General features: G+C 36.2%; 1 protein-coding gene and 1 pseudogene across 1 annotated transcript; both read right to left on the minus strand.

The window, feature by feature from the left end:
* Positions 1–2777: 2777 nt before the first annotated feature.
* LOC145122534 (uncharacterized) lies at positions 2778–47596 on the minus strand. The gene is made up of 10 exons (XM_079058124.1): positions 46588–47596; positions 46336–46362; positions 46204–46230; positions 46072–46098; positions 45934–45960; positions 45815–45841; positions 45682–45708; positions 45559–45585; positions 3102–3221; positions 2778–2834 (listed from the first exon to the last, which is right to left on the minus strand). Exons 2-10 carry the CDS (start codon positions 46339–46341, stop codon positions 2778–2780), a joined length of 345 nt encoding a protein of 114 aa, XP_078914250.1. The 5' UTR covers positions 46342–46362; positions 46588–47596.
* LOC145122535 (putative receptor-like protein kinase At5g39000 pseudogene) lies at positions 46526–47503 on the minus strand (annotated as a pseudogene).
* Positions 47597–72089: the final 24493 nt, after the last annotated feature.

Here is a 72089-nt window from a genome sequence, read left to right on the forward strand (position 1 = left end):
AGCTTCAAGTCGTTGGATTTCAATAACTCTTTTCCACTATTATGATTGGCTTCACCCAAGGGAACGTTGGATGTTGTATCAAGACTCGTCAAAAGATGAATTGACATTATCGGGTTCCACCAACACATTCACTTAAGAATCTCATGACCTATGTAGATTATGTGCTTATACAACTAATCGAAGATCTCACATTCACCTTATATTCATCATCTTCTCTCACCTTTGTCTTCCTATTTTTGAAGATTTGACATTATCTACCTATAACATTCCATCAACAGAACATCACACCATGGTTACTCGTATCCTCCACGAAACCTCCTTAAAAATAGACCAATTCCCACTGTTACGTTCTGTGTCAATTTGTAGTCACTAGAAAATAATCCAGATCTCAACTGAGGTCTATATCTAAACAGTTATTTCCCTATCTAAACTACGGTGGAAGGATATGAGGTGATTTATTGCTAAACTCTCGATGCACATTAGAACAACCAATCAATGGCGTCTCCATATGTATGAATCTGCATTGCTCGAGAGGATAATCTAAAACAAATTGACCAACATCTTCTTCTTTTATTAGTTTTATTGAAGGTTCAAGTCTGAACAATGTTGCCATACTTAATCACGATTCGGGATCATTTTGTTGACCTGGTTGTTCCTTAAGGATTTAAACCAGGGGAGATTACTACTATGTTAATGTTGATTTACATTAGCACCACCATCCAAACCATACCTTCTCCCTCCCTACCTCCTACTACCTTCATCAAAGAAACACCACCACTGGCCTTAAACAGAAGTCGCCATTCCATCTCCACCAACTCATGATCCCAATATTCCCAACTGACGAGATATACTCGGTATGTCGCAAGACATGTTTGGATTCTTTTGGAGAGCATGCGGTTCACTATAAAGAAATCTCGGGGTTCAAATACAGGAACGATATGGTTATTGATGTTTTGTTTGACATATTTCAGCGTGTCGGGGTCTCCACCAAGAAAGAGGCACCTGTGAATTTCTTGACTGACCAGACAAATGGAAGGTCAACCCTTAGACTGGTTGACGCTTTATTTTTGTTTGGATGGGTTGGAGGGAAACATGCATGTATGGACCTTACAGGGGTATCCCCTGTTGTGGGCTTGAGGGTTGGGGGTTTCACGGAAGGACATGGTGCTTTAGATGCTACAGACAAAGTCACAAAATATTAGAACTCGTGCATGGAAAATTAACACGTGTTCATACCATTTACATTTCATACATTTGGTTTTATCGTGCCGTATGCGGTGAAGTTTCTTAATGGACCATGCATAACAATGTTATATCCCTTAGATGTATGGATGTAGTCTTCAAAAGAATTGACTTTACCATAAAAAAAAGGCTTAACGACACAACTTGTTTTCCCGTTTGCCATCTCACTCACTGTACGATGATAACTACGATATATTATTATTTGATTCTCTTAAAAACCTAAATTTATTTTTCATGTATCAGGATCCAGAATCACCAGAGAAAACGTTGGTGATGGTGGTGAATGAGAAAGACGATCATCAAGGGCAGGGGAGCGGAGCATCGGTGATTTTGTTCCCATCTCCATCACATTTGAATAAATGTTGGGGTAAATTACATAAATGGTCCCTGCAGTTTAGTGAAATAATCCTAAAATCCAAAAAAATGAAAAAGAAAAAAGAAAAAGGAAAGGGTAAATATGTCATTTTATAAAGATTTACGGTGTTTGTTTTGACGCCGTGTGTCGGGAGGACTATTTATGTAATATCAACAAAACACAAGGACCGATTTTGTTCATTTTCTTGAAGTTTGTCTATATATGCCTATTACCCCAAACCACATGGACCATTTTTGTAATTTACTCATGTTTTTTAGCAACAACCAAACTATTATTATATAAGCAGCGGCGGAGTTACTTAGTTGGAAGGAGCGATTAATCTATAGAAATGTTAAAATTTTCTTATACATAAATGCAAGTACATTAAAAGAATGGTCGGTGATGACTATATTCGTAATATGAGTTTTAGATTCAATTCAATGAGCCCATTTAATTGGTGACTTAGCCCATTAAAAGCAAATAAATGCTTTGTTTTGTGTGTTAATATCATTTACTGCACGAGGAAATTAAATTGACGACTTTTCCTCTAATTCGTTTGATTATGTCTGCCTACCCCATCATGAACTTTTTGTTGGTAATTTGGCTTCTTCTACTACTTGGTCACTTGTTTACTTACTGGCTCATCATAAAATAGGTATTATTTAAATTTTCATCTTTAATGCTTTATGTTTTAGTTTAATTTAGTTATTCAAATTGAAAACTTAATTAGCCAGTTAGTTGTTAACTTATTATGTTGTTGTGATATTCGGTTTAAATTTTTAATTGTGAATTTTCAATTTTTATTTGTGTTTGTAGGATTTAAATGAAATTTTTTAAACGAACATTAGACGTTGGTAATAATGATGTAAGTGGTGGAGGAAAAACCCTCAACCACAACCACAACCTATTCCACCAAGGTTTGATCTTAACAATCTTTCTTCGATCCAACGTATAAACCAAAAATTACATCCTATCATCCAAATCAAAAGGATGAAATAACGAGAACATATTCGATTTAATGACCTTTTAAATCAAAATGTCATGATTTTTCATCCATAAAAATTTATGATTAGAGGTCAACTTTGAAATGTAAGACTTTTGCGGTAGTTAGTTATTTCTAATAAAATTGTAATTTTTTTAAATAATTTATCTTATTATCATTTATTGGGATTTTTTTGTGCTACCCCTTGTAAAAGTTTCTGGTTCCGCCACTGTATATAAGTCTCATAATTTGAACCTATAACCATTAAAATAAATTTTTATCTGTTGCTTTTCAAGTTCTTACTTAAACCAAGTTTTTTTCTACTATTATATATTTACATGTTTATTATAGTGTAATCCTAGCATCTTTTTAAGACTTGAATTATGAAATAAGTCAAATAACTATTATGTCTTGTACGAGTGTGTAAATGTTTATTTTATTTTTCTTTTTTATCATAATCAGTATGAGAAGCAAACCGCAGTTCACAATAATACGGTTAATATGCAACACAAAGTAAATTACCACTTTTCCCTCATCGACAAGGAATCCTGTAGATAGATGTTTGTATAAATCCTCTGTGGTAGAATATGATATAGGAGCATTTGTCATCGTTTGTATGGCTTTAATGACTGCATAGTTCGTCTGCAGTTAACAATATCATGAAAATAAATGTTAACTTGTTTAGTATAATGAGATGTTTCGTAGGACAAAATGATAAACAAACAAATTATAATACAAAAATTATAAATGTTAAAATCAAATGCACTGTCATATATTATCATCCGTAGAAAATGGAAAATTTGTCGTCAATCCAAACTTCGGGACCATATAAATTTGAAATGAAAATATTTTGCATGTTGTGATTCGACCAATACAAGGAACACTAACCAAGTTTCTATTGGAAATTATAAAGCATAAGACAAGTTGGTAATTTTCTTTTATTCCATTCTTTTGATAGACCTTCAAAAGGCTTTACTAGATACAAGAGATAGGCTAAGACCATACAGGCATGCATGTACGTCTAGCCTAGTCGTAGACTCAAGTATGTGAAATGTTGGTGATTTTATATCACTAATATTATTTAAGTGTAATGGGGTTAATTTGTTGATCAATATCAGTTATTGAACAAATCGGTATGGTGTGGAGTCCATATTTGTTTAATTTTGTATTTGTTGAAAGTATACTGCTATTAAGGGCGAAGCCCCTGAACTGACGGGGGTCGGGGGCAGCGCCCCTGCAAGCAGGGTCCAAGGGGCGGCAACCCCTAGCGGGATCCAAGGGGCAGAGCCCCTGGATGAGGTCGAACTACCAGGTCATCATGAAAATTAGTTCCTGTTATATGATCAAGGGGCCGAGCCCCTGACAAGAAGTTGTTTTCTTGTAACTACCATATGACAGTTTTAAGACATGAAGTTAGTTCTTGTTATATGATCAATTTCGAATTCATTTTTGAGTAGAGATTTTCATAACATATTCTTTATTCTTCATTCTAGAGAACAGTGAATTTCATCCGATCAGAGATTTTGAGTGTACCCTCGAAATGCTTTAATCTGAAAGTGTTTCACAACTCTCATTGATCCAAGTATATCTATACCCTGATTTTCTAACATGAAATTTTGCAATTTAGGCGGACGACACATCCGTTGTTAGGAGTTAATGAACTTCCATTTTTGGCAAGTATGGGTCTAGTCGGTTGGACTGACCTGATAAAAGTTGACAATGCGTAGTTTTCCTTTGACTTTGTTGATAAAGTTGTGTAACTAGTGGCGAGTCTAGAATGTAAAGACATATAGTTCACAATTTAAATGAAAGCGATAGAAAATGGAAAAAAAATCAAAGATGGGCATTGAGTATCTTGATTTTTATATATATATTTTTTGCCAAAGGCATTAAGGTATTCATTAAAAAAGTTTAAGGTAGTTCACAATATATATTTATATATTCTTTTATAAACGTAAAAAGAACAATAGATGGGTCAAGTGACCCACCTTTGATGAACATAGCCTCGCCACTCTGTGTGTGACATTATGCAGGCCTCCATAATTGAGTTGCATAGAGAGCACGCAGCCGCATATAAAAATCGACTTGACGTGACACGTGATGAGTCGTGATAGGGCCATCAGCATCACAAAACCATATTTTTTACGGTCTTCTAGGTTTTCTACAACTATAATTATAACTCCCATGGAAAAATATAAAATCTCAATTTTCTTCTCTTTTCTTTGTAATTGCTTAGTGTTTATCTTTTCTTCCGTAGTAGTTCCAACAAAGGATATTATTATTATATATATTAAAACAAAAGTTCTTAGTAATAGTATACTCTTTGTATTTCTTATTTTGGCCACAATATTTTGCTATATTTTCATTAACATCCGCTTCAAAGGTAATGTCGTTTTTTTACTATAATCATCAAATTTATCTTCAAGTTTGGATTCCATCATCTTGAACGTCCATTAATCTATATGCTTCTTTTTATTTTTGTAAATATTTTCTCTTATCTATACTGCTTCTTTTTACATATTTTGAATGTTTTGAGTATTTGTATGTTTCTTTTTACTTATTCTCAAAGTTTCTGCAACTATATGTTTCTTTTTACTCATGAAGCTCTCATATCAATATGCTTTTTTTTCAAATAAAATCAAATATAACTGTTAATAGAAATATCAAAATAATTTGTTACCATGCTAGGTACAATTAAAACATTAGTGATATGAAGAGAATATTTTCGGTTATTGGAGGACATTTTATGATATTAACCCTCTATTATTACTATCATTTTTTAATTATAATTCTGTCGGCATTCCCTGCGAAGCAGAGAATGAACGACTTCTAGTTCAACATTAAATCCTTGAATTTTATGATGAAGCTTAAAACCTAAGAGTGGCGTAAAATCCTTTAAGTGAATGAGATTGTTCCGCAGAATCTTAACCTGTCGAGATTAGCAACTACGAGGCTGCAAGTTTTAATTTTATTGTCTCGTCTGTTAATGTTGTTTGATGATATGAGCTTCTACCTTTCTTATAAGCGGGTCTGATCGTGAATGATCGATTTGGTTTCATAACGAAACATGCTAATTAATAATAAAGAATTTGGATTTATTATTGCAACCAATCAACATATAATTCTTAATATTATTTGTTGGTATCCTTGCGTATCTATCTAGTATGAAAAACAACAATCTTAAAGGTTTTTATTATTTGTTATTATATTTAGAAAAATGGACAATGAACTACCAATTACCAATATCTGACTAATAAATCAAGAACTTGTCAAGCTGGAACGATTCGATGGACAAAACTACACTTCCTAGGCCGACAAGGTTCCCATAATTCCAAAACCTTTCATGCTCAAACTCTACTATGTCCTTGACCCCAACCTTCCTGCCATTCCAGCTTATCTGATACCCGAAGAGGGAAAGGCTCCAAATCAAAATGAAATTTCTAAATTGGAAAAGTTGAGGGCTCTAGTTATAGAATTTGAGGATTTTTGTTTGGGACATATTATAGAACTCAATTCTGACTGCCTCTATGATCTGTATGTTGGAAAGAGTCCAAGGTCGTTAAATATTGATGATATTTCAAATAATAGCATAGTCCTCTTAGGTTGCCCTCAAGACTAAAATTAAGTAGAATAAATGAAGGAGAAATTAGTTTATTGATTATTATAGTTCAATAATTAATTAGAAATAGTTTAGAAAATATTTTGGGAATAAATTAAATAGTTTAATTAACTGAAAAGGTTGAATATTAATTGATCATAGTTAGTTAATTTGAATATTCTAGAACCTTTATGGAATTATATAGGTTGGATGAAAATTACTTCATCCTACATGGGATGAGAGATGATTTTTGAAATCGCTTTCTATTCCACATGGGATGAAGGACAAATCTAATGAAGGAATCCTAGACTATAAATAGTGCTTTAGTGATCCTAGACTATATCGTCCTCCTCTATAGTGGACGGGCGGGTTCCTCTCCCTCATAGGGTTTGTGAATTTGACCCTCCTCCTAGTTAATCTTATTCTTGTCTTTTGAGTTCATTGGGTGTGAACCAACAGAAGGATCCTGGTTTGGATCCATCATATCCAAACAAGGTGACACGCACAATGACTCAAGCTCGATGGTCACTAGGTGCAAAATAGGTGTGTAGTTCTTCTTTTTCATTTTCATAGGGTAGCAGTAATAGTATGAAACTTAGATCCTTAGGTTGCATGGACACATAAGATTTTGTATTGTTTCCGTTGCAATAATCATGTGTTTAGATGCTAAGAAAACCGAATAGTGGTATCAGAGCCATAGTTCATAATTGCTTGTACTCTATAATCTATTTGATTTGATAATACTTATTTATAATTGGAATAAGCAAAAATAAAAAACTGATAAAAGCTGCAAGTCTAGGCGCGATGTGCCTTCCCCTACCAGACTAGGGTTTTATGTTTCCTTTTTAATTTCAAGCTTGACAGTTTTCAAATATGGATAATTATCTTATTTAAAATGTTTTAAATCTGGATTTTATTTTGGATAAATATTACTTATATAAGAGTCTTTTAAATTTGAATATTTATTCTTGAATTAATTTTCTATTATTTAAATGATCATTGAAATTAGAGTATTTGAAATTAATTTTAATGTTCTTTATATTTTATGAACTTGAATATTAAAGCTTCAACAATTGTTAATTGTTAATATTGCGTTCTCGACATTTTACTAGAATTAATAATAGACAGTTAAATTTAAAGAGAGTTTTAATATATATATATATATATATATATATATATATATATATATATATATATATATATATATGACATTTACAACATGTTTCCTCGTATGTTTAAATATTGACATTGTTACTCTTACTATAACTAGGCTCACTCACTCTGATGTTAGAAGAGAGGTCTAAGGAGGTCTCTTGGATCCCGAATGACATCGGTTTTTAAAAGGCCATAGGCTTACCTCCTTTTCCGCCTCTTTATATTTTAAGAGTGGAGTTATCAAAAGGGTTTGATAGCATAATGGTCAAGTTAAGAGTATTAACCTAAAAATTGTATAATAAAATCCTATTTTATTAGTAAAATGTGAATCTTATGTTACCCATGAAAATTTCACATTCTCTTTATATTCTGCTGAGTGAGCTCATGTGGTTAATCGACAAGTCAATTTGAGAGTATAGTTGAGAGTGATATGGAACTCACGAATCTCAAACTTAATTTGTGTCAGGGACCACACATTTTTTCATGGAATATTCACCATTTGCTTTATGATTTGAGGCGACCCCGTCATATAATTTAAAATGAGCATAATACGAGATTAACATGGTATTGATTGTCAATGAATCTCAAAGACCAAGGAATTTCGTAGTGATTGAAATTGGCAGAGGGTTTTTCCTACCTAAATAACTTTGTGTTGTGTTTATGGCGACCATTTACGCATCATAACGCCAAATATGGAACCTACCTTATCTAAATAATTTTAATTTAGGGTAATTTTTTTAAGAGTTATTGTATCAAACTAATTGGAATCTCTTTTTTGTAGATATCGATCCCAAACTACAACAACAACAACACCAACCTTCCTCCTCTTCCTCATATTGCAAGTCAAAACTCTACCTTTTCACTCGTGTCAGTCCTTAACTATCTTGACCGGATCAAACTATCTTGACCGGATCTGCACCTTAAGGTTCACCTTGAGGCTTGAGAACAAAGAGTATGTTCTCGACGATGATCTTGTCGAACCGGCAATGGATACTCCTGAAAAAGATATTGTTGCCTACAAAAAACACTATGACGAGTCTACTAAAGTTGCTTGCCTCATGTTGGCGACCATGGCCTCTGAGCTCTAAAAGAGTTTTGAGAATTCGGTTACCTATGAGATGAACTAGCGACTCAATGAAATGTTCTAAGAGTAATTTAGGCAAGAACGATTCGAGATCATTAAATCCCTTATGGCATGTATACAACAAGAGCGAACTTTTGTGTGTGAACACATCCAAAAGATGAATTCGTACATAGACAGACTCGGGAATCTTGGTATCGATCTGCCAAAGGAATTAACCATTTAAATGGTTTTGAACTCGCTTTCTAGTTCATATCAACATTTCATTATGAAATACAATATGAACAATGTTGACAAGACCATGATGGAACTACATGGCATGATTAATACAGCTAAAGCAAGCATGAAGAAACCACCTAGCTTAAACCCTACTACTCAAGTCTTGGCCATTTGTCACACCCCCGAATAGCGGCTGAAACGCCAAGTTGTGCGACGTTAGGATGTTGGCTCACAGTTAAAGGATACAATTAGTACATACCATTATAACATAAATATCACTTCTATTATCAATTGTTGTGTTACATATAGACCTGGATATAATTTATCTTGGATTTATACATTCTTGATGGATTTCTAGTCATCTCATCGGCTGTTTCTATAATATCTTCTATATCTCATTGATTTCCTAGGAATGCATGTTGTTTTAAAGGTCAACATAACATTGGTGAGTTAACAGGTTTTGCATACTTTAAAATATTATGTCGAGTTTGTTATATCAGCATTCCTTGTATCCATATACTTGTGTCAATGGTTTTTTTGTATGCCAATCTGTTTCCTTAAGGTTACGTTAGTAGTGATTTGGATAGTTTAATGATTATATCCAAATCCGGAACTTTGTCTATGAATAGGAAAATATATTTTCATGATTTCCCTAGGTTTAGTTCTTGATAGATTCTCTAGTATTCGGTATAGTTTCTTCTTTTACAGTCGCAAGGAATATACTATCCTAATATGCTTTTACGGTTTTTAATTTTACAAGTGCTACTTACTCATTGCGAGGCGTCCCTTAAGGAGTAGTAGTTTGACTTGAACAATATTATGATGAGTTCCTATAATCGAGCTATGACTGTTGTTTCCATCCGCCCATAACATCGACGCTTCATCAGACGTCAGCAGTGTTTTAGAAAGTTATGTTTGATTTGACTTTCTGTCAGGTTGTAGCTAGCAACCGTATATGGACGTGTCAAATCCGTATAGATCTATACATATATTTCCTGCTCACTTAAGATTAAATGATTATAGGTCTGAGACTTTATAGCAAAAGGTCATTTAGCTAGGTGATGAATTGGGTCTCATCTACCACTTATTCGTGGGTGCCTCCTCTGGTCGATCGTGTTGTCATTCTTCATTTTGTTTATATGAGATTCTTATTATATATATATATATATATATATATATATATATATATATATATATATATATATATGTATATATATATATATATATATATATATATATATAAGTTAAATCGTCTTAGGTAGTCAGGGTAATTGGGAAGAGTAACCATTAGGTGATAAGCTTATCCAAACGTTGGCTATAATAACGACTAAAGAAACAACATTTCCTGGAAACTAGCTAGGGTATTTACGAGGTGTGGTGTTTTCTACCAGTGTGAGTCAGCATAACAAGTAGGGATAATATTATCCCTTAAATTAGGGTAGAGTATCTACCAGGCTTCATATCATCCTAATGTTGTAGGCATAACCATATTACTAAGTTTTTACAAAGTGATAGTTTATAACATGTATCCCCCACCTAGAAAAGGTTTGAAAACAGTAAAGTAAGGTCGTGAACTCACCCCTTGAAGCATGAAACCACTTATGTAGGGTAGAATTAGGGAGTCTGAAACATGGGATGTTCTCAGGAATCAGTGGCACGAAAATCAAGAGAGTGAGGTGTGAGGAACTGGAAAGCCGCAACCTGCTATTAATAGGGGGTTTTGGGTGCACGTCGTGCAGTGCACACCGTGCAAGTTGCGTGTGAACCACCCTAGGGATGAAATGTGTTCATCTCCTATGGTGCTACGCCATCCATATCCTGATGAATTGGGGTGTAACAATGCATGCCGTGAGCTGCACGAGTGCATGCTAGCATGGAAAATCAACTTCAAAAATTTGTAGCTTTTGCCTATGAGCTCCGTTTTCAACGAATCTTATATATTCGTGTAGGTCTCAACGTACACTACAACTTTCCTTTTGGCCGTTTTGAAAATTCTAACTTTCCTTTTTACCTTATATTTTATAGCCTTTATGATTTTATAAAAATCATAATTCTTTCATGCGGGTTCCGATTCAGGCGCTCTTTTTCTCAAGATTCCTACTTTAAGTAGTACTATGTTTTTCCTTTTGTTGACTTCCTTCCAAAAGTTGACCGTTCTCCTTGTAGTTTTTGACGTTGTAACTTTTATGTGCGGTAGATTTTAACTTACTAAAAAAATAATATCTCCTCCATACTAATCCAAATTTTTATGAAGTTTATATTTATGGAATCGCGACAATGCATATTTTCTAAAATGTAAACATGGTGTTAAGGTGCAACGAGTTTTCGTGCACTTAATTTTGAGCCTAAAGGTTGAAGTAATCGAATATCTTTATTTATATATGTTGAATGGTTACATGGTTGACCTATTACATGCTGATGACGACGTTAGATCTTAATGGCAGTTGATGATGTATTTTCTGGGTTGTCACGTCCTCCCCCCGTTGAAGGAAATTTTGCCCAAAAATTTTAGTTGTAGAGTAATTGTTGACTTAGGAAGTGTTGTTTTTGGTGACTCAGTTGACTGTATGCTTCTACTTCTAATTCTTTAACTTCATGAAGTGTTTTGATGCTTTCATTATTCTTTAGCTCTCTTTTCTTAGAGTGTTATCTTTAATTTTTTTTCATTTATGGGTGATTTTATTTTACACCAAAAGGAAACCAATGATTCATATTTCGTTCCTTGCATCGTTGTTTATGTTTTGGCGTTTATCTTATGATTAGTTCTAGAATTCATTTGGCAAAGTCATTTGTTTGACATGGATTTATCAAAAGAGCTTTATAAGAAAACAAACGAGTACATTATGGATTTATTTAATGTGGAAATTTGTTGAAATTTCAAAGTTCATGATGTATTAGGATGTAACATCCAAGATTCAGGTATTACCTTGTTAACCTTCATCTTTTGAGCACTTGTCCATTTTAGCCCTTTAGTGAGAAAAGGTGGTGAATGAGTACGCGGGGCGTATGCAAGTGTACGCTCAGCGTACTCATATGTGTGCATTCGACGTGGAAGCCACCTAGTACGTTGGGCGTACCAGAGGGTACGTTGGGCGTACTAGGCCCAGAGTGAAAACCCTAATTTAGGGTGAGTCCTCTATATAAAGGATATGATGGCCTCATTCATGGCCACCATCCTCATACAATAAACCCTCTTGTGCCCTAAACCTTCACTCTTAGAGCTTGTGAGCTTCTGAGTTCATTTGAGAGCCTTTGAGACTCTTTTTGTCTTCTTGAAGTGAAGAAGAAGCTTTGGAGAAGAAGAAGTGAGAGTCCAGGCCCTTGGATCTGAGCATATATGTGTTGGGAGCTTCACATAGAGGTATAAAGCTTCAAGCTTTCTCACTCTTTTGTTTTGTGCTTCATAATAGAGTATTTTAGGGTTTTGTCCCAAAAGTTGGAGACTTTATGAGATATTGAGCTCCAGAGACCTTGAATCAACCCCTTTGAGTGTAATGAATGGTGTAAGGTCATAAAAATCCAATATTGGTCGTTGAAATCAGGCCATGCATGAGATATGAGCTTTTTGAGTTATGAGAGTGGGTGTTTTGTGTGATTGTGACAATTTCAGCCATGCAAAGGCTTAAAGTCACTGACTTTATGGAGTAAGAGCTATTAGCGAGTCCAGATCTATGATATATGCCAAGGTCTTAACTGATTTAGACCAAATGAGTGAGTAGGGTGAAACTGGGGTGTACGCTGGGCGTAATCCCAATACACGCAGCATAGGGGTCGAGCATCCCCGATGACTGCATGGAAGCCGAGTACGCCCAGCGTAGAGAGTTGGTACGCGCAACGTACTCCCTTCCGTTGACTTTTGGTTGACTTTTAGGGTTTGGTCAATTTGTGGACTATTAAGCCCATGGAGGGGTAAAATGGTCTTTTGCCCTTCTGTGAGTTTATAGAAGGGTTAGTTTAGCTTCACTAAGAGCCTGTATTAATTAGGGATAATTATCGTTGTGTTAGACGGAGGCTAGACCGGTGATTCGAGTTCAAGATTATCTGAGTTTTTACGAGGTGAGTCTTCTCACTATACTTACCTTGAGTGGTAACCTATGTGTGACCAGAGGGTCTTATGTGCATATACTGTGTATTAAGATATCCTGCTATTTGTCCTTGTGATATGTATGTTGTGTATTATATTGAATTGCTGAGTTGAGGGACCGAAGGGTCCAGCTGAGTTGTGGGACCAGAGGATCCCGCTGAGACACATTTGACCAGAGGGTCTTATCTGAGTATAGTCATGAGAGGCTGATGAGATATGAGTGGTATTTTGGGGAAATCACTAAGCTTTATGCTTACCGTGTTATGTGTTATGTGTTTTAGGTACATCTCAGGGTCACGGGAAGGCGCCGGCTTGATTGTACACACATCAGAGATTTGAGTCATGTTTGAGAGGATCTTGGATTTGTTATATATACAGTTTTTGGGATATGTGTTGATGATTTGATACTATTACACTTTTGAGATGTTTTGAATTGAGAAAAAATGTGTTTTAAATTTTAAAAAAAATGGTTTGAAAATTTACGTTGTTACATAGGATGCCTAGATTAAGGCACTTCTTAGGTTTCCATGAAGTTCCTCTTGAGGTGGTCTGGCTTTCCGCACTTGAGCAGTTGTGATTTGGGCCAGTTTCTTGGTTCTTGGTGTGGGTCAGGTTTCTACAATACTTATATGTGTGTCCCTTCATACCACATCATGTTGAGTATTTGAGATATTGAAATTGATTTGACATGTTTGGTTATTTAGGGAAGCCTTTTTAGGGTTTTATAGTTTTGGTAAATATTTTATGTTCCCTATAAATAATCATTAGGTTAGCTTTTGATGTAAGCTTTTTCCTGATTAGGGTTTTCTTTATACGTTCATATCATAATCAATATACACAAAACCTATATCGGATTACTTGCATATCATGGTGATTGATTCTTGATTGTTCTTGATATTCCGCATTCGTTATCTCGGATTTATTCCTAACAAGTGGTATCAGAGCGGGTTCTTGTAGATCTCAACGATTATTGCAAGAATCGATCTTGTTTATAGCGATATTTTATCATGAATCTCACCTTGTTCTTCAAGTTTTTGTAAGTTTTCTGAAAAGAAAAAGTGAAATATCTCGTTTTGTTGCAAAACCCATCTCAGATCTGTTATTTTCTACTCATTATTTCACTTAATTTGTTCTTGATATGTGTTCTAGAAGAGAAATAGAAAAAGAATTTCGTGTTTATTCTCATATTTGTGTTCAGATCTACTTTATCTCTCTGAAATCCATCTCAGATGCGTTTTATCTATCTAGAAATCTTATCAGATCTACATTCACTCTCTTCAAGTTCTGTCACTTGTTGAAGATCTAATGGTTTCACCAAACTCATTGTTTTTGTCTTCTATTTTTGATCTTGGATTAAAGATCACTGATCCAAATTTTTGTCTGGAATTAAGAAAATACTAGCGTTTGTACAATTAATATGTGGATCGAGATGCTATTGAGATGTATAATCTCTTTGTTAATGGGGAGATAGAAAAGTTCACAAGTTGTAATCAATATGGAAGTTGTGTCTTAGTAAATGATGAAGTTTTGATAGATCAATTTCGTATTATAAAAGCAAATTTAGATCTGAAAAATGAACAACAGTTGGAGTTAGAAAGAAAAAGAAAAGAATATGCTATGAGTGAAAGAAAAAGAAAAGAATATTCTATGAGAAAAGAAGAAGATGTTCTTGGTGTTCTTGGTGAAGTTCATAATGATTTCCATGTTTCTGAATAAAAGGTGACTCCAGATGCTTTTGTTGAGGGGGAGTCAGATGTTCATACAAAGGTTTGTGATTCAGAAGTCATTAACTTCGAATCTGGTGTTTCAAACAGTGAATAGCAAATAAAGTCTTCTAAAATAGTGAAAATAAAGAAGTTTTGTTCTATTGGAACCCAAACAGATGATTTTTCTAGTTCTGATGATGTTTTTGAAGGATTGGTTCCTTACAGAAAGCCAATAATTCAAGATGTTCAGATTTACCAAACTCCTAAGGATTGTGTTCGAAGGTCTTCAAATGTTCAGATTCAGAAAGGTGATGAGGTTATTCAGATCCGAAATTCATTTCTGAAGCCTAGAAATCAGAAAAGAAAGAAGAGGAAGAAGAACCAGAGTAAAATGAAGAAGGTTTGGATGCCCAAGGTACAAGTTCCTCAAGCTTGTGAAAATGTTCAGAAAATTGAAGTCAGACATGTTCAAAGAAACTTCACTTCTCATTTTTCTTCAGATAAAGATGTTAGAAATTGGAGAAAAGAGAAAAAGGTTTTTAGTTGGGTCAATGAGATTTATGAAAATTATTGTTTTCCAACTAAAAAGCGAATATTATTTTCAGAAGATAATTGATTCTCTTCAAATAAATGGGTATGCAAGAAACCAACTTCAATCTTGAATCTTAAATGGGTACCGAAGGTTTCATAAAACCTTTGATCAGAAAAAGGGGGGGGGACAAAATCTGGTGAAATCTAGTGAAAATTCAGTCAAAGATATGAAATTGTGTTGAAGAAATCAATTTTTATTTATTTTTAACGGTTGAAAATGACAAAATGGTCAAAATTTGAAAAGATGGGCTGAAAAGTTACTTTTTCTGCAAAAAGGGGCTGCAATCTGACATTACAACATAAAGTGGGCTGAAACTGTCAGTGTACTGCAAACAGAGGGTCAGATTCGGAATTTATTGAAACCTTGGTCAAAACTTGTTAATTTCGGAATTGGGGTGACATCTGCCATATCCTTCAAACTTTAAGGGTTCATTTCGCAAATGTAAAGTCACGATCGGATTTCATCTTCTCCGGCAGTTCGTGTTCGGAATTGAAGGACAAAATCGCAACAAAAATAAAGACTCGCAATCGGAACTAATTTCGGGTTCGTAATCGGAATTGATTTTTGCCGTTCGGAATTACATATCAACAATCGGGATTTACCGTTCGTCTCCGAATCGTTCTGTTTGGAGTTCTGAAACTCGCAATCGCTTTCTGGAATTGATCATCCACTGTGTTCATACTCCGAGTCCTCGGAACCAATCTCTCGGTATCGGAGGTTTTTGAAATCGGAACGAAATTGTGTTCGGTATTTCACAAAGAACTCGCACTCGGAATTGGATCCACTAATCTGGTTCGGTTCCGAAACTGAAATCAGAAGTTAAAAACAGAAATTTCATTCGGACATGATCGAACAGAAGAATTCGTTACTTGAAATCGGAATTGATTTCAAACGCAAACTCTTACAAACGAAATGGAATTCGGAATTAATTACTTCGGAAATTACATTCTCTCTCAGTGTTCGTAAATGGGTGCTCGATTGTATCATTATCTGAAATCAAGATTACATGAAGCTATGATCGGAAGTCGTAATCATTTTTGACTTTTTAAAGTCAAACTATGTGTTCTTCCCGTTCAATTGTAGAAGACGCCTCAAGTTTCATTTGCAGTCCCTGCTCTTTCCAATATCAACAGTTTCTACCCCAGATTCCTAATTCCTTTACAATTTTGTGGGTTTTACCATTTTTACCCATTCTTACCAAAATATTTTCATTTTTAATCCTTTTCTTTGGTCTTATTCTTTTCAAAACCTTCTAAATAACTGCTTCTTATTCTATTTTTTTTTTGTCTAAATTTAAAAATCGAAAAATACATAATTAATTTTTGTTATTTTTCCGGTTTTAATTTTTGAGAATCGCGTATATTCTAAAAGGATTTATTTCATCAAATCTGTCGGGTTTTGAAGATCTATTTTGGCAAACTCGCTCCTTATGACAGAGCAGGTTATACGACTTACTCTATGAGATAGCGAAGTTTGTTGGTGATTCTTTTCCTAACTTTCCGGATTCTCTTCATGGTATTTGTTGAAGATTCAAGGGGGAGTGATGATTATTCAAAGGGGAGTTCGTATTCGGAAGATGTTATTTGTTTCTCTCGCTTTGAAGACCCTATGTGCTGATAAGTCTCACAATTTAGAGGGAGAAATGCCAAGAAGATCGGAAATCGTGATCTTCATCAGTTTCAACATCTTGGGGGAGATTGTTGAGTATTTGAGATATTGAAACTGATTTGGCATGTTTGGTTATTTAGGGAAGCCTTTTTAGGGTTTTATATTTTTGGTAAATATTTTATGTTCCCTATAAATAATCATTAGGTTAGCTTTTGATGTAAGCTTTTTCCTGATTAGGGTTTTCTTTGTACGTTCATATCATAATCAATGTACACAAAACCTTTATAAGATTACTTGCATATCATGGTGATCGATTCTTGATTGTTCTTGATATTCCTCATTCGTCATCTCAGATTTATTCCTAACACATCACTTGCAGATTAGTTCTCTACATCCGTTTATACGGTGGTAATGACACATGTCACATAGATGGAGTTTCCTTATGTATGGTCTAGGCGTCGTGATGTGAGGTGTCCTTAAATTTCCTTTTGTTAGGTATGGTTTCTTTCAGATTGATGTGTTCAGTTAAGGATTTCTTATAAGAGGCTAAGGCCTTATCCTCTCGGTAGGTATTGGTTGGAGTCTTTGGAGTTGGTCTTTCAACCTATTTCCTTATCTCCTAGCTTGCTGATTTCACCATCCTCGGGTTGATGGTGACCATATTCACACAAGGTCTGGCATACGTTGGTAGACTTGTTCTTTCTGTTGCGGGGTGACGAGGTTCTTTCTCTACTTCTGGTGTTTCCCTTTTGGGGAAGAATTTATCTATCATCATACTCTTCATACTCTCCCAAGGGATTGCATATGATGCATTTATTCCTAAGGTATTGACGTTAGCATTCCACCAACTAAGGGCTATACCGATGAAGAGGTGGTGAACTTAACCCAACTGTTCTTAGCATAGTTATGGGTTCATAGGATTGTTTCCGTTTCTTTTATCCAATGGTCTATACTAGTTTCTCCTTCAAAGGACCGTGGCTTCTTGCTCATGAAATTTTGGTAGGTGCTCTTTTGTTGATTGTCATTAAGCCCGATGCTTCATTCTCTTTTGATGAGTCTGTAATCTCTTAAGGCATCCAAGACTTGTTGTGCTACCATTGCCTTGATGGTGGTAGAATCTATTATAGTTGGTCCTTGAGTTGTCATTATTTCGTCCTAACATGGTAGGCACGTTATTACTACTTTGTGAGTGTGCAAGTTGTCTTATTTCCTAATGATCTTGTAGTTTTATTTTGTTTTACATGACATTTCATGATGCACTTCTGTTGTGGAGGGTGGCTGTATTAGTCTAAATCCTAAGCAACCTATATGTTTATTGGCTCCTTGGTAGGCTTGTTGATTTCTGTTTCTTTCATTCTTTGGTATTCATTTGTTTGTACTTCATTTTCTTTGATTTATGAAATTTTTGTGTATCTAGAGCCTACTTGATTAATTAATAGGCATTCTAGGTAGTATTTCTAGGGTTTTGGGTTGAGAGGGGACATGCAAAATAGATCATGAGTTAAAAATGTTTAAACTCGAAGTTTGCGGTTTCACGCCGCGCAAATGGGTGTGCTGCACGCACCAGCACCAATTGTATAAATGGTGTGTGTTGGTCTCCGCATTGTCATCGTGCATCTCTTGTCCTCTTCCCCCTTTTTCTCGCGATCAGGTCCCACATGTGATGTGCATATCACACCTTTCGGGTTTTGTTGTTTTCCACTCGTTTTCTACACTACTCAGGTATATTCCGTTACTATTCTCTAGCTCCAATGATCTACATAACTTCTTTTGAAGCTTTTTAGGGTATATGAAGATTTTTGGGGTCCTAACGACTTTGGTTGAAAAATGCAAAATTAAGTGGTTGAATGTTAATAATATCTACCGATTATCATTCTTCTACGTTTGATTTCCCTTAAAGTTCATTAATTTAACCCTAATTTGAGAAATTTCTGGTTTGGGAGAAAAGCCAGGCTTTCGCCCAAATCTTACGATTTGTTGTGTTTTTGGTCAAATTGACGATGGTTTATGCTTGGATCTACTACGTTTAACAAACCCCCAACATCTTTTAGGTCAAAAATCAGACAAAATCGGGGACTTAGGATCGATCTGTTTCCGTTTGTTCTTGGCACACGCGACAACTTGAAGATGCACGAGGCGCATCTTCAAGTTACACGCAGTGTCTTCTAAATTGTGCACGACGGGCAAAAGCCCAGATTTCTAACTTATAAATTTTATATAATGTTTTTCTTGATATTTTCTCAGGTCTCATGACCAAATCGGAGGCAACGTGCGGGTTCCTTTCCTCATAACTGGCCCACACATCCTTATATATTGTTTCTGGATACCCTTCCTACTGCGGAACGGGATTCATACATCCAGAGGGCTTATGAGATGTTATTTAGGCATATTAGTGTGTCGTAGGCCCTGGACTGGCAGATAGCGGGAGACTTGGGTTTGACTACACGACTAGATCTGTTCCTTACGCGAGCTTCTACTGATGAGGCTGCCTCGTAATATTCCTTAGTCAAGCATGTCTTCACGTTCTGGGGTTTCAAGAGGTTATCTGCAGGGAGCTTTGTTTGGAATTTCATTCCACAGTCCGGTTCAACCGGGAATTGAGGATTTGGTCTGACGATTCAGTTTTTTCTTTCAGACTGGGTGGGATGGCTCGTTCTTGTTGTACTATAGAGTTCGGGAAGTGTCTGGGGATCTATTCTACCGAGGATATCTACCATCCCTTCTTCGATTCATATTTAGATCATTGTATTCTCTCGGAGCCAAGGGAGTACAACCATTTGGATGTTTGTGCTTTGGCTAATGGAGAGTATTTGTCTTGATTGGCTAAGGAGAGCAACTTCAGATCTCCTGTTCACAGACTGATTTATTTCCTAGTTGCTTCTACCATACATCATCATGAGGAGCATGATAAGGTTATGTTAGGAAATTTATTTCCTATGTGGTCCCTACTTTGCACTGACGTCGACCTCCAAATTCCTTAGGTCATCACGTCCTTCCTGTCATCTAGTCTAACTTCAGGTGCTCAACCGAGGAGTAGGATTTTTGGGGGTCACTTTATTAGCCGATTGGCTGGGTCCTATGGGGTTGATACTCATGGGATGACTCAGTATCCTATCATGGACCTAAATGAGGGGGCCCTCAAGAGGATATGTTTAGCCGAGTGTAGAGCCGACAAGATTTGCTGGATTCCTCCTAATGATGTAGTTGTGCCTATACTCTAGGTAGATCTTGAGCATGATGAGGAGCGGAAGTTTGTGTCTGGTCCTCGCCGATAGTGAGTTCGACGAGTGCCACCGGCTGTTGAAAGTGGTTCAGAGCCTGAGATCGATCCACGCGATGTGTATAGATGTGTGGCTTACTTGCATACGGAGCTTGATGATTTTAGGTCGTAGGTTTATCGGGAGCATCTCTGACTAATGGGATCTGTGAGTGAGCTGCTTGCGAAGCGGAAGATTGCTTATCCCCCTCATTCACGCCCGAGGGACAAAGCGAGCGCATCTGGGACGCGCTCGGGTGATTATGACGATGACGATAGTGATGATGATGAGGGTGACGAGGAGTATTATGATGATAGGGATCTTTACTTTTTTATTTTTCCATATTGCTATCGTTGGACATGATGTATTTATGTATGTTATTTTTGTTACTCTCTCTTTTGTATAAGTAGGCTACTTTTATGGTGTATGTAGGTATTTTTTTTATCTTGGCTGGTTTTACTTGATTCTGTATTTATTTATGTTTTCTAGATTTCACAAGCATTTATTTTATCATTTACCATATTTAAGTTTAATAGTGCATTAGGCCTATCCATAATAAAACATAGCTGATTAGTTTTATGTCTAGTTTTTATTCGATCAATGTATTAAAACTTATTAAGGTATTTTATCAAAAATTATATATCCAAGAGAATCCTAATGTGTATTTTTTTAATTTTTGGTTTTTTACTTCAAGACTATCAAGTAAGGATTGGCCAAGTGAGAAGTGCGAGAAGGCAAGATCATTTTAGCATATAACTACTCTTAAATCTAGCAACCTAAGCGACAGTTCAAACTAGTCACCTCGCCTGTAAGTAGTCTATCAGTAGTGTAATTAATAATAATACTTTTAGCTATAGATTTGAGCACATATCTTTTTAGAGTGTATGTCGCTAGGTTATAGTTGTATTTCATATAGAATTACTAATTCGCTATAACCTTTCACTCTGATACCAGTCTGTCACACCCCCGGCCAGCAGCAAAAACTCTGGGTTGTACGACATTAGGTTGTTGGCTCATAGTTAAAGGATACAATTAGTACATACCATTATAACATAAATATCACTTCTAGTATCAATTGTTGTGTTACATATGTTGGATTAGGTGTCTAAGCCCATAACTATCTTGGTATGTACTTGACCCGATTGTGAGCATGATCCTTTTGGGTTGCCTTCACCATAGCAACTGATAGGATGAATTAAGGAGAAAGAGGATTAATTACGATTTATTAATATATTATATAAATAATATATTAAGAGAGAAATCATATTGTTTAATTAATATTAGTCAAGAATTAATAAGAATTAATTCTGTGGCTAAAAGACATTAATTACATAAAGGGGACTAGAACTGTCAATTGTATGATAGTTGAATATTAGGTAATGGACTCCATAGAATTTGGAGTGGACGAAATCTATGGGGAAACCCATTAGAATTCGTCCAAGGCTTCTAAGGAGGGAGTCCATGGGCTGCTTAGGGCCTAAGCAGTCAGATTAGGGTTTCCTGGTTGAAAACCCTAATAGCCTAAGTATAAAAGGAACCCTTGGCAAGCCAAAAAATGCTGCTAACCTTCTAAGAGAAACCCTAGGATGTTTTTGGTGCCTCCTCCCTCTCTCCTTGTTCATCTTGTTGCATATGGTGTTTGTGACTCCATTAGAGGTGCAACATTTGAGGCACTAAGCTTTCAAGAGTCAAGATCAAGGAGGTTTGTGATTGTTATTACTACATAACAATAAAAGCAAAGATCTAAACCCTTTTATTATGATGATATCGATTATTATATGCTAGATCTAGGGTTTATGAGCTTTGGATAATTATTGCATGTTCATTAGACAAACTAGATCCAAAGCTTTAGGGTTTGCATGTACACCATAGGATTGATGTAGTGCTCAAAACCCATCAGTGGTATCAGAGCCTAGGCTGTTTGTTTGATGTATTTGATGCTTTACGTGATTATTCAAAGCTGGAAATTGAAATTTTTTTTGGATCTGGAGGCTGGACTCGCCGAGTTCATTGGCAACTCGACGAGTCCAATGTTGGCTCGACGAGTCGGAGTATCAGATGCCAGATTTTTCGGGTTTTTGACCTATTTTGTTGTGGGATAATTACCAAAAACGTTTTTAATTGATAAAATCCGATTTTTATTAATTTTGTAGGGATTATCCTTATCAAAATAAAAGATAATTGTCAATTAATTAGATAATCATTACCTTATATGATAAACTTAATTTATTTGAATTATTTGATTGAATTATCTTGCCATATAATTGAATTATGTCATATTTAGATAATCACCAATTATTTGATTAATTGAATTATTTGTAATTTGATCTAGATTGTTTTGAAAAGTTTCGAAACTTGCCCTCAAGTTTTGGAATATAATTTTTTTGATTAAAAAGTTTAATTCTGAAATATTTAAATTCTAAACCCTAATGTTTTGAAAAGTTCAAAACTTGCCCTCAAGTTTTGGAATTTAAATTTTTGATTAAAAGTTCTAATTTCTAAATGCTAAATTCTAAAATCCTAGTTTTTTGAAAAGTTCAAATTACACCCTTATGGTTTTATTAAATTAATTAAGTGTATAATTAAAAGAAAGTTAATAAATCCATAATGATATGGTATGTATTTAATCAAATTAAAAGTATAATTTTGTTAAATTAGACCACATAGTATTTTAAAAGTGTAAAATACACCCTTATACTATATAAAATTAAAAGTCTAATATTATATATGTATAAGTAAAATGTCAGTCTTACCGTTAGTAGGCCTCATTCACGAAGCTGGTCTATAAGGGGTGTTTAAGGAAGCGGCCTGTAAAATGAGCGCCTTTGGGTATCCACTCTTACCCACCGCACTCTTGACTAGTGGAGGGTCGTTAGCCGAACGGGTAGGATAGGACACAACCTTCCATTATAAGTATAATGAATACGAAGTAACTAAACACTTTTATAAATTCCCAAATCTTAGTTACTTTAGGAAAAATGTGGAGTTGGTGCTATTCCATGAAATTACACTTTGTACCCTTGCTAAGACGTTAGTGGAGCGTGTGTGGTTAACCGACACACTAATTGGGCTCTAAGCAAAGGTGGAAAAGGGTGACTCGATGTTTGTCATAGATCGATGGAGCGTGTGTGGTTAACCGGCACGTCGATTAGGTGATTGTAACATTGGGGGCATCATGTATATTTGCATGGTTATCCACAACTTGTTTGTGATCCTCGGCATCCCAGTCACAAACGAAGAGCACACTCGAGATTTAAACATGCCATTGAAAATTTCAGTGAATCTCAAAGGATCTAGGAGTTTCAATTCATTTAAAACTTAAATTTCATTTTCGTTTTTCATGGTGGAAATTGGTAAATCGTCATTTACCTACCTTCAAATGTTCTTCAATTTGGATTACGGCATCCCTCTTCCAAATTGTAGAATATTGTGTTGGGACCTAGCCTTGATATTTCATTTGGGTGTTATATCAAGGATTCCAATCAACTAACTTGAATTTCTCCCGTTTTTTAGATGTCAAAGTCTGACAACTATGGTCTTCCTGAATTCGTTGGAAAAAGTTTTCCACATGAAGATGATGTTCCACGATTGGATTGTGGAAATGGAAATCATGCTTCACTTCCTCCACCTCCTCCAATAATTCTCCCTAACCCACGTGTTTGAAGACTTGAAAAGGTCAAGGTCACTCAATCCATATTGGCGAAAAGACACGAAGATGGAAAGTCGGTATGCGCTCATGTCTTGGATATGAAGTTGCATATTGATAGATTGGGAATGTTGGGCGTCGATGTCTCAGAGAAGTTGGGTGTTGACTTGGTTCTTCACTCACTTCCCGATTCATATGGTAAGTTCATTAGAGAGTACTAGATGATGGAACACGACGTGACCCTCATTGATTTGACTTACTTGCTTATTGCTGCTGAATCAGCAATGATTTGGCGCACTGGTCGAGCAAATTTGTGACATCCCCAAAATCTCGGCCAGAAAAGACCGGTTTTATTTATGCTTTTAAAAATATTTTCAGAGTAAATCTTTTTCTTTTATTCAAAAGAGTTGCGGAATTTGTCCCAAAACAAAATATGATAAAATAAAGTTTATCAAAGCATTTTATCAAAGATGCATAATCATTTTATAACAATATTCGGGATGTCATGTTCCGAAAAACAGACCAAAAGCATAAACAAATATTACAAGCAATACAACAGTTGAATTCATATAAAGGCTCATAAACAAAACAACTTGATGATTCATCCATCTTATGCCCTTGCGCCACTTCCTGTAATACAAATAAACTGAGTGGGTCAGGCTTGGGAGCCTGGTGAGCATATAGGGTTTTCAACCCGCAATAAATAATTATATTTAATTTTTACCGACCAATAATAACCCGATTACCCATTCCCGTTATCCTCACTTTACGTCCCTAAAATAACATCTATCTAAAGGGACCTAATCTAGGAAAGTTCATCGGGACGGACATTACTGCTAAGGGGTTTCCTCAACAATAGATGTCCTAAAGGCAACCATGTGGGGGAGTAGAGTACACCGGTGAACACGTCGTTCACAACACCTACAGGTTATGAGCCTGCTAGTGTTCCACTGGACTGCCTAGAAGAGTCCGTGGTCGTCATCCATACTCCGCTAGATGACTAGATCAACAACAACATCGAGGCCTCTCATCTGTTTATCACACATCAACTATCTACCCATGTTCTACCCAACATATTAGTAGATAAAAATATATATTTTTATGCATAGTTTTAAAACCTGTAAAGCATGTTCATTTAATATATATTCCACATAACAGATAAGGCACACACATATAACACATATTTCATAGATAATATATCATATATATGAGATAGAAGAAAGTGAATATACATTCACACATATAACAACCAAATATACACATCACACATATTTTATAATAAATACTTCATAATATGCGTTAGAAGAAAGTAACTACACACTCACTTGTTCAGAAGATAACCGGACAGCACTACGACTTGTAGAAGTAGTATTCCTCGGTAGTCCTGGAAGATCTTCACAAAAAAACGAGCTTCTCGCGAGCAGAGCTTCGGCTCGAGAGTTGCACTTCTCGGGATCTTCGGGGCTTCAAAACTTGCTTCGGGGCTCGGGAATAATATCGGGGCTTCGGGATAATATTGGCACGCAAACCAAGGCAAAATCTAGAGAGAAAGAATGAAGAATGGCAAGGAAATATGGCTGAACTTCGGTTTCTATTTATAGGGGCTGGAAACCCCGATTACGCTGGGCGTAACTTCAAGTACGCTGGGCGTACTCAGTACGCTGGGCGTAATCTCAACGTACGCTGGGCGTACACGACGTCACTGCATACGTCACCTAGCAGTACTCGATTGGTTGCCGGCTCCTTTTCCTTTTCTCCGGTGCAAAGTAGATTCCTCCGGTCGAATAATAAATAAATAGATAATTAAAAATAAATATTAATTATTTTAAAAACTTTGGAAATTCATATCTTCTTCATATGAACTCCGTTTTCGACGTTCTTTATATCCATGCGTAGGCGGGAACGTAATCTACAACTTTCGTTTAGACTCCGTCGGCTAATTTTGAATTTATTTTAACAGTTATATTTTTAACAGGCCGGGACAGGATTAGTTTGTTAAAAATTCATAACTTCTTCATCCGACGTCCGTTTTCGTCTGTCTTTTTACCGTTGCATTACTATTAACGAGATCTTCAATTATCGTTTAGGGTGTGTCGGCTAAAAAACCGCTCGATCTCAAATCGAGTATTTGGGCTGTATACCGCTAAGCTGAAACTTAGAAAAATCATAACTTCCTCATATGAAGTCAGATTTGGGCATTCTTTTTATGCACGCTTTCGGTTTAACGAATTCTACGACTTTTGTTTAGATCTCTAAGGCTAAAACTCACTTTATCGTAAATTCATTATTTACGCTTCCCGGTATCGTGTCGGTTCCGTCGTGAAACTTCGTCGGGTCATAACTTCTTCGTTATAACTCGGATTTTGGCATTCTTTATATATTCGGAAACCTCGTCACGACCACTACCACATCCTTCATAGATATCGGGTTTATCTAACATTTCATTTTGACGCTTATTTTTATTCTTTATTAATTATACATTTATAATTAAATAATAAGCACATAAATTCACATAATTCACAAAATACTCAAATATTTCATTTTTATTACATCAAAAGAGTTACAATAGTTGACCTAGACTATTACATCGTCTAAAAATGTTTAGCCCCGAAACCCGGGCGTTACAATTCTCTCCCCCTTAGGATGATTCCGTCCCGGAATCATGCGTCAGCAAACAGATGCGGATAGCGACTCATCATGTCATCCTCTGTCTCCCAAGTGAGATTCGGCCCATCCGAATGTTTCCATCGGACTAGCACTAAGTCGACCATCTTGCATCGTAACTTCTTAATCTTACGGTCAACAATTGCCTCGGGCTCTTCGATTAGCCTCTTATTCTCATCCATTCTTAACTCCGAGATCGGAATTATGTCGGGAACTTCTCCCGTGAATTTCCTCAGATAACATACATGGAAGGTGTTATGAATACCATCGAGTTCTTCGGGCAATTCCAGCTTGTAAGCTTGGTTCCCAATCTTCTGAAGAACTTTGAACGGTCCAATAAACCTTGGACTCAGCTTTCCTCGTTTCCCGAATCGTATAAGTCCTTTCCACGGTGAGACTTTAAGCAAAACGGAATCCCCAACTTCGAAGGTCATCGGTCGTCTTTTCTTGTCAGCATAGCTCTTCTGACGATCCTGAGCTGCTAACATCCTTTCCCTGATCACCTTCAGCTTCTCAGCAGTCTCATGGACTATCTCGGGGCCCATAAACTGGTTTTCGCCAGCCTCAAGCCAACAAGAAGGCGTACGACACTTTTGTCCATACAAAGCTTGATAAGGTGCCATCTTGATGCTCGAGTGGAAACTGTTGTTGTAGGAAAATTCTACCAAAGGTAAGTGCTCATCCCAGTTACCTTGGAACTCGAGGGTACATGCTCTCAACATATCTTCAAGCGTTTGAATCGTTCTTTCACTCTGACCATTAGTCTGCGGATGGTAAGCTGTACTCAGACATAACTTCGTACCCAATTCCTCTTGTAGACTTCTCCAAAACCTTGACGTGAAACGACTATCACGATCCGATACAATTGTTATAGGAACACCGTGAAGTCTCACAATTTCCTTCACGTAAGCATTTGCAAGCTTATCCATAGACCACCTTTCATTGGCAGCTATGAAGTGTGCACTCTTTGTGAAACGATCCACGACCACCCAAATCATGTCGTGACCGTTCTTCGTCCTGGGTAGTTTAGTCACAAAATCCATGGTGATGTCTTCCCATTTACCTATGGGTACAGGTAAGGGTTCTAAACTCCCATATGGTTTCTGATGTTGTGCCTTAACTCTTGCACAAGTTACACACTCGGCCACATATTTCGCAACGTCGAGCTTCATCGTCGGCCACCAGTAGTAGGGTTTTAGGTCCCTATACATTTTAGTGCTACCGGGATGAATCGAGTACATGGTCTTGTGAGCTTCTTCCATCAGAAGATCTCTTATTCCTCCAGTCTTAGGTACCCAAATCCGATCTTGGAATACCTTTAGTCCTTGACTGTTTGTACCAAACAGTAATGTTTTTCCCAAACGTTCTTCTTTTCGGTCACTCTTCTCTGAGGCTTCTTCTTGAGCTTCCCTGATACTTTCCACAATGGTCGAGACAACTTCTATTCTCAACGCTCTTGGCCTTTTTCTTTCAAGGTTGACTTTTCGATTAAGAGCATCAGCGACAACGTTTGCTTTACCGGGGTGGTAAAGTATCTCACAGTCATAGTCCTTGAGTAATTCTAGCCAGCGTCGTTGCCTCATGTTCAATTCTTTCTGATTAAAGAGATATTGGAGACTCTTATGATCGGTGAAAAGTTTGCAATTCGTGCCATAGAGGTAATGCCTCCATATTTTTAGAGCGAAAACTACCGCCGCCAACTCCAAGTCATGAGTCGGGTAGTTCTTTTCATGTTCCTTCAACTGTCGAGACGCATATGCGATCACCTTTTCTCTTTGGGTCAAAACACAACCCAACCCAACACCAGACGCATCACTATAAACAGCGAAGTCTTCAACTCCATTGGGTAGAGAAAGTATCGGTGCCTCACATAGTTTCTTCTTTAGCTTCTCGAATGCTTCTTTATGCTTATCACTCCAAGCATAGGTAGCTCCTTTGTGGGTTAACGCTGTTAATGGACTAGCGATTGAAGAAAATCCTTGGATAAACCTTCGGTAATATCCGGCTAATCCCAAAAAGCTTCGGATCTCCGTGGGAATTTTTGGTTGTTCCCACTTCATTACCGCTTCAATCTTTGCTGGATCGACCATTATCCCTTCTTGGTTGACCACGTGACCCAAGAATTGGACTTCTCGAATCCAAAAATCACATTTGGAGAATTTAGCATACAGCTTCTCCTTCTTCAAGACTTCTAACACTTCCCGTAAGTGTTTACCATGCTCTTCTTGGCTTTTCGAGTAGATGAGAATGTCATCTATGAACACTATCACGGATTTATCGAGGAATGGTTTACAAACCCTGTTCATCAGATCCATGAATGCTGCTGGAGCATTAGTTAGTCCAAACGACATAACCAAGAACTCGTAGTGTCCATATCTCGTTCTGAACGCAGTCTTCTCAATATCCTGATCTCTCACCTTCAGTTGATGATATCCTAACCTAAGATCGATCTTTGAGAAATAACTTGAACCTTGCAGTTGATCGAACATGTCATCAATCCTTGGCAACGGATATCTATTCTTTATTGTTGCCTTGTTCAGCTCTCTGTAATCAATACACATTCTCATACTTCCATCTTTCTTTTTCACGAATAACACCGGAGCTCCCCAGGGTGATGAACTAGGTCTAACGAAACCTTTGTCCAATAACTCTTGAAGTTGCATCATCAGTTCCTTCATCTCCGTCGGTGCTAATCGGTAAGGTGCTTTTGCTATTGGTGTCGTTCCTGGTAACAAGTCAATACAAAATTCTACTTGTCGATCAGGCGGTAATCCGGGAAGATCTTCGGGAAATACTTCCGGATAATCACACACGACAGGAATGCTCTGTATCACCTTCTTTTCCTTCTTAGCATCGATCACGAATGCTAAATATGATGTACATCCCTTGGTCAAACATTTTCTGGCTTTCATTAGAGAAATGATTCCAGAATTTACCCTGCGTTTGTCCCCATACACCATAAACGACTCTTTCCCAGGCGGGTTTACTTTTACAATCTTCTTTTTGCACAGTATTTCCGCATCATTGGTGCTAAGCCAATCCATTCCCAACACGATGTCGAAACCGTTAAGTTCGATAGGCAATAATTCCTCGTGAAACTTATTCCCGTTCAAATCAATTAAGATGTTTTTCATACAATGGTTAACAGGTACAAACTTGCCACTAGCAACTTCGACTAATAAGGCATTATCTAGTCTATCGACAGGCAAAGCTAGCTTTCTACCAAATTCATGCGAAATAAAGGAGTAGTTGGCTCCAGAATCAAATAAAATTTGGGCAGGCAATTTGTTTACGAGAAAGGTACCTGAAGCGACATCAGCTTCTTCCTTAGCAGCTTCCAGTGTCATCTGGAAGGCTCTAGCCTTCGGCTTTGGTGGAATGTTGGGTCTTCCTGCTTCCTTCTTCTTTGGGCAGTCCCTCGAAATGTACCCCTCCTCGTTGCACTCATAACAGACCTTCTTATTGAATGTGCATTCATTGGCATAGTGCCCAGGCTTCCCACATTTGAAACAAGTGACCCCTCCGTCGCACTTCCCAGAGTGCTTCTTCTTGCACTTGTCACACCACTTCACTTCGCCTCCTTTCGAACTAGACTTTGAGAATTTACCCTTTTTGCTGGACCCCGAGGGTCCGTCAAACTTCCTCTTCTCACCAACCTCTGACCTTTCCAGACCTTTCTCCCTGATCTGGGTCTCAACATTTCTGGCAGCCCAGATGGCGGCTTTCAACATGGTTGCTTGCTTAACCATTGGACCATAGTCCGCTGGTAGTCCACAGGCAAACTTATTGACCTTTGAGAGTTCTGTTGGAACTAGGTATGGGATAAGCTTCATTTTCTCCGTGAAACTTGCAGCGTATTCAGCAACGCTCATCTTTCCCTTCTTCAAATTCTGAAACTCGTTATTGATTTCCAGTAGGTCCTGCTCTGAGCAGTATTGCAGTTTCAGTTGTTCCATAAAATCTTCCCAAGACATTTTACTCGCTTCTCCCTTGGGCATAGAGTCAGCTAACAGCTTCCACCAACTCAACACGCCAGATTTCAACAACGGGATAGCAAGAGCGGTCTTCTGCCTGTTGCTGCATTCGCAACTTTCAAACATTGTCTCCATTTCGGAGATCCAATCCATAATTTGCACCGGCGTCGGGCTTCCAGATAGACTCGGTGGCGTGGATGCCATGAAATCTTTGTATTTGCATCCACGTCCGTCATTTCCTCCATCCTGGTGGTTTTGCCTAACTATTAGTGGGTTGGCTTGACCAACAGTACCACTGAAGTTTCCACCTTCCGATGGCCCTCCATTCACTTCGGGCTCTTCAACTTGGATTGAAAATTCTTCACGATTTTGTCGAAGCAGACGTCTAGTTTCTTCCATCTGATTATCCAACATCGCCTGAATCATCAATTGTACACCAGCCATCGTTACTGGCTCAGGTGTTGTAGCTACAACAGGTATTTGCTCAATTACAGGTGGTCGATTCCTGTTTTCATTTGCGTTTCCAGCTCCACTGCGGGTTCTTGCCATTTTGATCTATACCCCGAATAAGGTGAATTTAGATCTTTATTCCGGATAGACGTTTAAATCATCCTTATCTCTCCGAAACGTTTACATGTTAGTTCTAATATCGTAGTCGTACGTTTAGAATCCTAAACACATAAGGTTTCCAGATCCGGTCGGCAACAGACCATAGATCCGAACAAATAACAGCATATAAGGCATAAATCATTTAGCACATAAAAGCATTTTAGGCACAATTCCTAAAATAAGCTAGTGCTCACACCTCACAATCATCGCTTAGCATTCTAAGTTTAAGTCTAGAAATCCTACAAATTCCTAGTTCGCTTAAACTAATGCTCTGATACCAACTGTGACATCCCCAAAATCTCGGCCAGAAAAGACCGGTTTTATTTATGTTTTTAAAAATATTTTCAGAGTAAATCTTTTTCTTTTATTCAAAAGAGTTGCGGAATTTGTCCCAAAACAAAATATGATAAAATAAAGTTTATCAAAGCATTTTATCAAAGATGCATAATCATTTTATAACAATATTCGGGATGTCATGTTCCGATAAACAGACCAAAAGCATAAACAAATATTACAAGCAATACAACAGTTGAATTCATATAAAGGCTCATAAACAAAACAACTTGATGATTCATCCATCTTATTCCCTTGCGCCACTTCCTGTAATACAAATAAACTAAGTGGGTCAGGCTTGGGAGCCTGGTGAGCATATAGGGTTTTCAACCCGCAATAAATAATTATATTTAATTTTTACCGACCAACAATAACCCGATTACCCATTCCCGTTATCCTCACTTTACGTCCCTAAAATAACATCTATCTAAAGGGACCTAATCTAGGAAAGTTCATCGGGACGGACATTACTGCTAAGGGGTTTCCTCAACAATAGATGTCCTAAAGGCAACCATGTGGGGGAGTAGAGTACACCGGTGAACACGTCGTTCACAACACTTACAGGTTATGAGCCTGCTAGTGTTCCACTGGACTGCCTAGAAGAGTCCGTGGTCGTCATCCATACTCCGCTAGATGACTAGATCAACAACAACATCGAGGCCTCTCATCTGTTTATCACACATCAACTATCTACCCATGTTCTACCCAACATATTAGTAGATAAAAATATATATTTTTATGCATAGTTTTAAAACCTGTAAAGCATGTTCATTTAATATATATTCCACATAACAGATAAGGCACACACATATAACACATATTTCATAGATAATATATCATATATATGAGATAGAAGAAAGTGAATATACATTCACACATATAACAACCAAATATACACATCACACATATTTTATAATAAATACTTCATAATATGCGTTAGAAGAAAGTAACTACACACTCACTTGTTCAGAAGATAACCGGACAGCACTACGACTTGTAGAAGTAGTATTCCTCGGTAGTCCTGGAAGATCTTCACAAAAAAACGAGCTTCTCGCGAGCAGAGCTTCGGGATAATATTGGCACGCAAACCAAGGCAAAATCTAGAGAGAAAGAATGAAGAATGGCAAGGAAATATGGCTGAACTTCGGTTTCTATTTATAGGGGCTGGAAACCCCGATTACGCTGGGCGTAACTTCAAGTACGCTGGGCGTAATCTCAACGTACGCTGGGCGTACACGACGTCACTGCATATGTCACCTAGCAGTACTCGATTAGTTGCCGGCTCCTTTTCCTTTTCTCCGGTGTAAAGTAGATTCCTCCGGTCGAATAATAAATAAATAGATAATTAAAAATAAATATTAATTATTTTAAAAACTTTGGAAATTCATATCTTCTTCATATGAACTCCGTTTTCGACGTTCTTTATATCCACGCGTAGGCGGGAACGTAATCTACAACTTTCGTTTAGACTCCGTCGGCTAATTTTGAATTTATTTTAACAGTTATATTTTTAACAGGCCGGGACAGGATTAGTCCGTTAAAAATTCATAACTTCTTCATCCGATGTCCGTTTTCGTCTGTCTTTTTACCGTTGCATTACTATTAACGAGATCTTCAATTCTCGTTATGGTTGTGTCGGCTAAAAACCGCTCGATCTCAAATCGAGTATTTGGGCTGTATACCGCTAAGCTGAAACTTAGAAAAATCATAACTTCCTCATATGAAGTCAGATTTGGGCATTCTTTTTATGCACGCTTTCGGTTTAACGAATTCTACGACTTTCGTTTAGATCTCTAAGGCTAAAACTCGCTTTATCGTAAATTCATTATTTACGCTTCCCGGTATCGTGTCGGTTCCGTCGTGAAACTTCGTCGGGTCATAACTTCTTCGTTATAACTCGGATTTTGGCATTCTTTATATATTCGGAAACCTCGTCACGACCACTACCACATCCTTCATAGATATCGGGTTTATCTAACATTTCATTTTGACGCTTATTTTTATTCTTTATTAATTATACATTTATAATTAAATAATAAGCACATAAATTCACATAATTCACAAAATACTCAAATATTTCATTTTTATTACATCAAAAGAGTTACAATAGTTGACCTAGACTATTACATCGTCTAAAAATGTTTAGCCCCGAAACCCGGGCGTTACAAAATTTGTCTGGTAAATCAATGTCCCAACCTTCTATGGGCAATGACAACATTGGAAGTCCAGAAAAGTTTTCTCTACGCAAGAGAAAGGTTGAGTCTGAGATAGTCCCGTGTACCATTCCAGAAGAATTCATATGCTTCTACTACCAAAAGAGGGGCATTGGTTACGAAGCTCCCCTGACTACTTGAGAGATCTAAGAGATGTGAGAGTCACGATGTATTACTCTGCTTCAGGTAAAAATCCACTATCTAACTCTATTAAGTTTTCTATTTTAGATTCTAAATACATGATGTGATAAGATTACATTTGGTGTTTTGTACGATCGAAGAAAAGAAAGGAAGCTTAAAGGAAGAAGTGAGTTGAGTTTGATCGCGAAGAAATGGATTTCGAACGCATGATTCGATGATCGGATTTTTGGAGCTGCTACTTAGAGAGTTATGATAGATTGCTGAGGATTATGTAATAACATAGTTTTCATTTGAATTGCATTGTAAGGACAAGTTTTCCGCACCTTTATAAATAAAATAAATTTTGGTTTTTGTCTTTATTTATAATTCCTTGCAATGGCATGTATGAAAATTGATGTTTGTGTATTTCTATTTTTAGCAATGTTGAAATGGATGTGATTCTTAGTTATGTTATTTTTGGTAATGTCGAGAATTTACCAAATAAGGAAAGATTCTTGTCGCCCGAGTGTCAATTGGACAGAAACTTGGAATCATACAACTTGCATTGTATGATGAATGAGAACCTTCATATTTGGAAAATTGAGACTAATTCCTTGACAAAGAGTCAAGTGAAGGAGTAGGAGAGCTGGTACACAATGTTGTGCACTGGTCAAGTCCACCACAGAGAACGATAAAATATTCGTCATGATTTACTAAAAGTCTAGTAAATATGGTTATGCTTACAAGATTAAATGTAATTCTGAATCATTGAAAAGTTTCAATAATAGCAGAACGAATAAGAAGAATCAATTAGGCAGAAAGATAAAAGTTTCTCCAATCTGGAAAGAAGGGAGAGTACTTTTGTATAATGTTTTATGATTGTCTTATTAATTGTGAAACCATATCACAATTGATCCTCTAAGTAAATCTTAATGCACTAGTATGGCTAAGAAGAGAAATCAGAAATTGTTGAAATGGTTAAATCAATAGGTGAATCATACTTCGTTCCAAAATCAAGTCTTAGAGTCATACTCCAAGATTGTGACTTGAGTGACATATCTTAAGAAGTTTTAACACACTCATCAAATGTAGAGTAAATTTTTTTTCTTACTCTTGCACGTTTAAAATTGCTAAGTTGTGATGTCTTGGGTAAGATAAAGACCAACTAAGACCAATTGTGTGTAGTGGTTTGTCTTGATAAGAATCCGCACTAACTCTTGAATATTTGCTTGTCAAGAAATGTTTCTTCACAAGAGAATCTTATATGTTAAGAGGTCAGTGTGAGTCTAAATTTTCTTGAAAAGGTTCAAGAATTAATCGAGAGTAAACTTATTAAACACTAGCACATGACTTGAGGTTTGTAACCTATCGTGTTTACATATTCTTGTTTCTATGTCATTCCAGTAAAGTTACTTATGCAAATGAGTTCTACGAGTTCTCAATTGACTGCATAAGGGCAAACACCCTGATCAATGGAAAGTACATTGATAGGTAGGGGTGAGCTACTAAATACATTGGAAGAAATGGTGGGACCCTTGATGGCAAGAAATTAAGAATGAACAAGTTCTGTCCATAAGAGTTTGGATTTATCACAAACATTATCTTATGATTATGGTTATGACAAATTGACCTAGATAGGAACATATACACCATAAAATCTAAGTGTCATAAGGTTTCTCTCCTTCATGAAAATGATTGTGAGGAAACTCTTTCACTAAGAGAGATTTTAAGGAGATAGCGATTGTGTAAATTGCATTCTCAAATTCGATTATGATTACGGTGTCACACCCCAAAACCAAGAACGGCGGAAACGTTCGGGGGCGGAGGACGTCATGTACAATATCACAACAATGAATAGTAGTAAACAAGCAACAACATCATCCATTGCATTAATAATATAATTTTAATACAAGTGTGTTCTGTCAAGTTAAATAGACACCAAAAATATACATCAAAATAAAAGATGAGTCTTGAACGAGCTCCATCTTCTCAAAAACCTGGCACCGGTACCTGTCTACTGGTGACCTAAGAATACAAGTTATTTTGAAAGAGTTTATCAGCTTTAAAGCTGGTGAGATCATAAGTATTTTAGTGTCTATATTTGTATGAAAGTACTTGTAAGAATGTGATGTGTAAGTATGCAAAAGTTGTGAATGTTTGTAAAAGGTTTGACTCTCCTAGAAAACCCTATGTGTCCTACTAAAAGTAGCCTTCTACCAAGGCATCGAGTGTCTGTGTGTGTGTCTCTTGTAAGAGTATGTATTTTCCCAAATCTGACTATCATTTACCAAAAATATAGTTTTACATTACTGTATATTGTGTGAAGATCACAAAGTGAATGTAATGGGAAAAAGAAATAGTACTGTAGTTTTGTATTAAGTAACTACTACTGTACTAACTACCTTAAACCAATTGTAATTTAAAGTATCATGTGATCGGCCTGTATCCTGCTACCGACTATAGAACGCGACGATGTAAGACGTCGGAGAAAATGACGTTTGGCACCCGTAGACTTGCAAAGTCCCACTGTAGCGAGCAGCGAGGTGTAGGATAGTCAATCCAGTATAGATCTATACACAAACTCATACGCTCCCCACTTAAGGAGATTCTGGATACAAAAAGGTCATGACAGGTGATGCCATGCCCCGTTACGTGGCTCACATAACTGAAATCGTATTCTTGTATATATACTGTATGTACTAGCTGTATTGTATGTTCTCTCTCTGTGTAGTATGTATGTATGTTCTCTCTGTATGGTATTGTTTGTTCTCTCTCTGTCTAGCATGTATGTTCTTTTGTAAAATGTATAGTATGTACTAACTGTATTGTAATGTATTGTATGTACTAGCTGTATTGACTCATGTATGAACTGACTCATTGTATGTTTCATTGTTCTAGTAATAGTATTAGTAACTTCCTAAACTACGCCTATTGTAGCTTACTAGTAATGTTGTTTGAATGTATGAGCATGTGTGTATACCCTTGCTACCCAAAGGTATTGAACTGAATGAAAGAAGGAACCTTTATACCTATATACATATACATGATATATAACTAGGATTCAAACGACCTTCGGATAAATAACCGATACCCTAAGTCCACAACCAACGAGGAACAGGAGGTAAGGTGAGTTATCAGTCCTAAGTCCTTTCAATCCTACTTATATAACTATATCTATAAAGATATACATTTAACAGAATATAAGTGTAAAAGAGTTTAAGTAAAAGTATTTGACTTGTAAAAGAGTTTGTAAAACAGTTTGAAGTAAAACAGTTTGGTAACACAGTTTGAAAAGTAAGAAATCCACTTGTTTGGTAGTTATTAATCACATGTGATTGATATAATAACTATAATAGTTCAACTTGTATCCCCCCCCATAAAAGCATTTAAAAACATTTAAAAGGTTAATTAAGAGGTATGAACTCACCTGTAGTGAGTGGTTTGGATGAACGGATTGTATAGGATGCTAAGTGTCAAGTGAAGACTTGAGCACACACAAGGATCCTAGTTAACATATAATGACACATATATGTATCCAATTAGTTATAAAACAACTAATTAACCAAGTTAAGACATCCTAAGACATGTAAAACACTTGATTTAAGTTCTATAAGTCCTAAGGATTGCATCTAAGGGTTGTAGGACTTGGCTATTGAGTTTAGGGTTCAAGGGGACCCTCTATTGGAGTTTACGGTTTTGTGACCAACTCCTTTGGAGTTTACGGTCGTAAACCCATGAGTTTACGGCCGTAAACTCATGGCACTTCTACCATTTTGTGTTTTGAAGCTTTTCAAGTCATAAGGAAGCATCCTACTTCAAGTATAAGCCTTAGGAAGTGTTTGTGGCATCATTTCAATCCTAAATGGAGTTTACGGCCCATGGACCATTTCTCCATGTGTTTACAGCCGTAAACCCATATGGTTTATGGTCTTTTTGATGTTTTAAGTCCTAAGCACATCAAGGATGGGATCTAGACTAGTTTACAAGGCTTGGTAAGGGAGTAGGGCACACTTTGGCCCCTTCATTAGGGTTTACGGTCCAAGAACATCTTGGACCGTAAACACCTTTGATCTAGTGTTTCTTTGTGATTTCGAGATGTTTTAGAAGTGTAACAAGTCTTATAACAAGCCAAGGTAAGAGTACTTACTATGTAGAAGCTTGAAAAGGTGCTAAAAGTCCAAGAACACTAGTGTGTGTTCTTGGTGAAACTAAGAACACTTGAAGATCTACACAAATGGAATGATTTCACGGATGAAATCTTGTAAGATCACTAGATTAGTGTAGATATCAACTAAACAAGGAAGAAAACACTTACTTTCTTGAAGATTTTTGAAGAACTTTGGATGATACTTGAGAGAGAATTGGTTCTAGACTTGGAAGTGTGAAAAAAGCTAAAAATAAACTAAGTGTCACTTATATAGTCATTAGGGTTTACGACCCTAATACCATTTGGGCCGTAAACTCCAAACTCTTGGAGTTTTTGGAACTTTATTGATGCACAATAAACCCTAAGGCATCCTCTCTCCTGTTATCTCTTGAAGTACTATCTTTAAAACACTCAAACTTATTCCCAAAAAGCTTGAAAGTTAGCAGAAACAGTTCTGGCTCCTATTTAAGTGAATTGTTGTACAGAATAGAAATTTCGAGTTGTCACATACGGCATCCCTCTTCATAGTTCGAATTGTGAGATTTGGCAATTAGTTTGAACATTCGAGACTTATTGCTGTAAGTTCTAGAATTGTTTAGACACACGTGTGAGTTATCTAAGGAAAGGTGTATGAGAAGCTTAGATAAAGGTTTATCGAAGCATATCATATTAGAAATATGAACTTTGGAAGTCAATAAGTATTGCCTTCTAGAAGTCCAATGGTTTTCTGAATACGTGTCAAAGCTAGTGGGAGCATAAATGTTATGCTGGTATGGATATAATCATCATGTTAGTGGGAGCATGATTATTATTTTAAGTGTTGCAAGTTAGCAATGTTAATTATAGAAAACAAAAGGTTCACTTTGCAAAGTTGCAGGGGTTGAAAAGTTGTTTTGCTATAATTAAGGGAGAGAATATTATACTTCGTTTCAAAATCTAAAAGCTTGGATCGAGAAATTTTAATCAAATTTAGTCAAAGGACATATATGGATGTTATGTTGAAAAGATTCAACTTAAAAGGATTCTATATATGGCAATATTATAGCAAGGAACTGGTAAAGTATCACATTTTTTCATTATGAATCGTGTCCCATACGCTTCGGGTATAGGATCGATTGCATATGCTGTAATATTCGACCGTTCTAAATTTTCCAAATGCCTAGGGCATTAAGAGGGAAAAGGGACTAGAGCCAGATTTGACTAAAATAATTAAACAACTGTCAAGGACAATCTAAGGTTCGCTAAGGATTGGTCGCTTGTGAGCAGTTGGAAGTATAGTAATGAATGGACCATAATGACATTATTATGATTAGGTATGATTCTATTAATAATGAGTTGTCATATGGCAAATATGGAAATGTTTCCATATTGGGAGTTGGATATTGAGAATCCATGTCTAGATTAGAAACTTTTATGCAAGAAGGATGTTCAAAGGAATGTACTTTGAATGTGAGACTTCACATCTATGGAATTGTCTTGTAACAATCTCCAATAGAGAACATTTGTAATTTCATTGGCAAAGTCTTGGTGACTTTTGTGCGATAAGATTACAAAAGGATCATTGCATAAAATGTTAGAATCTAACATATTCTAGAAGTGGCGAGAATTTTTTGCTCTTACACTTACGATAAGGATTAGGGATTGTAAAATGAGCATCATTGGAAATGTTTTTCAATTGATCTATTTCACAAAGTATGGACCATAGGTAAACAGATTGTGCATGCTTGGTGCATGGGACAACTGCTGTTATAATTCAAGTAATAAGTTGATTATCCAAAACAATATGCATTGAATAATGTGTAATCAATATGGTGACTAAATAAAAGGAGTTTTATTTATACTCAAAAGTTTGGGGCCATATTGGGTTCGATTATTCTTGTGTTTCACTTTGCATGTTTTGACTTCCTGAATAATAAGATTATTCGAACATTGCACAGTCGCTCATACTTTGGGAGTAGGTATGAAAGAAGATTGTCATGATTTGGTTTGTAGATTGTCTAAAGCGTATTAGACATAGCAAAAGTTTGCTACAACGTTCATGAGTGATTATGAATAAGATTTGAGCATTGGATTAAACCCACTCTCACTTGAATCATTTCATGGATTTTATCACGAGTGATTGGTGAGACGATAATATCTTATATTCTTGAAACTGAGACGTGTGATTTTTATTATGCAAGTTGGTTGCACATTGATAATATGTAAACGCACATGTAACTTGGTGTTATAAAACATATTGTTGTGTGTGATTTGATGAGTAGGTACAAGCGAGCATTGAGTCAAAGTTTATCCATTCCTTTTACCCAAAGTAGGATAAAAGCGATATATGTGGGCCCCTCGATGATTTCATGATGAAACCCTAAGCGCTTGGCCAAGCCGAGACTAAGTTGATGTGTTCAATTGTAGTCTGTTATCAGTCGTCATAAATCAGAAATCGGGAAACAAAACATGAACAGAGAGTATGATTAAAATCCATGTCTCAGTTCATACGATATCTAGAATGGAGGAATATATGATCCCTTATCTAAAGGACGTATTACTGATAAAATCAGAGTTGACAGCGGCTTTTGAAAGCTACGATTGCTGATCAGGTTCCGAAGTCATATGCAAAATAGTTACTAGACTTATCCAAGTGGGAGACTGTTGGATTAGGTGTCTAAGCCCATAACTATCTTGGTATGTACTTGACCCGATTGTGAGCATGGTCCTTTTGGGTTGCCTTCACCATAGCAACTGATAGGATGAATTAAGGAGAAAGAGGATTAATTATAATTTATTAATATACTATATGAATAATATATTAAGAGAGAAATCATATTGTTTAATTAATATTAGTCAAGAATTAATAAGAATTAATTCTGTGGCTAAAAGACATTAATTAAATAAAGGGGACTAGAACTGTCAATTGTGTGATAGTTGAATATTGGGCTAATGGACTCCATAGAAGTTGGAGTGGACGAAATCTATGGGGAAACCCATTAGAATTCATCCAAGGCTTCTAAGGAGGGAGTCCATGGGCTGCGTAGGGCCTAAGCAGTCAGATTAGGGTTTCCTGGTTGAAAACCCTAATAGCCTAAGTATAAAAGGAACCCTTGGCAAGCCAAAAAATGCTGCTAACCTTCTAAGAATACATGTGGTTTTAAAGGTCAACATAAGGTTGGTGAGTTCACAGGGTTTTCATACTTTTAAATATTATATTGATTTCAATATATCAACGTTCGTTGTATCCCTAAACTTGTGTCAATGGTTTTGTGTATGACAATATGTTTCCTTAGGGTTACACTAGTAGTGATTTGGTAATAAACTTATACAAAGGTTGGCTATAGTAACGAATAAATAAATGACGTTTCCTGGCAACTGTTCGGCGTATCAACGAGGTATGGTGTTTTCTACCAGTGTGAATCAGCATAACAACTAGGCATAATATTATACCTAAAAGTTGGGCAGAGTATCCACCGGGAATAATATCATCTTAACGTTCTAGGCTTAATCATATTACTAAGTTTATATAGTCAGCAATATTTATGAAAGCGATAGTTTATCACATGTATCCCCCCAACCCGAAAAGGTATGAAACCAGTCAAGTGGGGCAGTGAACTCACCCATTGATGTGTGAAACCACTGATGTAAGGTAGAATTCGGGAGTCTGGAACTCGGGAGGCGCTCAGGAATCAGTGGCACGGAAATCGAGAGAGAGTGAGGTGTGAGGGATTAGAAAGCCGAAACATGCTACTTATAGGGGATTTGGGGGTGCATGCTGTGTAGTGCCTGCCGTGTAAGTTGCGCATGAACAATCCTCGGGCTGACACATGTCCCCCTCCTATGATGCCACGTGATCCATATCCTGATGCATCGGGGTGTCAGAATGCATGCCGCACGAGGATGAACGCGGTCGTGGAAAATCAACTTAAAAAATTTGTTGCTTTCGCCTTTGACCTCCGTTTTCAACGACTCGTATATATTCGTGTAGGTCTCGACGTACACTTAAACATTCCTTTTAGTCGTTTTAGCTAGTTCTAACTTCTGTTTTTAACTTATATTTTATAACCGTTATGATTTTATAAAAATCATAATTCTTTCATGTGGGTTCCGATTAAGGCGCTCTTTGTCTCAAAATCCCTACTTTAAGTAGCACCACGTTTTTGCTTTTGGTGACTTCTTCCAAAAGTCGACCGTTTTACCTGTAGCTTTTGACGTTGTTACTGTTTATGTGTGGTAGATTTTTACTTACTATAAAAATCATATCTCCTTCATACTAATAAGGGTTTTTACAAAGTTTATATTTTCGGAATCGCGGCAACACGTATATTCTAAAAATGTAAACTTGCTCTCAAGGTGACACAACTTTTCACACACTTAATTTTGAGCCTAAAGGTTGACATAATCAAATATATTTTGTTGTATACTAGGTATGAGACCCATGTATTACATGATTTTATTTAAAAAAAATCTAAATATAAAATTCTAAACATTTAAAAAGTTTGAATGTATAAGAAAAATGAGAAAAATATTGAATTATAAAAATAAAAGTGTTTTTTTCTCTAAATTTAAACAAATAATTCAGATAAATAAATAAAGGAAATTAATGAAACTTTAATTTAGTAAATTTGAAATTAAAAGGAAAGTTCATTAAGGAAATTAATATGCATTTATTATTGTATTTAAATACTATGTGGAATTAATAAAATAGAAAAACCATAAAATGACATGTGAAATAAAAATTAATTCAAAATAACCACAAAAACCTTCATTTATTAGAGTAGATGTCGAATGGTTACATGGTTGTTCTATTACATTTTGCTTACGACGTTAGATCTCAACAACGGTTAATGACATATTTTCTGGGTTGTCACACCATTGATCATGGTATTACTAAAAAGAAAAGGGGTTCTCATCCCAAAGGAAAGGGAAAGGGTAAGGTTAGACAGTCTGGCCATAGCTCTAAGAGGAGAGTCCAAGGTGGAATTGTTCCTACTACTAATCTAAATGAGGCTATCAGTCTCTATTGCCAGACCAATGGATATTGGAAGTCTGTATGTCTTAAATACCCGGAGGATCTAGAGAAAGGAAAAGTCAAATTGGCTGTCACCTTTGTTATGTTTATGATTGAACTCCATAGCACATCCACTTCTAATTCTTGGGTTCTTGATATAGGATGTGGTACTCACATTTGATCTAATATGCGAGGACTAAAGTAAACTAGGAAGTTGAAGCATGAAGAGCTCAACCTAATCATGGGAAACATACACACTACAACTGTTACAATGATTGGGGATTACGAGCTCGTGCTTGGTGGTGGTGTTCGTATTAGTTTATTAAATTGTTGCTTTTCGTCTGATATGACACGAAACATTATTCCTTTTCATGCATTGTATAAGGATGGTTGTCGGTTTTTCTTTTGATGATGAAAATGGTGACATTTTGGTTTATAAGAGTGGTTCTTTTCTTTTAAAGCTAGTATTTGCAATGATATTTTTGAGAATGTTGTTTGCGTGAGTAAATTTGATAATCTAATATTAAACGTTGGTTCTTCCAATAATGAATTAGATAAATCTTATATGTGGCATTTTCGTCTTCAGCTTATGAACAAGAAACACATCGCCAAGCTCCAATTGGATGGGATCTTGGACTCATTTGACCTAAAGTCAGATGATGTATGTGAATCTTGCTTACTTGGCAAGATGATAAAGGCGCCATTCATAGGTCACTGTGAAAGATTTAAGGACCTGTTGGACCTCATACACACAAATGTTTGTGGATCGTTCATATCCGCCACAAGGCAAGGTGAACGATACTTCATAACTTTTGCTAATGAGTTTAGTAGATATGAATATATCTATTTAACCAAGCATAAGTCAGAAACCTTTAAAGTGTTCAAAGAATTTCAAAACGAATTAGAGAATCGACTCGGTAGAAAGATGAAGATGCTCTAATCCGATAGGTTGGAGAATATTTAAGTCTTGAATTCTACGATCATCTTAAGAATTGTGGAATCTTTTCACAATTGTCTCTCAAAACAACAGAACCCAATGGTGTTGTTGAGAGTCGAAATCGAACGGTATTATATATGGTTCGATCTATGATGAATCGAGCTACACTTTCAATAACCTTTTAAGGGTATCCCTTAGAGACACCCGCTCACATCTTGAACCTTGTACCAACTAGGAAAGTTTCTAAAACACCCTCTGAAATGTTGAGTGGGACACATCCTTCTCAAGCAAATATAAAACTTTGGGGATGCAAGGCTTATGTTATCACAAAGCCAACGACATACAAGCTTCAACTACACATCTCCCACACCTCATTCCTTGTAGCATACTATGACATAGATTGGGGGGATGCTTACCTACCGGCGTTCCACTACAAGCTACTATGTATTTCTCATGGATAACCTTATTTCACGGTCCTCCAAAAGATAGGGCAAGAATTCTAGATTTACACCTAAGGTGACCATTGTTTATTGTGACAATGTTAGCACAATCTATATGTCGACTAATCCGCTATAACATCAGCAGACAAAACACATAAAGATTGATATTCATTTCGTGTGTGACAAAGTAGCTCTAGACCATATACGTGTACTTCATGTTCCATCTATAAGTTAGTATGCCGTTATATTTACCAAAGCGCTACCCACCAATTTATTTTCATACTTTTGTATCGATTGGAACGTATGACCATATTGTATTGTAGTATATTTGTATGTTAGCCCAATACGTAGCCTAGTTAGAATCCGTCCCATGTGCCCTTCGATATGTATATATTTCTGTTTTATTGTACATTGTGAATGGGAATGAGAATATTCAGATTTCCATCGAATATTACAATTATTATATTTTAGATTCTTTATAATTTAAAAAGAAATAAATTGACCATATTACCCTGAATATTAAAACCCTTTTTCAGATAAAATGGAATGACAAATCTCGGATGTCTTATAAATTAAGTTTAGTAGTTCATGACAAACTGCTAACATTGTAACTGTTATAAACCAACTCTCGAGCAAGGATGATTATAACACCAACATATGGACTTTATATTTGAATATAATCTCAACATATATCAATCAAATCAATCTGAACGTTGTTTTCTCATTGAGGATGTTGTAAGAAACATTATTTGCTTTCGAAAACTTGACCACACCAAGAGCATGATGATGTTGTAAGAAACATTATCGCTCAGGTTTCTTCCCCAACAAGGGTTGGTGTAACTACTTCTTATAGATGTAATCTTCGATTTGCATATTCCGAAAGTGGAAACAATGACCTTCGAGTTTATCGATCTTGACGATCCCCTCTTCTGCCATAACTTGGATATCAGTTGTTGGGTATAGAGTCGATAAACGCACAGAAACGCGACAAAATAAACACTAGGATCTAACGTTGTTCACTCGATCAGATTAATTGAACTACGTCTAAGAAAGAACTAGATAGAAATTTCATTAATATCCGTCAAAACACACGCTTTCTACTTAAGGTGTGCATGTGGATCTATTTATAATAACGAGTTTCCCTAAAACAGGTTTTGGGCGAAGGCCTACAAGCCCATGCCTCACCACTGCCCAAGAGGTACACCAGAGTTGCTCTATGAGATACACCAGCTGCTATGCCGAGATACTGTAGTTGCTCCTCGATGAGCAACTAAGGAAGATTACAAGGCACGTCGGGCATTCCCCATACGTACATTGCAGCTGCTAAGCAGCCTATTCCACATCTGCTAAACATTTACGGATTATGTTTACAAGCTTAATTGATTTTTCTATAGCCACCACGCTCATCGTTAATTATTTATTACAATGACACTAATATAGCTGATTACTTATTTATGTTATCTGGATGAGATCATATTGCTACATCTAACATACTCCTCAACAAGTCGTTGGATACCTCTAAGAAGAAATTATCTGAGTTCAATAGTGAATTTAACATATATTAAAAATAAACTATTTTAATTATCAATAAAGTTGAAAGTACCTGCAAGTCCAATATTTCCCCAAGTTTCTGTACCTCAAAAACAAATTATCACAAAAACTGTAAGAGTTCATTATTGTAGTTAATTAACGTAGGTACTTAGTATTTTAAGACACAAAAGCTTACATGCAATTCCAATGTTTCCACAAGTTCCTGTACAACAAAACAATATTTCAGAAAAATGTATGAATTTATTGTAGTTAATTTAGCATATATTGACACAAAGTAACATGTTAACTATCAACAAATTTGAACTTACTGCCGATTCCAAAGCTTCCTCAAGTTCCTACACCAGCAAAACAATTTCAGAAAAGTTTAGGATTGTTGATTAGCATATACACCATGGAACCTATTTACTTTCAACAAATTTAATCTTACTTGCAAGACCAATGCTTCCACAAATTCCTGTATCACCAAATAAGTGTTCATATATAAAAGTGTATGAATTCACCTTAGTTAATTTAGCCTATACAGACACAGAGGAACATGCTAATTTTACAATAAACTGGAGCTTACCTGGGCTTGCAATGTCACCACAAGTTTCTGTACCACCATGCAAATTTTCAGAAAAGTATATCAGTTTATTCTATTTAATTTAGTTTATATAGACAAAAGTAACCTCTAAATTTTTAATAAAGTTGTACATACTTGCAATTCCATAGCTTCTTCGAGTTTCTGTACCACCAAGTTAAGAATTAGCAGAGAAGCGTATTAATTTATTGTAGTTATTTTAGCATATAGATCCAAAAACATCTTAATTTTCAACCAATTTGAACTTACTTGCATTTCACATGCTTCCTCATAGTCCTGCACCACCAAATAATGTTTCAAAAGATGTTATGAGTTTGTTCTAGTAAATTTAGCAGATATAGACATTAAAGAAGTCGTTATATTTCGATAAAATGTGAGCTTAGCTGCCGGTGCAATGGTATACAGAAAATGTCCAAGTAGAAAGGTGTATGAGATCATTCTATTTAGTTTGTATATAAAGGTACAAAGGAATTTCTAAATTTTCAACAAATTTCAACTTACTAGCTAGCAATTCCAATGCTTTCTCAAGTTTCAGTAACACCACATCCATTGAGGGTCGTTCTTTCTGATCATCATTAAAGCATTGATATGCAATCTTGGAAAACTCCTTCACGGATTTTGAGTCCTTCAAATCAAGATCCATGATTGCATTTAAATTTCCTTCTTCGTAGCAGCATTGGGCCAGTGGCACTAGCTGTCTTTGTTCACCAATAACATTCATGAAGCACAACCTCCCACATAATGCTTCGAATAATACTACGCCAAACGAATAAACATCTGACTTTTTTGTTAATATTCCAGTCTTAATGTACACCGGATCACAGTAACCACCTGTGCCAGCCGCATTGGTAATGAGATAAGTCTCATTTTCATTAGCACGACCTAATTTGGAAAGTCCAAGATCCGCAATCATAGCTTTCCAGTTTTGATCTAGAAGAATATTTGCACTTTTTATATCCCGGTGGATAACTCTATGATTTGCTGCAACATGGTTGTGAAGATAATCCAGACCACGGGCTACATCGACGCATATATTCATACGTTGCTTCCATGTGAGTGGACATTTGGTTTTGACCGGATATAGGTACTTGTCGAAGCTTCCATGCTCTGCATTCTCGTAAATTAGGATTTTTTCATGACCTTCATCACAGTAGCCAAGAAGGGAAACCAGGTTTGGATGTTTATAACGAGAGAGCAATTGTCGCTCTGTCAGAAATTCTTTAAGCCCTTGACCAGATTCGGTCATATTTAGTCTCTTTACAGCAACCGAAGTAAGAATACCAGAATGTGAGAGTTCTCCTTTATAAACAGGGCCATATCCGCCCCGCCCAATAATGGTTGTGAAGTTTTTGGTGGCCAACTTGATATCTCGAAAGGGTATTACTCTAAGCTGATCTAAATCTTGAATGAGTGACATTATTTCCCTCTACAAGAGCAAAGTAGTGCATGTGAAAAGATAATAGCAATGATGCTGAGAAAGGAGGCAGTAGGATGGTTGATACTTAAAAGGGGATGCTGATGAATGTAAACGAAGATGAGCCTAAGCTAGTGGCTATTTATCCCAAAAACAAAAAAGAATGGTCACATTGTTCATTATTGTTATTTCAATTTTATATTGATATTATATAGATCCATTAGAAGTAGACTTTTTGGTTTAATATACAAAATGAACCTGCCGTTGCTTATCTTCCTTATCGTGCATCGTGGTGGGAGGTCTTACGTATGTTCTCAGGTGCTTGCATTTTGATAACATTTTGCTAACTCCTCGAAATTGCAATTTGTTTTCATATGGCTTCTCACTAATAATAATAATAATAATAATAATAATAATAATAATAATAAAAGCTCAACAAGAGTAATCACTAGTCCCTACCACCTGGTCGTTTGGGGCGGCATAATTTTTGAAGTTAAAAATTATATTTGTAATTCATTCGCAAAGTATATGCAAATGATTTTTCGGATATCACATAATTTCATTTTAATTTTTCTATGGTAAATGAGATTATGGATCTAGATTTCTGCAGAAAAAATAAATAAATGATTTTTTTTAAACGACAAATCTAATCTATTCATAAACTACTCATCAGTTACACCTATGTCTACGACGGAACTAGAACCTTCAACCTTAAGGAGTGAGAACAACACCTGATACCGTCAGGGCCGACTCTACCCGTTGAAAAGTTAAGTAATGGCTTACGGCCCCAATTGTAACGCACCCCTAATTTTAAATCTTATTCACTTATTCTTTAGTCGATTGTTACGCACACTTAACGTCACAATCAACAATTTCACGAGCTAAGCAACCTTCTCTATTCTTCCTTGTTCATTCTGTGATTCATACATTCAATGATTTTTGTTCAGGCTCTTCCTCAAATGAAAGTCTGAAACGGTATGTCCTCTTAGACTGGTTTCCACTTTTTGACTTTTGAGTAATTGAGTTTTCCAGATTTGAGTTTTCCAATTCGATAATCTGATTTTCTTCTAGTTTTGACTTTTGAGTAATTCAATTTTCCTGTTTTCCTTTATCTCCTCTTCTGTGATTGTGGTAGTCCGGTAGATTAAAAGGTTAAGACATCGTACTTTAGTGCACCTTATCATATCTATTTGAAGAGCAAATTATTACAAAATATTTCAGGCCCAAATGTCACATACATATAACACAATGCACTTTATCTGAATCTAATAAGTATTATTTTCTTGATTCTAGTTGGACCGGACTAATTTTTTCACATACATAATGCACTTTATCCAAATTTCACATACATAATGCATATTCCCTACCTTGGTTCATGCCATGTCATGTGTATGCTAATGATTCTAGTATGGTAAGGCTAAAACACCCCAAATCTTTTATTCTCTTAGAGCCTTCAAACTGGTTGAGCCGCCCCTGGATATCGTTGTGTCACACCCCCAAACCGAAATGGCGGAAACATTCGGGGGTGGAGGACGTCATGTATAGTATCACAACAATTGCATCATAGTAATCAAAGTAAACACAACCAATACATTGATTAAGTAAAATATTTACATCTGTTTGATTCATATTTATATACATCAAAAGTATAACAAAAGTAAAATACGTGAATCTATACGCTCCGTCTTCTCAAAATCTTTGTGTGGTACCTGTCTACGGATTTCCTGAGAATTCAAGCAGTTTTGAAAGAGTATCGGCATAAAGCTGATGAGTTCATAAGCATGTTTTTGTAAGGAAAATTTGTTAATGAATCAATGAAAATATTTGTATGTTCCCAAGAAAATCCATTATTTTCGAACATGTGTATTTTTGTTACTGAATCTCATAATGTATTAGTTCATATGTCTAGTTACCAGTGAATGTGTTGTGCATTGTTGTTTTTAATTGGGAAAACCCCTTTTACATGAAAGACCCTGGCTATCACCAGTATGTATAGTAAGTTCGGAAAACTCTCAAAACTCTAATATGTATAGTAGTTCTATTACTTTATAATAAAACTAATTGAAGTTATTACCATTCATACATTAATCGTATATTCTTAGTACCAAATTTATGAGTTGTTATAACCATTCTTGATCATTGAATTGCCTGAACGACGTTCTTCAGGTGTCGGATCGAAATGACTTTGTCACCCAGGCCTGCCGGCCTAACTGTAGCTAACAGTTATGGTGCAGGATTGTCAATCCCGTATAGATCTATACACAAACTCACGTTCTCCCGCAAGGAGACTCTGGTTATAATCTCAGGACTTTTGTTAGTACTTAAGTAAGTTCGCGAAGAATGCTCAATCATAAAATGCTATACTAACGATTAAGTGTAGAATAAAATGAATCCTTTGAATTTAACTAGTTGAGTATATGTCTCATAAACTATACCCTATATAGCTTATATGTTCGATCACATTGAATCTATGTTTGTACATTGATAAGACAATTGTTCCATAAACTATACGTATTATAGTTTATATGTTCGTTAATGTATTCCGTTCATGTTTTACACTGAAAACTCTATGTTTATGTTGAAAACTTCCCTTATGCTCAGCATAATACAAAAGGGATAAAATATCTAAATATTTTATAAAAGTATGGAAACTTGTAAGGTTGTATCAATTCTAACGGTATCGAAATCCTTTTTGTATAATTTCACAAGATTAATGATGTTTGGCTTGTATTCCCCCTGAAAACGTTAAAACAGTAAAGAAATAGGGGTATGAACTCACCTGATTGTGAGTGACTTGGATGAATAACAAGGACAAGATGCTTGGTATGCTAAGTGAAGTCCCGATCACAGTACGAACCTATTAAGCACATATTAACATGTATAGGCCTACAATTAGTGTCTAAAACCACTAACAAGCATAGGAAACACCCTTAGGATGTAGGAAACACTTACAATGAAGCGTTAGAACCAAGAATGAGGGACAAGAAGGAGTTCACGGCCAAACCACCATGGGTTCACGGCCCATGAACACATGAAGGGTTTACGGCCCAAATGTGTTCACGGCCCATGAACACATGAATACTTGAAGGGTTTACAACCCATTTATGAAGGGTTCACGGCCGTGAACACTTGAAGGTCATAAAGATGGTGTTGAAAGTGATGAATCAATGGGTGAATATGAAGCACTCTACAGGGAGAAGATGAATAACAAGTGAAAAGGGATGAATTACTTACGTTTGTGGGGTGCAAAGAAGCTTTTGTTGGATGAGTCTTGAGAGAGTCTTGAGGAGTTTTCGGCCAAGGAAGGAAGAAAATCAGGAAAAATGAAGGAAAACATATATATATATATATATATATATATATATATATATATATATATATATATATATATATATATATATATATATATATATATATGGGGAGGGGTTCACGGCCCAACATGGGTTCACGGTCGTGAACCTAGTTTGCGGCCGTGAACACCCTTTGAAGGGTTTCCTGGTTCGATTGCATTCCTCTAATCCCAAGCTAACACTTCTCAACATCCAACCCTTAAGTGAATTAGGCTTAAAGACTCTCAAACTGACCCTGAACACAATAAGGCGATAGCAGAAACAATTCTGACTTTATTAATTGAGTTTCAATTACAAATAAATATTCCGGGTTGTCACACGTTGGGCTAGGATTATCAGTGTGGGCAACGCCCACTAGCATTTTTTGTGACTTGGTACCGGAAAACGCCGTTACCACAGCACAAACACCGCCTCGACCTCTCGTTTTTGCGTATTATAATATTTCTCGTGGTGATGGTAATGAAAGGTAACGACACATTTTGAGAGTAAGGTGTTCTTTCTTTGGCCGATCATAACAGTGTGTTTATGCCCAAACACCATCCCCATACTGGCGTTGAGGGCATCTTCTTTTCTTCTTTCTGATGTGGAACTGTTACCACCGTTGCCCATGCCAAGCAGCCTTAGTAAAATAAAAAAAAGAGAATTAGTAGGATGATGAAGGGTCACCGCCCTAAGCGTGTGTGGATGGAAGTCGAGCGAAAGAAACTGCCACATAAGATACACTACAATGGCGATATCACCAACTTCTACGTGGGATTCTTAAATGGATTAAAACAAGAGGAGATTCATAAACCCTTCAGCATTTTCGGTGTTAATATTTTAGCATTTATGGTTTAGACCCAAAACCCTTCGGTTTAGGCTAGGCCAATGACCCGTTATGTATCCCTATTTATATGAGGTTTAACCCTTATTATTAATTAACCAATCTATTTAAAATTGTATCAGAGCTCTCGGTTAAAACACTACTGCTGACCATAACCTGCAGCCACCACCCTCCACCTCCAACAACATTATTTCATAGTCGTCGGAGGTGCCTACATTATGATCCATATTTTTCCCCTTTTTATTCTTCTCATAAATAATAAAACTGTCATCGACATGAAACCAGAGCTCTTTCATCGGCTTCTTTTACAGCCTCGTTTATTTATACCTCCTCCTTGGATGGTCCCAATCTTTGAGCCTTATGCCTTCTCACCAACTTGCCTTTTCTTTAGATCTATTTTCCGATTCCGCCGGAATAGGCTCCGTCGTCCACAACTGGGGCCCTATTTCATTATCGCTGCTTTTCTCTGGACTCCTCTGCCACCAACTCCATGATCATCTCCGCCGCCACTCCTCTCTTCTTATATAAAGGAACCTCCACTAGCCACCGCTTCCTCTCTCTCCTACTACGATGAGCAATCGTTGTTATTCAACATCATCAGAGCTCTGTGTCACCGTCGCTTCCGATGTCTTAGTTTATGTATTTTTTATGTTTTGTTCTTTTGTTTATTTTTCCAGTTTAATCGACTCCTCCCGATTAAACTGCGGGGGGGGGGGGGGGGGGTATTAATATATTACCATTTAGGGTTTAGAACCAAGGCCCTTAGGATTTAGTTTAGGGTAATGACCCCTTACGTATCCTTATTTATATGAGGTTTAACCCTCATTATGAATCAATAAATCCATTCTATAAAATTCAGGATGGTGGTAGATGTGTACTTCTAAGGAAGAAGAATAATCATTAGAAAAACTTTATGTTTGTAAGATTCCTTGGAGTTGAGGATGTCAAACTATCAGAGGAGAAGCTTCAAGGCATCAAATGTATAGATGTGGTATTTGTTGGGTTTTGAGCATTCTAACACTCCTAAGTGTACATGCAACCCTAAATACCTTGGATCTAGGTTTTCTCTATTATACATGCAAATATGAATATTCCAAGGTATTACCCTATCTAGCATACAATCTTTGATACTTGGGTAATAAAAACAAGTTTGAAGACATACCTTTTTATGAAGCTTGAATCCTTGATGCTTAAGAGCCAAGTGCCCCAAGTGTGACACCTCAAATGGTTCACACAACATCAAATGCACTTGGAATAACTTACAGAGAAATGAACACTTCTTGAAATCGGCTAGCCCTCACCATTTCTTCATAGTCTCACATTGTTGCCAATTTTGGGAAGAATAAGATGCTTATATAGTGTGTCACAATTAGGGTTACACCATGTAAACCCTAATTGTCATGGCCTTTCATTTCCATGATCCATGGGTACAAAAACACCATGGAGCATCCATGGATCATCCTATGGGTTTTAGCCCAACTTGATAGTCCATGGAGCATTAGCCCAATATATAAGTATGGATGATTTACACAATCAACCCATATATTTAATTAGTCTCCTTTTGATTACTTAATTAATTACAAATTAATTCTTGATCAATACTAATTAAATAATCTTATTAATATATTAGAACTTATAATATATTACCAAACCTTAAGTGTTATTTCTCTCATTTTAGTCTATCCAAATGCATGATGCCATGCAACCCAAATGGACCATGCCGAGTCGGGTCAAGTACATACCAAATATATTTATGGACTTAGACACTAATTCAACGGTCTCCCACTTGGATAAGTCTAAAACTATTATTGAGTATGACTTCAAGAACCAACAGGCAATCGTAGCTCTTTAAGCCGTTGTCGAACTCTGACGTTGTAACTGAACTCTGATCTCGTCAATGACTTGTCCATTAAATAAGGGATCATATATTCATCCATTCTAGATATCATATGGACTGATGCATGGATTATAAATCATTCTCTCTGTCCATTTATTGTTTCCCGATTTCCGATTTATGACGACTGACTAATTGAACAAATCAAATCAGTCAAGGCCCGGCTGAGCACTTACATTTGTCATCACTAAATCATCGAGGGGCCCACAAATATCGCTTTTATCCTGAAGGTAAAAGGAATGGATAAACTTCGACTCATATGGCTTGTTCTACTACTTGTCGAATCATACACAAAAGCATGTTTTATAACATCGAGTTACCAATGCGTTTTCCCGCAATCAATGTACAACCAACTCATAGTAACAACTCATATCTCTAGGTTTGAAGAATATAAGATATTATCGTATCATGATCACTCGTGATAAAATCCATGAAGTGATTCAAATGAGCGCGGGTTGAATCCAATACTCAGAACTTATGAGCACTCATGAGTGTTGTAGCACCTCTTTGCTATGTCCAACATCTTAGACATCTACAAGCCAACTCATGACAGTCTTGATTCATATCTACTTCCAACATATGACCGACTGTGGATGGTTTGAATAACTTAGTCATTCGGGAAGAGTGACCTAGTTTATTCTGGAAGCCAAAACATGCAAAAATGAAACACAAGAATAATTGAATCTAGTATGGTATCAAAACCTATTAATATAAATAGAACACTTTTATTTATCACCATACTGATTACTCATTATTCATTGTTTCGGTTTTATCAACTTTATACTTGAATTAAAAACGGTAGTTGTCCCATGCTCAAAGCATGTACACTATGTTCTTCTAAACAATAGCTTTGCCATACACCAAGTATGCACTCTATGTTTGTCTATGATCCTTACTTTGTGAACTAGATCGATTGAACATAATTTCAATGATTCTCTTTTCACACTCCCAAATCCTTATCGAAAATGTAAGAATTCCAAATTCCTATCATTTACCGAAATCTGTTAGATTTTAAACTTATATGCATTGATCCTCTTGTAATGATTATGCACAAAGTCACAAATACTTGTCACCAGACATTACAGAGTATTCCAATGGAGATCAACTCCATGGAAACATCCTTCTTGCATTAAGTTTTTCTAATCTTACACAAAATGAATAACTTCCACCTATGGAAACATTTCCATATTCCCATTTTGACTATCACTTCTGAACAAGAGTTGCCTTTTTTCAGAATATGTCAATATGGTCCTTCCAAAATTTAACATTATACTTCCAACTGTCCCTGAGCAACCAATCTTTGGAAAACCTTAGATTGTCCTCGACAAATGCTTAATCAGTTTAGTCATATCCAATTCTAGACTTTTCCCCTCTTAATGCCCTGAGCATTTGGAAAATTTAGAAATGATGAATATTATAGCACATGCAATCGATCCTATATCCGAAGCATATGGGACACGATTCATGATGTCTCACATAAAGACATGATACTAGACCAATCTTTTTGCTATAATATTTCTATGTCTATTTGCCAAGTTCTCATAATTCAGATTATGAAAAGGGATGTCGTAATCATAATCGAATTTTAGAACGCAAATAATGGACCCATATATAGAATTTCCTTATGTTGAGCCATTCCAACACAAAATTCATATATATCCTTGACTAACGATGATTAAAACCTCAATCTAAGCTTTTAGAATTGAAATGAAGTATAATTTCCTCTCCCTTAATTATAGCAAAACAACTTTTTCCCAATTGAAACTTTTGTTTTCTATAATTAACATTGCTAACTTGCAATACTTGTCATAATTATCATACTCCCACTAACATGATGATTATTAGCATAACACTTATGCTGCCACTAGCTTTGACATGTACTCAGAAATCAGCTGGACTTCTAGAAATCAATACTGTATTGAGTTTCTTACCAAAGTTCAGATTTCTGATACTAGATTGCTCACAAGTGTGTCTAAACAATTTAAGAACTATGAAAAGGGATGCCGTAATCATAGTCTCAATTGTTTAGATCTTTTCATTTCTCATAAGTCCATGTTAGTGTGCCAGTTAACCACGCACGCTCCACTAACGACTTTGAGAATGCAAAGATCACAATTGCTATCTTACTTAAAATCTACTTGGTGGAAGTTTTTCCTCACCATCATTTTCATGAATCGGAGAGAAACCTTATGACCCTTAGATTTTATGGTGTATGTATTCTTATCCACGTGAATTTGTCAAAACCATAATCACAAGACTAGGTTAGTGACAAATCCAAACTCATATGGATTGAACTTGTGCAATCTTAACTTCTCGCCACCTGGCAGTACAGGGCCTGCCATTGCTTCCAAGTAGTTATGCAAACAATTGAGAACATGTAGGACTCAAATGTCAACTTTACTGGAATGGGCACAGAAATGTCAACACAATATGTTATAAACCTCAAGTTGTGTGCTAATGATTAGCAATAGGTTTACTCTTGATTAGTTCTTGAAACTATTCAAGATCTTTAAGACTCCCACTGTCCTCTTGACATATAAGATTCTCTTGCCAAATATTCAAGAGATAGTGCGGATTCTTTATCAAGACAAACACTTCACACAATTGGCCTTAGTTGGTCTTTGTTTTATCCAAAACATCACAACTTCCTAATTTTCAAATGTACAAGAGTAGGACACTTTTACTCTTACATTTGACAAGTGTTTTAAACCTTTCTTTAAGATATGTCACTCAACTTACAGTCTTGGAGTATGACTCTAGGACTTGTTTTGGAACGAAGTATGACTCATCTTCTTGATTTAACCATTCCAACAATTCAAGATTCCTATTATTAGTCATAAGAATGCACTAAGATTTCCTTAGAGGACTAATTGTGATATGATTTCTAAATCATTAAGATGATCACAAAACCTGATACTAAAGTACTGTCACATCTTTTCAGATTTGAGAAACTTTTATCTTTCTGCCTAATTTGATTCTTCTCATTCGTCCTACCATACATTGAAAATTTTCCAATGTTTCAGAATTATACTTAAACTTGTAAGCACAACCATAATTACTAAACTTTAGTAAATCATGACGAATAGCTTTATCGTTCTTTGTGGTGGACCTGATCAGCGCACAACCAAGTGTACCCGATCTCCTAGTCCTTCACTTGACTCACATATACATGTGCACAAGGAATTAGTCTTAATTTCCCAAAGATGAAAATTATCATTCATCATACAATACAAGTTGCATGATTCCAAGTTTTTATCCAAATGAAACTAGGGTGATGAGAATCTTTCCTTATTTGGTAAATTATGACACTACCACAAACGAAAGAATCAAATCCATTTTCCAATATTGCTATCAAAGGAATCATATAAGCAACAATTTTTTTTCACAAATGCCATTGTTAGGATACTTAGAATAAATAAAATCAAAAATTTCCTTTAATTTTAAAACTTTGCGGAAAAACTTATCCTTACAGTGCAAAAGCATATAAAAAACTTGTTGTTATCTATTCCTAAGCAATATATCATAACTCCTAAGCAACAGCTCAAAATTCTGATCACTGAACATGCAATCGAGATCCATCTTCGTGATCAGAATCAGCTTACACTTCCTTTAAGTTTCTTCACTTTTCTTTGATTCTTAAAACATCAACATGTGACCCAGTCACATCATGTAACAAGAATCTCAGAATTGAAACTTAACAGAGTTAGATAGTGGACTTTACCTGAAGTAGAGTCAAACTTCTTGACTTGATCAACCTTATGATCTTTCAGGTAAATAGGCAGCTTCGGAATCAATGCCTTTTCCTTTGGCAATAGACACATATGGACCCTTTGGTAGGACTATCTCAAACTTAGCCATTCTCTTTACCATTTGGTCAACCGAGTTGACTATGGCCGATCCCTTTCCATTGGGAAGAGAAAGCTTTTACTGGATATCTAATGTTACCATTTTCTAAAATGCATGGAAGTTTGGGAAGTTGATCTTCTAATCAAATTTGCTCTATCAGTCCTCAAATCATTTCTGATTCAGCAGCACAAAGCAAATAGATAAGATCATTAAGAGTCATGTCATAGTCTGTTTCATAGTAGTCCCAAATGAACTAACTATGTGACTTAGAAAGTGATTGAACATCCGACTTTCTTAAGACTTTGACACCCAACTCTCCCGGCTTGTCAATATGTGACTTCATCTCCAAGATGTGAGCACACATAGACCTTGCTTGTCAATAGGGCTTGAGTGACCTTGAACTTGTGGGTTAGGTAGAATAATTGGAAGAGGTGGTGGAAGTAAAGTTCCAAGAGATTTGGGAAGATCATAGATGTCTGAGCTAGACATCTTTTGGGAGATATTCAAGATAGTTGATTTAAAGTCCTTAATATAACACCCAATATGAAATATTAAGGCTAAGACCCAACACAATATTTTATAACTTGGAAGAGGGATGTCATAATCCAAGCTATAGAATATTTGAAGGTAGGTGAATGACGATTCACCAATTTCCACCATGAAAACGAAATAATTTATTAGGTTTTAATTGGTTTTGAAACTCCTACATTCTTTTGAGATTCATTGAACTTTTCAATGGCATGTTTCAATCTCGAGTGTGCCCTTCAGGTTTTGTGACTGGGATGCCGAGGATCACAAAACAAGGTGTGAAGTAACCATGCAAATTACTTGGTACTCTTAAATGTTTATCACTCAACCACTGTGCCGGTTAACCACACATGCTCCACCGGCCTATGATAAACTTTAAGAAACCCTTTGCCTACCGTGTTAAATCAAGTTAGTGTGCCGGTTAACCACACGCGCTCCACTAACCGACTTAAGCAAAGTGCAAAGTGTAATTTCATGGGTTAGCACCTTATTCACATTTTCCTAAGTAACTAAGATTGGGAATTTATAAGTGTTTACTTACTTAGTATTTATCATTAATACTATTAATGAAGGGAGAATTATAGTCCTTGCCCTACCCGTTCGGCTAACGACCCTCCACCAGTCAAGGAAGCGGTGGGTGAGAGTGGACACCCATTAAACTGCCATTTTATAGGCAGTAACCTTATACCCCTCTTATAGACCGGCTTCGTGAATGAGGCCTACTAATGGTAAGACTGACTTACTCTTATACATATATATTATTAACTTATAATATTATAAAGTATAAGGGTTGAATTTTAACTTTTAAAATCCTAAGGGCTTAATTTGGAATTTAAGTATTCATGAAAGAAAACTTTTCAAATTCCAAAACATGAGGGCAAGTTTTGAACTATTCAAAAACTTTTCAATTCCATAACTTATGTGTTTAAAGTAGTTTTAATTCAACAAACTCTTCGAGTTCCATAACTTGAGGACAAGTTATGGAAGACTTTAAACCATTAAAGAATGTGACTTTTCTTTATTCATAACCTATGGAAATATTTATGAGTTTTATGAATCTTAAATGTGACTTTTCATCTAACTTGAGGACAAGTTACAAAAACACATTTTAGAATCAACTCTTAGATTAATTTGGATTGAAAACAACAATTTCACATAACATTCCTATTAATCTAAGCAACTCATAAGAACAAGATAATTCATTCAAACCTTTTTCATGTAATTAGCCTAATCATTAAACTAATACAAAACATGAATCTATTGATAGTTATCTTTGAAATTGGATTAGCATGAACATTACCACATAAAAAAGAAGTTTATAAGCTGAGAAACAGCTTAGGGTAATGTTCCTAGTCCCAATCCAGCCAAAACAGTCGAAAATATGTTGTCAGGGGGTCCAACTCGTCGAGTGTATGAACCAACTCGGCGAGTTGGATGATTTTTGCCTTGGACTCGTCGAGTCCCTTTATGGACTCGGCGAGTCTGCTATTCAGACAGCAACAAATTTCGATTTTTCAGCCATTTTTGCTAGTATAACAAGAAAACAAGCCTAGTCTCTGATACCACTGTTGGGTTTTGAGCATTCTAACACTCCTAAGTGTACATGCAACCCTAAATACCTTGGATCTAGGTTTTCTCTATTATACATGCAAATATGAATATTCCAAGGTATTACCCTATCTAGCATACAATCTTTGATACTTGGGTCATAATAACAAGTTTGAAGACATACCTTTTTATGAAGCTTGAATCCTTGATGCTTAAGAGGCGAGTGCCCCAAGTGTGACACCTCAAATGGTTCACACAACATCAAATGCACTTGGAATAACTTAGAGAGAAATGGACACTTCTTGAAATCGGCTAGCCCTCACCATTTCTTCATAGTCTCACATGGTTGCCAATTTTGGGAAGAATAAGATGCTTATATAGTGTGTCACAATTAGGGTTACACCATGTAAACCCTAATTGTCATGGCCTTTTATTTCCATGATCCATGGGTACAAAAATACCATGGAGCATCCTATGGGTTTTAGCCCAACTTGATAGTCCATGGAGCATTAGCCCAATATATAAGTATGAATGATTTACACAATCAACCCATATATTTAATTAGTCTCCTTTTGATCACTTAATTAATTCCAAATTAATTCTTGATCAATACTAATTAAATAATCTTATTAATATATTAGAACTTATAATATATTACCAAACCTTAAGTGTTATTTCTCTCATTTTAGTCTATCCAAATGCATGATGCCATGCAACCCAAATGGACCATGCCGAGTCGGGTCAAGTACATACCAAATATAGTTATGGACTTAGACACTAATCCAACAGTATTATCGGTAAACATCTCGAATAATCAACATAAGGCAGCCCAAAAAAGCTCCATCAAACCCAACAATCTTAAAGATAAAAATCATTTGCTCAAGTGATATCAACTACTATCTAAAAACATTCTAAACCAATTCCTCTTCCAATCACAATTGACTCAAGAACCCCCATGAGAGAATAGATTAAACAAGGCACCCTGATTGGGGAGGTTCATAGTCGTCAGCACATTGGTTGTCTGCCTGCTTCAATAATGAATAAAGGCACAAAATACTTGGGAGTGTTAAGAATCTCCATTCGATTTGGTCACTTCGTTGATACACAAGTGTTTATAGATGACCAAGACAGGTGGAAAGATTGGTTCAAATGGATGATGTGGTGTAACATCCCAAAAATACTATGTAAATTTTTTTTGATTTAAAACTACCATAACCATACAATCATTTGTTCAAAACCAAAAAATATATATAAAATCCTCAAAACATTAGAGTATATCAAACGGATCATGCGAAATAAACTCCATGAGATGTCGTGCGATCAAGCCGGGACCTCCCCTTTTGAACCACAAGTACCTAAAATAGTTAAACAAAAAACCGTAAGCACAAATCTTAGCGAGTTCCCCAAAATACCACACACCATACATAACATCGGGACCCGCCCATAAAATAGGCCCCACCCAGCATAACGGGACTCGACCAACATATATACAAGACTCACAAAGACAATCTAGCACCCTACATAGTATAGTGAGAAAATTCACCTCAAACTCGAATCGGATCAACCACAGATCGAACTGACAAAAAATTGGTGCTACAACCTACATATCGAGTTATTTAAGGTTAACCCTTAGTATATACTCTAAACTAGCCATTTGACTAAAAGTCAACGAGGTCAAAAAGTAAATGGTCAAAGTCAGTCAAAATCACCCCAGATGAGCTCCACGTCGTGGGAACTTCAGGACAAAATAGTCGCGGCCAGACCAACCACCATGTCGTGGTAAGCATGCCACCACGTCGTGGAAACTGAACAGAAAAAACTTAATGGATTAAGTTCTTATCCCGTTACCCAAAGAACTCTAAAGCTTAGATCTTAATCTCACAACGGTCTTGATGGATAAAGTTTCCAACTTTATCCATTAAGACAGTCCAATAAGTGAAGATCTCAAATCCTATGCTCTTAATAGTTACATCAAATGAATGGACACCAAATTAAGCCAAGAAAGATCACTTTCCATCCAATACCATGGTCTAGAAGCTAAGTAATGCACTCAAAACCTCTAGAGTGCACTCAAACTCAAAGGACAAGAAGATTAGGACCATAAAAGCTCATGAAATGACCTAGAACAAGATCTAGAGATGTAAATAGAAAGGTTGAGACTTTATACCCCACAAGGTCTAAAATGAGATGAAGATGTTGGACCTAAGTTGGAACCAAGCTTACAAACCACAAGATGGACTCCTTCTTGTTTCAAGCTTTACAAATATGGCTTCACACATTCAAAATAAACACAAATGGGCTAGGTTTTGGGTGGGGATCAATTTCAGAGGATGGAGCCTACCAAATGAGACAACCCTAGGAATTAGTGTGTTTAAATTTAGGGTCTTAGGCTATTTAGGAAGTATAAATAGGGCTATTCCCTAGACAAATTCGTTGATACCTCCATAGCTCAAGAAATCATATTTCTGTAACACCCGGATTAGGTGCACATTATCTTTAATATTGTGAAGTTAAAAGTTTCAATGTGTGCCCTTTCTCACGACGTGAGGAATGCCTTCTCACATTGTGAGGAGCAATTCGGACTCGCATATCATTTTAAGGCTCACGGCGTGAGCAGTCTAGTGCTCACGACGTGAGGGCGGCTGATGACCAAAAACCCTAATTTTTTGGTATTTAAGGGAATGAGAGGGCTAGGGTTTCTTACCCTCGGCCTCTCTCACTCTCTAAAACTCCAGAAACCCAAATCTGACTCCTCCCTAGGATCCTTTGTCATTTTGGTGCATTTATAGCTTGAAGAAGAAGAAAAGAAGAAGAAGGAAGTGCTCTAGTGGTAGTGTGGGCAAAGAATCATTATCATCACCTATTTTCTTTCTTTTGGACCATTGTAAGTATCAAAGGCTCCAACTTTATTGCTTATCATGGATATATCTTGAGTTTTTTCTATCTTATTGATGTTATTGCATGCATGAGTGGGGTAAATCCATGAAGTTGGCAACTTTATGGATTCTAAGAATCCTTAGAGCATTATATTGTTCAGATCTGAAAGATGGTATGGATTTGAGGCATGCATGAAAGATTGAAGATCATTTCTTCCCTTTTTGACCTAGAAAATGGATGATCATGTTTGGTGCATGTATTGCCATAAAGGAAACACTTTTACGGAACTTAGGGGTCCCCTTTAGCTTCTTGATGAAGTAGACTCAAAGACCTAATGGATTAAGGACTTAAAATGGTGACCCTTAGCCTCAGACAGCGCTGACGACGTGAGAACTAAGATCTCACAACGTGAGATTCAGAACGTCCCCGTGTGTTAGAACCCTTCGAGCTCACGATGTGGGGATGGGTGTTCGTATTGTGATGCCTGTTCAGGTGGTTTCTTTGACTGAGTTGACTAGTTTGGGTCGAGTCGAGTGGGAATTAGACCAGGTTCACTGTCATGAAGTGACCAATGCCTGCCCACGACGTGAGGTGAGTTGACATTGACCAAGTTTGAATTAAAGGATATTTTGGGTATTTCGGATTGTATTTGAGACTTGGGTCTTTCTGATAATTAGCTGTCGGTTTGAGCTGAGATTCGGAGTCAGGACCTCATCAGCTAGTGTTCAGTTTCTGAGGTGAGTTTTCCTCACTGTACTCATGGGTATAAGGCACCAAGGCCGATCCATTGGATTAAACATCCTGTTATGTGATAATATGTTATTGTGTTGTATTGATCTGTTAGATCAGTAACATGGTATATAGGATGGTGCTATGCTTAGTGATCTATAAGATCTGTTTGATTGGTTGATTGACTGTTCTCTGTATGTTTATCTATTATGTACATGTCGACATGTTGTGTATGGTTGGGTTGAGGCGGACCAATGTAGACTGAAGGGAAAGAGACCCAGGGCGTCCCAGATAGACTAAAGGCCCGAGAGGCGTACCAGTCAGCCGAAGCCCAAAGAACAGTCCAGATAAGCTGAAGGCCTAGTGAGGCATTCCATTCATGCTGAAGGTTCTACAAGCGTTCCAGATAATCTGTAGGCCAGTGCGACGTTCCAGTCAGGCTGAAGGCTCTGTATGTATACTATTTGTCATTATGTTGTGTAGTGGTACTTTGGGGGAACTCATTAAGCGTTGGCTTACACTTTTGGGTTATGTTTCAAGTACTTCGGATGACCACGGGAAGGTGAAGGCACGACCATACACATCCTCTTGTTTATGAAGTATGATTTTGGGAGACTTTGATGTTTGAGAAAATGTTTGAAACTATGATTTATAAACAATTTGTGTAATTGAGTTGATTTTAAAAGTTTAAATTTATCATGATTTTTATGATGTTACAAGTTGGTATCAGAGCCTTTATTAGAGTGAATTTGAGGAACACTCGTGAGAAAGTCCCGAAATAATTCACTCTTTTCTAGAATTTCGAGTGTATGTTTGTGTTTTCTGTTATCTCCATCGAAAGCCACCATAAAACCACCACTAGTCGCCTTCTGCCACTAGTGAGTGGCTCCACCTGCCACCACAAGCCACCATGGATGGGTGGCTGTGAGTTTCTTTGGTTGTTGTTGAGTATTAGGGCAAAAAGCCACGATTTGAAGCATTGTCCTTTTCATGCCCTAAATAGCAATATACTTATGGTTTTGGTGGTTTGACCACCAAGACACCCACATTGGACTACCAACATATGGTCAAACTATTTAAGGACTTAATATCCAGTTATGGTGCCATAAAGAGCTTTATGAGTTAAGAGGAAAGCTTAACCTTAAAATATGTAAAAGTTTATAATTTTTTTTATTAAGCCGTAATTTTATACTCCATTAAGTCATGCACTAAGAATTTTGAGTAAAGTTGTTGAATACACTTTGGAAACCTCATATGTAACCAATAATTGTATTAAAGGTGTTAAAACTAAAAGCTTAACCGTTAAGTCCTTAGTAAGACGCCAAAAGTGATTTAAAACCTAAAATGACTTATTTTTCCAATTCTGCCCTTAAAATTCTAAATTCCGTTCAAGGCACTCTGATCATCTAAAATCATGAGACTTACTTTTCTAGAACGCTTAGTGTGTCTAGTTTCTTCAAACATTGAATCATATTTCCAAATACCAAATCCTTGAAGGGTAAAATGGTCGATTTTCCCAGAATGGTCTTTGCTGTCACAGATTTCATGCATTGTCTTCTAAAAATCATAATAAACACCTCAGAGGTCCAAATGCAAAAATTCAAAACCCTATAGTTAGATATGGATGTCTAGTTTCCTCCATATTAAGGTATTGATTTAATTCCAAGTAGATTTGTACATTTTATTCAAAGAGTGAAGAGTGGTCCGAAAATCTAATGAAATTGTACATCAACTTATGATGTGCATAATTAATTCTAAAATGCCTCAATTCAACGTCGGATATTATGGTAAGGGTATAATGTATAATATATCATTATTTTTTCCTAAGATTTAAATCTTAACCCTCCTAGAGTAAAAGTTACCACATTTTTAATGTGAGTCCAGAAAGTAACAGCTCAAGATGGATAACTTGTAAAATTAATATAAAATCAACCAAAAATTGTTAGGACGATATCCTTACATTTCCGGAAATCTAAATGAAGGAACTATATGAATATAATTTTATTAGAACCTAATTATGGATTTAAAGTTAAGAAATCAGGTCCCAATCATAACACTATAATCAAAGAAATATTAAAGTAATGCAAAGGAAAGTATTTTAAAGTATAGTTTTAAAGAAAAAGTTAAATAAGTGTTATAATTGTTGTGAATGTGTTCAAAAATAAGGAAGTTCATTTTTCTATTCAACTAGAGTATTTCAAGTTACCAAGAGAGGTGAGTTACACTAACTCTCTTATTATGTAGGCATTATTTGTTTCATGTTTTGTTCATGGATACCCTAATCCGATAGAGTGAACAAGGTAAGGCAGAATGTGGTTTGCCCTCTAGTGATGCAAGTTTCACTCTTATCTCTTATTTCCTATCTAGGGGGTAAGGGGGTAGTTCCCGGAAGGGGGAACAAGGTTATGGTTGGTACCAACAGTATGTGCTAGGAATGTTTATGTTATGTTATGTTTTATTTGATATGTGCTATGTGTAAGTAAGTGATCTAAATAATGGTAGAGTAATGTGTATGCTCACTAAGTGTTATGCTTACATGTTGTTATTTATTATTTCAAGATCGTCAATTTTTAATAAAGGAAAGAGATCAGTGTGACTGCAGTCGACATTCTCTCGAAGACTCATAAAAAAATGGTATGTATTTAAAGCTGGGATGCTTTTGCTTCCGCTAATGTTTCCTTTGAAATAATATTTTATAAGTATGGTTGGAAGTTTTTAATAACCTTAATTTTAGTTTTCAAATGGTAACAACTGGGTCGTTACAATAGTTGGTGCAAACTCCGATCTAAACATGGTAACAAAATCAGGCCAGGTCATAGCCTTAACCGCCTCTGTTCCCAATGCTTAATCAACCTTCTCCCACCAATCGCAAGCCCTATCCTTCCAAAGGCAACCTTTAAATATCACTCTCAATCATCTGCTGGCAAGAGGGTCCATCTTCCCGAAGAACTCTGGGGCCCCACAAGTCTTGAACTCCCTGAATGTGAGAGTTTGTACCCCAAACTGACTAGCTACAATCTCTACACGAAAGGCCCCTAGACCCTCATACAATAACTCCATAATCCCCTCCTTGATGATACTTAACATCATAGTGGTCACATCCAAGATATCACATGTGATCTTTGATGTGACAAACATGCGTATTCTCTCATCTATTGGTTCAACATCAATACCTAAATAGGAACCAGAATCAGAACCTCAGGTAGTCACCACCATATTGAAAGGAACAAAGAAAAAGATTAGAACATACCCGGAAAATCCCACACATTATAAGCTCCTTAGAGTTTCCATGACTATCCTTGATTCTGTTGAATCTATATGCCCAAGAATCATTATGGAGTGATATTGCTAATAATATATGACTCTATAGGGTCACACATTTATCAAGTTGACACATTTTTTATATTTATTATTAATATGATTAATAATAAATAATATCACTTCTTGTATTTAATTAGGGGATAATTATTGTTTTATGAAAATAATAATTATAATAGAGTATGATTGGTTATTATTTCATATAGTATGAATTAATAAGTCATGCACAACATTTTGGACTGGTTAGATTCTTTTGTCTTTTACCTAAAGAAAAAGTTTATATTTTATAAACTTAGAGTTTATAAAAATTAAAGAATCCTCATTTTTTCAAGAGGGATGACCAAAACTACTAAACAAACATGGAGGTTGCTTTTCTAACCTCCATACATTGTCTCCCCATGCCTATAAAGGCTACAAATACTTTAGAGTATTTTATTATATAGCCCATACTTTATATTATTTTAATATAAAGGCATGTCTTGCATGGTAGTATATAAAGGAGAGTAAGAGGCTTTCAAAAGTTGCTAGTTTTTAGTGAAACCTTTTCTTTTCTTCTCCATGAAACTTATCTCTTCCCCCTCTTCTTGTTGTCTTTTGAAGATTTTTGCAAGATTGGAAGCCCTCTTGAGTTGTATCCTTTAGTGATTATTTGAGTTAAGAACTTAAAGGTTTAAGACACTCAAGAATATAAGAAGGAACTAGCATTCCAAGTGCCTTAATCTTGATGATGGATACACATAGAGAAAATCATGTTCTTTGAGTTTTTGCTATCTTCATCAACACCCCAAAATCAAGTGGGTTCAAAGTCTTCAAAGGTTGTCATTCTAAAAACTCTTTGTTTGTTTTTATTTCATTCTAACATCTATAAATGGATCCTTGATGGTTTTGTTTTGTTATAAACCGTTGCCTTGTTTCTATGAAAAGCAAAGTTATGTTTTGTATCAAAACCTATTAGTGGTATCAGAGCCACCTTTCAGATGTTAGAATGATTTTTTATGTTTGATAATCTTTGGTTTTTGGAAAACAAGCATGGGTTTCTTTTGGTTAAGTAAAATCCATATTTGTCTTCTTTGGCAACTTCTTGGTTAAAATTGTTTATTTATATATATAATCATTTTTCATGCATTTTGGTTATATAAAAGTTTCCTTAGAAAAAACAAAGAGTTGTTTGTTATAATATTTGATATGTTGTTGTGTATAAACAAATCATTTGGACCTTTGCGTTGTGTTTGGTTGATATTTATTTATTCATAAGATGTAATAGATAAATAGGTAATTTTTCATTTGTTGATTTGTTGTAATATATTAGTTAGACTAGTTGTATTTCTTTTTAAATGTAACAAGATGAAGAAATGACCTCCTTGAAGATGACTTAACCATTTAAGACCATAATCCCAACCATAAAGTTCTACTTTTGGTTTTGGGCTTAATTATAGTCTTAATGGTTTAATTGTTGCAACTTTCACAACATGAAGATTTGAAGTTCTTTTGCAAGAAAGAGTTGACTTGGCAAGTGTGAGCATGAAGACCTTGTTAAGTGTCCCTTAAGTCCTTCAGGACAGACTTAATAATTCTTGTGATTGTTGTAGGTTCCCATTTTATCGATTGGATTGGTGTGGAATAATATTACTAAGAAGATAATTGTATGAACATGATGAACATAATATGTGAGTAAACTGATAATGAATAGATAGAGAGAATAAAACATGATACATGAAGAACACTAAGGGATGAGGTGAATACCCATCCAAACACACACACACATACACATACATACACACTCTCTCTCACTCTCTAAAGTCTACATAGTTCACTAATATTATATAAGACCGCTCACATCCACTTTATATACTAGTGGAGGGAATATGTTTTCCATACAAGGGAATATTCATAAACAATCATCATTGTATAGAATTTTCATGCTCCAACAATCTCCCTCTAAATTCTCGGAACGAGTGAGGGTAAAGAAGTGATAAAAGGCAGAACATCCAACAGGCAGGTCCGGTAGGTCTGGTGCTGAAGTGTCTCGGAAAGGCTGAAGCAGTCGTAATCTCAGAATCTGGCAATGGAATCTCTAGTATAAAAGAACATATAGAGGAACCCAATCTCCGAATAAAAATATGAAATCCCAATCTTCGAATGTGATCATTTCCCAAAAACCAATCATGTTCACAGTCTCCCCCTCGACTGTTGAACTGAAGAGCACAATGTCTAATCACACAACGTCTTCAATATTTCGAACTCGAGTAATAATGCACCAAAAAATCTCGAAAGAATAAACTGCTGAATATGTGAAGCATCCAAAAGTAAATTCTGAATGATAAATAATGTGAATCCGAAGACATGGTCTAGCAATGTCAAAAAATTGATAGGAAGATCAAAAATAAGTGCCACGCTGCGTCGCCAAAATAATATTCGTCTTCAAATTATCGCAAATCCATACTCGAGAAATCATAAAATCTGATCCGGATGCAAACACAAATGAGACATCCCAAAATGTAGAGTCTAAAGATAAATAATCATAATCGGAAGACCATCTAGTAATGCCAAAAAATTGATCTGTAATGATCAAAAATCAGTGCCACATCATAATGTTAAATCAATCTCCTTCTTCAAATGTCTCTAACGACAAAAGTCTAATAATAAACTCAAAATGGATGCTCATGATTCTCCTCCTAATTTTCATCGACCATGCAATAAAGATAAAATAATCATGAAATCGGGAAAGAGAATATGTCGGATATGATGGAGCATCGCGTGCCCCCCCCTTGATGTGAGCATCTACCTGTAAAAATGAGGATATTATTTTCTGGTCATGGGTAGACTTGGTGATGTATTGAAGAACTGAACAAACATTGTAGGATATATATGTTAAATCCGCTGCTAAAGGACCATAATGCTGAACCGAAGTGATGTTGATAACCAAATTTCAAACCCGAACTCCCAAAGCATAATCGATGTCTCGTTAATCAAGGTTGAAGTGAACTGGACTAGACCTCTAATCAGTCCGAATGATGGTCCGAAACTATATGTAACCAGTATGAAGGAAGAAAAAATGTGAACCTCTGAACGAATCCAAACTGCGGAAAACGTTGTTGATCAATCAAGTTTCCAAATGAAAATCCGTGGATCCGAATCTCTGAAGCATAAAAATTTGAGGCTGCAAATGCGAGTTGCATAGAAAGAGCAAGAGCACACAAATAATAATCTCTAAACCAACTGTGTATTCACTCATAATCAGCAAGAAGAATGAAGTCATGAACCATGGGGCTAAAATTGGTGTTAAAAAATAATTTGTTCTAATAAAAAAATGGTTTAAAAAAATGGGTGTTAAATAAAATTAATTTGTTTAAAAAAAGTAAAAAATAAAACGAAGGAAAGAATTGGTTTTAAAAAAAGGCTTAAAAAATGGGTTAAAAAAAGGAATTTCAGAAATGATAAAAAAAACTTGGAAGAGGTTAGAAGGAGGATCCACGTAGGTGAGCTGAAACCTCGGAATATGGATCAAGAGGAGTGGTTTGGATCATGTGGGTCCGAAGAAAGTGGTTCGCACTGAAAATGAGTTGGATCTGGTTCGGATGGGAGCTAAATGAATCCAAAATTGAAAATGGATTCACTTTATAAGGCTTTAGCTCGGAACCTTTGACTCCGAGATGGGATCCATATTTCAAAATGTATTCAAATCTGGTTTGTTAGTCCGAATGGTATTCTCGGAATAGTGAGGAATCGACAAGAACTGATACATGGCAAGTGGGCAGAAGGTTTCATGTGTTTCCAAGAGCAAGTAAATATCAAACTCTTCATCTACAGGCACGCATGGGAGAGAGAAATGCATTACCTTTAATGCATGTGGGACCCAGTAGAGTTGGATTTTGGAAGATGCAATTAGTGAAGTGGATCCGGAGCTGATGTGTCGATGATGGATTGGAGTGTAATCTTCAATCGCTGGAGGTGTGAGTGGGCTTGAGGCTGGCATGTGATGGGGTGCATTAAATGCACAAGTACGACAAAAAAGGTGTTGTCTCCAAGGATACCTTCAAGTATGCCCTTTGCCTAGCTTTCATATGTCATGTCAACATCTAGCTAACCAAATCATAAGTCAACATTATGGTGGGGCCCAATGTTGTGAGATTTTTGGCGTGATAGCTTATGTCCAGACAGAAATGGGTTGACTCATAAAAACATGTTCATGTCATAGGATGTCCCATCAAACTTTAGTTACAATAAGTCTCGAAAAGACACACATGCACACTGAGCTTAAGAAGCTTGTACCAACATCAAAAGTCACTTGTAATCTCGGCAAGTTTATATCCAAACATACCAAAATCAATTTCATCTCAGAAAATCTAATTCATAACTCCATTTCATCTCAGAAAATACATGCATATAAGCATTTTATCACAGCTCAAATGACTTGTATATATTCCGAAATAAATATCCAAACACTTGTAAAATTCATAACATCCGAGCTCATAACCTCTGTTCAATCTTTTAATCCACAACCATATTTAAAAAAAAGGCTTAAAAAATGGGTTAAATATAAAAAAGGAATTTCGGAATTCAAAAATAAAAAGTATTGGAAGGGGTTAGAAGGAGGATCCACATAGGTGATTCCGAAATCTGTGAATATGGATCAAGAGGAGTGGTTTGGATCATGTGGGTCCGAAGAAAGTGGTTCGCACTGAAAATGAGTTGGATTTGGTTCAGATGGGAGCTAAATGGATCCAAAATTGAAAATGGATTCACTTTATAAGGCTTTAGCTCAGAACCATTGACTCTGAGATGGGATGCATATTTAAAAATGGATTCAAATGTGATTTGTGAGTCTGAATAGTATTCTCGAAATAGTGAGGAACCGACAAGAACTGATACATGGCAGGTGGGCAGAAGGATTCATGCATTTCCAAGAGCGAGTAAAAGTCAAACTCTTCATCTACAGGCACTCATGGGAAAGAGAAATGTATTACCTTTAATGCAGGTGGGACCCAATACAGCTGCCTTTTGGTAGATGCAATTAATGAAGTGGATCCGGAGCAAATGTGTCGATGATGGATTGGAGTGAGATCTTGAAGTGCTGGAGGTGAGAGTGGGCTTGAGGCTGGCATGTGATGGTGCATTAAATGAACAAGTACGACAAAAAAGGTGTTGTCTCCCACGAGACCTTCAAGTATGCCCTATACCTAGCTTTCATATGTCGTGTCTATTGGATTAGATGTCTAAGCCCATAACTATTTTTGGTATGTACTCGACTTGAGAGTAGCATGGTCCATTTGGGTTGCATAACACCAGGACAATTTGTTAGGATGGACTCTTGAGAGAAGATTATATATGATTTGTTAATATATTATAAGTTAAAATATATTAATATGAAGTCTTATGTTTTAATTAGTATTGATCAAGAATTAATTTGGAATTAATTTAGTGATCAAAAGAGACTAATTAAATCTATGGGGACTAATTATGGTAATTAGTTATATTTATATGTGTTGGGCTTATGATCCATGTCGGACCAAGTTTATGTATGGATACATAAAGAGTTGGGCCATATGAACCATGGATCATAAAACCCATGGGTATGGATTTGGGTTATATCCATGACTCTTGAAATCCCACATATAAATATGTAGTCCATTGGCTACAAACGCCACTAGAAGTTCTTGGAGTCCTTGGAGGTGT

Source organism: Lactuca virosa, chromosome 6 (genome assembly GCF_052849685.1).
Source record: "Lactuca virosa cultivar CGN04683 chromosome 6, Lactuca_virosa_CGN04683_v6, whole genome shotgun sequence".
Classification (NCBI taxonomy): domain Eukaryota; kingdom Viridiplantae; phylum Streptophyta; class Magnoliopsida; order Asterales; family Asteraceae; genus Lactuca; species Lactuca virosa.

Excerpts from the sequence above, each read along its gene's own strand:
- LOC145122534 (XM_079058124.1), bottom strand. Across the intron at positions 45,709-45,814 it reads AGGAAGCTTTGGAATCGGCA|GAACTTGTGGAAACATTGGA; the intron begins GTAAGTTCAAAT and ends TTTGTTGTACAG. Across the intron at positions 2,835-3,101 it reads TTGTCGATGAGGGAAAAGTG|GTTCAAATTATGAGACTTAT; the intron begins GTAATTTACTTT and ends TAATGGTTATAG.